The 72,089-nt window shown below is 32.3% G+C and overlaps 1 protein-coding gene across 1 annotated transcript; it reads right to left on the reverse strand.

Moving 5' to 3' along the window:
- Positions 1–40,782: 40,782 nt before the first annotated feature.
- LOC140440578 (UNC93-like protein MFSD11) lies at positions 40,783–42,306 on the reverse strand. Its single transcript, XM_072530956.1, has one exon. It carries the CDS (start codon positions 42,142–42,144, stop codon positions 40,873–40,875), a length of 1,272 nt encoding a protein of 423 aa, XP_072387057.1. The 5' UTR covers positions 42,145–42,306; the 3' UTR covers positions 40,783–40,872.
- Between the last annotated feature and the right edge of the window lie 29,783 nt (positions 42,307–72,089).

Raw genomic sequence — 72,089 nt, forward strand, 5'->3', positions numbered from 1 at the left:
CTACTCGTTAATTAGGGATCCCCACTTACTCTAAATTTGTACGGTCGACACTCTCAAGTACATTTCAGTTTGGTCGTCGAAAGTACATAGCAGAAATTTGTTGGGTTTTCAAACGATATATTTTGAATTACCACGTGTAGAAAATCAGAATACGTCAAATTGATGGCACATCACAGTTCACGTAACTATTTCAATAAATTGTGCAATATAAAAATGGCCAGTTCACGTATGAAAATAAAAGTGAGTGGTGCAGATTTTAGTAATATTGCATTACAATGGTATAACGAATTTGTCCTTTTATTCAATCGCATTTATGATACAGGTAAAATACCCCAAGATTGGCTTGAGTCAATATTCATCCCACTACCAAAAAAGGCAAACCCACAACACTGCAATGAGTTCCGTCTGATAAGCCTTATGAGTCATGCAGTAAAAGTCCTACTAAAAATCGTACATAATCGTATCTATAGAAAGTGCGAAACAATCATCGGAGACGATCAGTTTGGATTCAGAGCCGGCATGGGAACGAGAGAAGCCCTGTTCAGTTTACTAGTTCTCGCCCAAAAATGCTACGACCAACAGAAAGATATTGTTCTGAAGCTATTTTCTTGTGGCATTTTAAATTAATTTATATTTAAATGGGAATAAGCCACAATTAAAGGTTAAAATACGTTTATTGACGTTTCAATTTCCACTTCGGAAATCGTTCTCAAAATACAAACATTAGTTAGTAAGTACGCCTTGCTTACACTCGTATTATTACATCCTGAACACACAATCTTTTGTGAAGTTCTTATATAGTTCGATTTTATGCCTTTGTAAAAGCATGGGTTAGATCTTGGTTTAATATGTCGACCATATTCCTGTTTCGAGCAGCTGTAGATAAAGTCAAAATTTATTTTTATTAGAAAGAAAAAAATAGATAAGTATTGCAAGTATTAACCAGTTGACCAATCTTGGTTTTGTGGATTTTAAAATTTAAAGGTTTTTTCATACTTTGATCATGTTTTCCATACCGATTTTTACTATATTACATTTATACTTTCTTTTCCCCTATAGTATCCGTATTGTTACACTTTTTTAAATTACTTTTACCGAAGACACAAACAATGTTACAGTACTTGTTATAAACTTTAACTAAGTAACAACTATGCAAAAATTCAATTACTACTGTACTTGAGCTCTTAACTTCTCAATCAATCTCGAAATTCGTGTGTGAATACCCCGTATGTGTTTTGTTTAATTTGTTTGTGTATTGGTTATAAAACAGAAACAAAATATTAGCAAATTTGTAGAAAATGTGTACTTTTCATATTTTGGTGTTAACTTTGGCAATCAAGTAAACGTATGACCCTCAAAATATTTGTTGAAATTGTATTGAGGCACTGCAACTATGATAAACAAGTAAAAAGAAAGCTACGTCCTTTGGAACACCGATGGTTTGAAGAAAACCATCAAATTATATGGCTGATTGTTACTTTTGTCTAACTAATATATAAGGCTACTCAGTTAAAAACAAGAAATCTATTCTTCTTAAAGTTCTTAAAGATGTTAGTGATGACTGTGACTATAAAAGTAGTGACCATGAAAACAATGTATGTAATGAGGCATATGAACCTGATGAAAATCACTCACCTAAACTTTTCACTCAAGAAGACTCAAAGATTTAGTTAGAGATTTAAATTTCCCTAACGATGCTGCAGAAGTTCTTGGATCCAGATTGAAATCAAAAAAATCACCTTCCGACGAGTGTCACTTTTTCTTGGTATCTTCATCGTGAAAGAGAACTTGCTCCTTAGTTTCATGAAAGTCATGTATCGGTTTTCTGTAATATTATTTAATCAGTAATGGAATATTTTGTTACTTACTATAAACCTAATTAATTGTGACTCTAATGGATTCATCCATTACTTCTACTTCTTCTTTAAAAATTCAACAGAGTATTTTAGAAAAATTTTACTATTTCTAGCAACTAAAAGCTAGTAACTTACTTCACCTCCAACAAGCCTCGCTCTCCCCTACTTCTAGTATAGTCAGCCGTATTAACTATCTGAAGGAAAATCAGGCATGATGTTCGTTCCATAGTTACTGATCGTAAATTTTAAGTGTATTCGAACTACTTGTGTGTACTACACCAAGAACGTTTGGGGTAATGTTTCTCAAATTAACAAAGCAAATATTGGATTTGACATATCTTAGAGTTTCAATTATTTCCATGAAAACACTTCCAGGGTATTGGTATTTTGGATACAATGCAGACGGAAATATACACATATTTTAAACTTTTTCACATTTTGATTGTAAATGTTATCACGTAATTTGGTTTTAAATTCTACATAACCAATGGATTACGAGCATAACAATTCTTCTTTTTCGTCCCATCAAAATTATAGGTCGACTGCAAAATAAACCTCTTCTTTTTTAGAAGTAAGAGGCTAATGAATCATGTGCAATACTTTTGCATCAATAAACGATCACAGTAATGGGAGATGCATTTTATAAGATACCTATATCAGTTTTTCATTTTTTCCTGTATCTTTTCTGTCTAATAAAAATCTAAAAAACAAATAATATTCTCCTTCTGGACATCTTCCATAAACATCCAAGTGTTTAATTCATATCGTAAACCAGGATAGATAAATCACCTTAATTGTTTCACTTGGGTCTGTTCATTTATTTTAAACGTGGGCCAATTTTTATTTTATTTATTTCTTTCTGCCGTATTATCACCAATAAACGATAAAGAAACTGACGCACATCATAATATTATTATAAATAAGAATATTTAATATCATTTATTGTTTTTGCAAATAGCAGTAACAAATAACAAGGTTTTAAATATTAGAAGTTTATTTTTGTTGCTTGTTGCTAGAAAATGCTTTTACTAATTTTTGAAGCGAAGCTTTATGCGCGTTGTATTTAACTTTTTTCTATATAGTGAAATGCTGATGCATGCGTCACGGAATTATCGTCACAAGATGGCCTGACAAGATGAACTTTTCTGACAAATAAAATGTAAAATATTTATTTTCCAAATAAAGTACTGTATAGAAAATTACCTGGACGACAAATTGTGTTCATTGTCTCTTGCCATAAATCCTCTTATTTAGGTTATCGCGAAATCAAAAATATAACCTAAATATTTTTGTTTATTGTGGGTGAGAGATATGGATCCGGTAGTAGAAGATTTAATGAACTCGGAGAGTATGATCAATATGATGTTTAATGTTTATAAACTTAGTGCGAAAATATAATATTTGTAAGTTGTTTAAAAAGATTATAAAAGTAGGTATTCTACCTCTTGCTCTTCACTTAGTTTAGCCATACAATGTTTTTTTTATGTTGATAATTAAAAAAAGTTTAAATGCAGATGATTTAAATCTATCTATTTATCTTATTAGCCTTCTTCGGTCCATCTTTGGACATAGGCCTCCCCAATCCTTTTTCATTCTTCTCTGTCTGTCGCTATAGTCATCCTAGCCCACGTGCTTCTTGATATCATCTGATTATTTCATTTGGGGCATTCATCTGCTTTGTTTATATTCCCACGGTCTCCAACTTATAAGAATTTTGTTCAATCGGTCTTTTTTTTGTCTTATATTGTGACCTGCAAAACTTCATTTCAATTTTGCAACTTCTTGTCTAACATCCCTCACTTTTGTTTTCTCTCATTTCTTTCAAGAACATGCAGATTGTTTAATAGTAAGCACCGTTTTTGAAAATGCTACGCGCAAGTCTGAAGTAGATGATTATCTTATTGGTCAAGATATTGACTTACTCTGTCCACTAATCGTACCATCATAATCGCCTTAAAGTTATTACAACTTAGGCAAATATATTAAGAATAACATAAGCCAAAAGAAAAAGCAATTACACAGCCGTATATACAAACTTAAATGTGGCGACTGCCTAAGAACTTACATCAGTCAAACTGATAGAACTTTTATCAAACGTATAGTAGAACATAAAAGGGCTTTTAATAATAGAAAAACAGACCCTCCGTATGCACTTCATCCTCTAGACCATAATCATTCTTTTAATGACGAATTTCAAATTCTTCACATTCAAAATAAAGGCCTTGAGCTATCATTATTAGAATCTGAGGAAATCAACAAATTAAAAAATATCGACCAAATTCTAAATGACCAACTTGAGACAAACAGTTCTCCCCTCCTCAATTTATTTAATTAAAGACTATAAAGTGTAAACACATACCAAAAATAGATAACTTGAGAAAGGCACTCTGGCCCAAATAGCTGTTGTGATAAAAATTTAAGATAAATTTCGTGGAAGTGTTGAAAACAAAAGTTTTTAGTGTTTTATTGTTAGATAACTGTATGTTACATATTCTTTTGATTTAGTAGTTTTTTTGCAGTTTTTTTTAAACGTAAGTTTATCGTTTTTTGTTAATAGTCAATAAACTTAACCAATGCACTCATGACTATTGAGTACTAATTACCAATTTATTTGACCTATCCCTTACACTCCCGAAACAATGTAAGTTGACATATAAAGTTGTTTAGTCTATTTTTCAATTTATATGGAAACAAAGAGATATACTATTTTTTTCAGAATTTTGCTATGTCACTTTGACAGATTTTATTGATACTTACGATTGTGTTTCCCAGGAGTGACATGCACAATTGTGTGACTGACATATTTGTGAGTATTGGGAGTGTATAACTACTCCCCCTAGAAAACATAACAAATAAATTACAACATTTTACAACCTTCATCAGTAATATTAAGTACACACATTGTCATTTATTACAAATGTTAATAACTAGTATATTTTTAACACATTATTTGTTGTGAAAGTTAAAAAAACAATTTTGATTTTTGCTCGTACAGAGATAAACTTTACATTTGCTGCATGAAACTCTTGACCTACTCTTACAGGATTCCAATCTGTAACATAAAGGCTTTTTTAGATCTTCTAAGACAGGCCAGTGATTAAAACCATCATATCTTTTGTCAGTGCAAGGTAAAGATGACGGTCTCATTTTCTTTGGACAAGGGTCTTCATGTTCATCTTCTGTGTCCCCGTTTTCTGTATTTGGACTTTTCGTTCCACATAACAAATATTCTGCTAGTTCTAAGCGAAAGGATAATAAATCTTTAATATCTTTTGATTTGTATTTGTTACTTCGGCAGTCGCGACGGTATTCCATCCAACTGTTAACAATAGCTAAATCAAATAGATGTAGGATTACCTTTAATGTCCATTTGCGAGTTTTAAAGAAAGTTCTATAATACTTTATCATCTGATCGCAGATATCAACTCCACCCATCTTTTCGTTGTAAATTTTAATTACGTTTGGACATGGAACCTCTACACGACTAGCACTAGCTTTATCCCATCGTTTTACTAAATGTGTGGGTTCTTGGCCAAAAGCCGTAGATGCCATTAAAACGAATTTATTATCTTTCCATTTAGTAATACATATCTTCTGATCACTGCTAACAATCTGCTCAGAATCGCCTCTTTTTTATCTGATTATCTGTTTTAAATGGAAATCCTTTAAAACGATTGTTCATAATAGTTCCTGTGCCATGTATTTGTAGATTAGATAATTTGAGCAACAAAGGTATCGTCGAAAAATATCTGTCGAAGAACACAAAGCTATTAACCGGTAACGTTTCCACTAGCCTAAGGATGACTGACGGTCCGAGTCCCAGTTCTTAATTTCTTAAATTGGTACTTATTCCTTGATATATTTCAAAATCTAGGACAGTACCATTACTTTTTGATAAAACGAAATTTTTTAAACCCACAGGTCTTGGTATTGCCGAAAAGCACATCGACCAAGAAACGGAATCATCTGTTCGTCTATTGAGAATGCAGCTTCAGATTCTTTCTTTAATTTCCGACATCGGCTTCTTACTAAATCAATCATTGGCTGAACTCTCCACAGACGATTATTTTTTTTTAATTTCTTCTGTTACCGTGCATACATCCACAATATGAAGATTGACTCTCAAGAGGTACAACCTATCTCTTGGAATTGCATCCGCAATTACAGGAAGTTTAAAGCGACTGCTCCAATATAAATGAATTCGAGGGAATTTTAAACAACCCATCACTGCATGGATCCCAAAATTTTTTTTTATTTCTTCAGTAGTTACTTTGGGTTTAAGTTCCCTTCCGTGTTTTTGTAAATAAAATTGTCCAGTTCATTCTGCACACACAGTTAAAAAAATGAGTTTTCTAAATACTTAGGTAACACCATGGTGTTAAAACTTCAGTGGAATCTGGAAGTATTGTTTCGGGTATATTTTCATTTTTAAATGGATTAGTTCTACCCCAATTTAGCATTGATGATTTTTAAAGATTTTGTACAGTACTGGGAACTGCGTAATCATTTTCGTCTTCACTTTCATCAGATTTTTCACTTTCTTCAATCTCATCATCTTATTCACTGAACAATATCATATGGATCTGACCAAATTTTCGGTAATCTCCAGCGACAATATGATAGACACGTGCCCCCACTATCGTGTCGTAGAGGAGCAACTGGTGCAAAATGATATTTTAAGCCTAATGTCACTTATAAATAAGACGCTCATTATGAGTGTATGGAGCGTAAGGGCTATACCTTGACCATAAAATTGGACACGTCAATATAACACACAAAATTATGGATGGTTTGATAGAGGGTAAGAGGAAATCATGAATCAAATAATGTTTGTGTCATAATATTAGCTGTTAAATTTACAAGACTGTTGTGGAATTGCTAAGTCAGCCGGTATATTTCTGTTTCTAGACAAAAACTAGTACCATCATATGTTCATAATTTAGCTATAAAGAAGATGAAAGGTTGACCCTAACATAAAATATAGCACCGCGTTTTATGTATTTCTATATTTTAGAAATACGTGGAAATGCTCCCAATGTAAACAATAAGAAGCTTTTCATCTTACCTTTAATTTGGTATCTATATTTTGATATACAGTGATGAGTGTCTTACCACCCGGCAAAATAGCGGAAAGGATAGAAGACAGATTAAGTTGTGAGATAGTATAAGATAAAGCTAGTTCTTGACGTGGCTATTTCACTTTAGTCATAATTATACGGATGCCCTCGAAAATATTTTATTTTAATAATTTCTGATGTTAGAATAAATGATTGAATAAATTAAGATATATTATAGTAAAAAACATTAATTATTAGCGATTTTAAACTATAAATCTTTAAGTTTATTTAATAATAAAAATAACTTAACCGAAATATTTGATTAAACTAAAGGTAGGTATGTTCTATCCGAAAACAATGATTGTATGTAGAATTGGCGTAATAGTTAGAGACGTGGTCTAGTGACAAGAAGATTGAGGTTCAATTCATACCAAGGATAAAATTTTTGTTTAACTCAATCTAAAAATAATAGAAAATATGATAAATATTAGGTAAAAAGTTTTCGAAAAACTCATTATTTACAATTTATTCTTACTCCAATGATAAAAAATAGAAATACAAAATAATTCAAATTCAATTTCAGTTTTACAGTCTTCAGTTGTGATTGCAAAATAATCCGGTTAATGCCAAATTCATCACTAAATTCTCAGTGTTAATATCAATTCCTTCGTACAGGTAATTTTCAAAACAATTAACAACATTGTAATGGATGCGCGCGAACAGCTGCCTGCTTTACAGCTAACCAAAAAATCAAGCCATCAAAAATAATAACATACTGAGAAGTGTTTTTGCACGGTAAACAGAAACTTTTTATTGAAAAAACAATTCGTGAAAATGGTTTTAACGGTCGAGGAAAAAGTGCAAATTGTTGTCTGGCATGTGAATGGATTATCAGACAACATGATTAGACAACAATTTGTAAATATGTTTCCAAATAGGTCGGCTCCAGCACGATCAACAATTCAGTCTATTATACGTAATTTTTTTACTTATGGATCCGTGTTTACTCCAAGAGGAGTTCGTAGACGAAGGGAGGTAAATCCAGATTTGGAACTAAGGGACACTTTGATTTCTGCCAGTATTGAGCAAAATCCTACCCAATCAACATCTCCTCTTGGAGAACAATATGGAATTTCAAGATTTAGAGTAGGTAAAATTTTGAAAAGACATGGATACCGTCCCTATAAACTTCATAAATTCAACAAACAATTCCCTGGGGATCAATATAGACGTTTAGAATTTTGTCAAACTGCAATGGAAATGTCACATCAAGATGAACATTTTTTAGAGAACGTTTTGTTCACCGATGAATGTACGTTTTCATTGCAGGGCCGTCACAATTCAATGAATGCTCGGTTGGTCTCATTGGTCTCATTAGTCTCAAGGAAATCCTCGTCAGATTTATGTCGCTTGTACCCAGCGTCCTCGAAAAGTAAATGTTTGGGGAGGCATAATAGGGAATCACGTCGTTGGTCCATTTTTTATAGACGGTATGTTGACTGGGCGGAAATACTTGGAACTTCTGCAAAATCAAATTGTCCCAGCCCTTCGTAATTTACCAATACCTTTCGATTCCATATGGTTTCAACACGATGGTTGTCCCGCACATAATTCTCGCATCGTCAGTGAATATCTCAGTGCGACTTTTCCTAATCGATTGATTAGTGGCCACGGAGATATTTTTTGGCCTGCAAGATCACCTGATCTTGCATCTTGTGATTTTTTTATGTGGGGATATATCAATTCCCAGCTATATGGAATTGAAGACGATAGGCCTAATTCTCTCCAAGAATTAAGAAAAAAGATCTCTGATTCAATGAGAGGTATTAGTCCAGAAACATTAACTAATGTTAGACGAAACTTTTATAATAGATTGGGTTATTGTTCTGCTGCTAATGGAGTCTTATTCGAACATTTATTGTAAATACATTTCATTAGAATTTTTGGAAGTATATTTATTTACAACGTTCTTTTATGTTTGAAGAATTATTACTTTATTTTCGAATGTACGACATTGTTTTTTCAATAAGATTTTCATGTTTTACTATAAACACTTCTAATAAAAACTGAAATAAATATCTAGTGATTTAAAGAAAAACGATATAATATCTGCATAATTTCAAATGTTTTAAAAAGTAAAACCTTCATGTGGGATTTGAACCCTGAGCGCCTGCATGAGAACATCGTGACTTGAACTCTGATCCATCAAACTTTTATATTTCTTTAGTGACAGTTTGGGTTATTGTTCTGCTACTAATGAAGGCTTATTTGAACATATTGTAAATACGTTTATTTACAATATTTTTTTTTATTTTTGTAGAATTTTTACTTATTTAAACATTCTTTAAACGTTCTTTTAATTTTGAAGAATTTTTAATTTATTTTCGAAAGTACGACGATACTTTTTTTTTCAATAAGATATTTATGTTTAACTTTAAACACTTGTAATACTAGTAACGACTGACATAAATGTTTATCGATTCAAAGCAAAACGATCTCTGCATAATTTCAAATTATTAGTAGGTTTTGAACTCTAATCGTCTGCGACGTCTGTGTAGAATTCTTACCACTAATCCACGAAGGATTGTGATTATTCCGTGACAAGAGTGTATGAAACTCCTCACATCATAGAAATTATTCTTGGTTAATAATTTAAAACTTTAGATTAAATCATCACTATTATACTATTACTATTAATTAAATTATTTTATTCACACATTTGCTTTATTGTGGTCAATCAGTTTTTACTTTATGTGAAATTAAAAAATGGAAATACGTCACACATACGTTACACATAATCATTATGACCGAGGTGATTTAGCTCGAAGCTAACGTCTAAAGGTGTGAGACTGTCGATAATGGTAATGTAAATTATAGGTTTCTACCGATTATTTCCCACCTCTACGAGTTTCATCTCTTTTTATTTCACAACGTATTATGTTTTCTATCTTTTGCGTTATTTTACCGGTTCTTAAGGCACTCATCACTATATATAAGAGCCACATATCAAGTTCGTTGATAATTGAACAATGTTTAAAAAAGCCTCAATTTATGTTTCTTAAATTTGCAATTCTATATTTCGTAACCAGTTATAACTGTATTTTTACCCCGCCACTGCAAATACCCGTTCTTTGTGTACATGTTTTCTGGTTGAGGCTCAATCGTGACGAGATACCTACTCCGTGTATGATATGCGGTAAATTGCTTCTCATAAATTTCTATTATTATTTCATACTCCCGATTTACCAGTAAAAAATTTGAAATTAACAGGGTTCTTTGTCTACGTTAAGGATTTTGTCACTGCTGGTGCGTACTGGAGGTAATTTAGAGCAGAAGCGGAGGTGGAAATAGAGTTTGCTCTAACGTAATTAACTTTTGGCTAAATCAGTTTAAAAGCGGTTTTTATAAAAATAAATGAATCACAGGGGACTTCACTAGCGAAGCAGTCTTGAATGTAAAATGTATATACAACTGTTTGGTGTTATACAATTTTAATAAAAATTGGTGTGGTGATAGGGTTAACTTTATTTAATTTAAAATGTTTTTCTTTAGATTGAAAATATTGTTTCTGTAAATGTTTCTTGATACTTAGAAATCTCCAGCCGATACAGCTCAGAACATAATAAGAAATCAAATAGACTTCATTCTTATCAACGATAGATTCAGCACAACTGTCAAAAGAGCTTGCACATACCCTGGAGCAGATGTCCCTTCTGACCACGTACTATTAGTGACAGGGAGACCCAGAAACACGTGTCAGGGAGTGGTAAGAAACTCAAATTAAATCGAAACGCAACCATTTTCGTATATTTATCGTTCTTACTCGACGCAATGAGTACAAGAAAGATGGTAATTTATATGAGTAAATTGTTGATGCAGAGTGGAATATAAATATTCCCAGCATCGCTCTTAATGGCTTGATTAAGCGTGAGTATACAGTTTACTTTAATTGCTATCGACACATTTAACTTCAATGAAAGATTATATTATTACCAAGGGCCGAAATTCCCTTAGAATAATCAAAAAGTTTTTTTGAATGATATATTTGAAATTACAAATCACACTAAATTTTCTCTTATTTTTCACTCCTGTAACTTATTAAAATAAATATTATAGAAGTTTTCAGGGACTTTCGGCCCTCAGTAATAATGTATTGTTTCATTCTGCGTTTAAATTTTTCAAAAATACTCAGTTTCAAAAAATCGATTTTCTCAAGATTCGAAAAAAATAAATGCATTTAAAAAGCATTGGCCCGAAATTTTGCGCCTACGCTCTTAAGGACGGGTCACGTCAAAAGGCGTTTTAGCGCAACTTTTGCGACAGCCGGGTGGCATCAGTAAGCTTTCTGCAAAATTACTTGTTTTTTATAGCTTTTTGTTTGTGGCATTCTGTATTTTTAGGAGACTGTAGGGAATAAGCCACAAAATGTTTATTCATAGGTATAATATACTAATGTTTCGATCTCTATATAAAGAGATCGTTTTCAAATATACAAATGATAGATATATTTATTTTTCTATAGCTTTTTGCTTGTGGCATTCGTTATTTTTAGGAGGAATGTTGGAAATAAGCAGATCTAGTTACATGTTTATTTGACTGACGTTTCGATCTCTATTCCAAAGACCGTTTTTAAAGTTAAGAAAAAAATAAGAAAATAAATAATATAAGATTATATAAATCTTCTTCTTCTTCTTCTTCTAATGGCGCTACAACCCTTTGTGAGTCTTGGCCTGCTTAACAATGTTCTTCCATTCTGCCCTGTCGGATACTTTCCTTCGCCACTGCCTGATGTTCATGGTTTTAAGATCCCTCTCTACGTCGTCTATCCATCTTTTACGGGGCCTTCCTCTTGTTCTGTTTCCTTGGGGCTTCCATCTCTGGACTACTTTTACAGCTCGATTATCTGGCATTCTTTCTAGGTGACCAAGCCAGTTTAGTCTTTGTGACTTTACAAATCTGACAATATCTGCGCTCTGCATTAGTTCATCCAGCTCGTGATTCATTTTAATTCTCCACGAACCATCGCTGCATTGGGTTGGTCCAAATATCTTCCTTAGTATTTTGCGCTCAAATATTCTCAGTTGATTTTCATCAGTGGTTGAGAGGGTCCACGTTTCACATCCATATGTGACCACTGGTCTAATTACTGTTTTGTAAATTCTCAGCTTAGACTCACGATTCAGTAACTTACTTTTCATTAAGTCTTTGAATGCATAGAAGCACTTATTACCGCTAAGAATCCGTGCTTGTATTTCTTGACTGATGTTGTTGTTGTCATTTATTATTGAGCCTATGTAGGGAAAAGTGGAGGCATATTTGTAGGTATGGTTGTCTACCTTCAGATTCTCATGTTCATTCGATTTTGTGCACTCCATATATTTTGTTTTGCTTTCATTTATATATAGACCAAACGTAGCAGCTTCTCGTTTCAGTTCTATAACTTTTTCGCTTAATACACTTTTGTTGCGGCTTATTATGGCAACATCATCCGCATATGCGCATATTTGCATAGATCTTGTATTAATACAGCCGTTTATATCCAGTTTTCTAACAACAGCTTCTAAAGTTAGATTAAAAAGTGTTGTTGATAAGGCATCCCCTTGTCTAACTCCATTTTCAATATCAAAGGCCTGCGTCATATCTCCATCTATTCTCACCATAGCTTTGGAACCCTCCAGAGTCATTCGTATAAGTTTAACCAACTTATTGGGTATCCCTAACATAGACAGTTGCTTTAACATCTTTTGTCGATCTACTCCATCAAACGCCTGTTTGAAATCGATATACAAGTTGTAAATAGGTATGTTATATTCAACACATTTTTCATGTATACCTCTTAACATATGTATTTGGTCAATAATTCAAGATTATATAAATATACAATAATAAACAAACAAAATTAATATAGATATAATTCATATCTTTAAAAACGGTCTTTGGATATAGAGATGGAAACTTCGGTAAAAACGTGCAGATAAATATGTTGTGGCCTATTTCGAACAATAATGTTTAAACAATATAATATAATTAACGTTGAAATAAAAGTGAGTGTACGCCACTGGATTTTCATACGTCTTTCTCCACTTCTCTGCCTTTAAACGATGAATCACTCTCCCAAGTAGTGGAATTATAGTTTAGTTTGTTTATCTCTTTTCTTTGTCCTCTGATTATTCTTCATATTTCTTTTTATGTTCCGTAGAAGTCGTGTTCCATATGTTTGGAGAAGCTCTGCCAGTTTTCCCTTTTTATTTGTCCAACTAAAGTATTCGTTTTATTTTTGATTTGTTTATAGTGGTTATATACCTGTTGTATTTGTTGTGTTCTATAAAAAGGCTTTCTTCCCATTTTGTCTTCACTTTCTCTCTAAACCATGGTGTTTTTTTTAATGTTAGTGTTCGTTACTTTCCTCTCTCCAAGTGATTCGCTCGCTACGTCAATTATGTTATTTTTGAGTTTTTCCCAGCTTTCCTCGATAGTAGTATTGTATATATACGATAAAGGTTTGGGGCTCTCTATAAATTCTCACAGCCCCTAAACATATTTACAAACAAGCTTTGTAAATATCGATATTTATAACATTTTGAATGATATTTCTGACTTTCCTTAAAAATTTGACATAAATAAATGAGTAATCAATGTTTAATATATTACTTTTATTTAGTAAAAAAAATTAAATTTCCAACAAATACATACAATCAGTATAAGCAAAATTAAATAAAAATAATCTTCGGGTATTTAGGCGTCTTTGGAGGATGATGATCTATCCACTAAAATGAATAACACTGTACCAATAATAGCCATTATAAGAAGTATTAATAGTTGGATATGTAGGCCTAAAAATTTGGCTGTGGCAAACGTAACGCAAACGCCCACCGACTGGCTAAATTTAAAAATTGCGAAAGCAGGTGCACTGTCATTGGCATATACTGACCCAAGGATAGAAAATATTTGGGTATTAAAAATTGCATCTCCGAGACCCAAAAGAAATGAGCAGAATACTGCCAAACCGCTACTACTTGTTATTATTGCACTTTTATCCGTATCCTCAAATGGAGAATCGTTGGTTAAATTCAAACAAATTAAAATAAAAGCTAGTGCATGTAAAACTAATCCAGTTCCTATAACAGGTCCCCTGCGCCAAAATACAGTTTTTTGTCCGAAGATTCCAAATACTGCTCCCCCAATAACTTCTCCTATTCCCATTAAAATAACAGATACACCTACAAGGGCTTTCCTATTTTTAAACTGTGTGGTAAATTCAATACAGGAACTATAAATAACACTAAAAAATCCCAGTTCTAGTCCAGTGTAGAAAAAAATAAAGTTTAAAAAGAACATCTTCATGGTTATAAATAATTTTACCTCCCCAACAAAAACATCAATATTGTTAGCGTAATCCATTTCTTCACTCACATCATCTTGGGAAGTTTTGGGAAGTAACAACAACATCACTAGTCCACCGACAATAATAGCTGATAAGGTAATAATTACAAAAATTCGCGTGGTTTTATCTATTTGATCCTTACCTTGAAAGGCAAAGAATACAAAAGTGTTACCTCCCAACATACCTAGTTGAAGTAAAGCCCAAAATATTCCAGAGTTTCGAGTGATAAGTTCTCTTGTGGAATTTAAAGTTAGGTAATTTCCTTGTCCAGTCCATAGCATCGCGGCACCCTGTCCCAAGATCAAACTGCACATAAACAATCCCCAATCGGTAGGAAGCAAAAACTGCAGCATAAAAGGAACGAATGATATACCACCCACTAACATGGAAAACTTGAGGCCCATCCAATAAATAGCTGTGGGAGCCATCCAGCAAAACAAGGACAAAGTTACATAAATAACAGTTTGACTGTGGTAAGCATCGCCTTTGTAAGATGGTTTATCTTTAATTATGCTATTAGTTATTGTCTTCTGGATATTGGTCATGGTCTGAAAGGCTGCAAAAATAAGCATAAATGCGAGTCCAAGTAACACAATACCTAATAAACTTTTATCCATTTTGTAGATCTGCGGAACAGCGACAATATCTCGTCTATTTCATATTAGAATTACGTTATCTAATATTTTCTTTTAAATCACTGCTGATAATTTATTTGCTTAGTTAATAATTTTTTATGTAGTTGCTTAGTTTTTAACACAAACAGGTAAAAGTATAATTAAAAAAATTCTTTATGTCAAAAATATAAATAAAAAATGACAAATTCATTATTATATTATGTATATTCTGTCACTACATTTCCTACTTAAATAATTATTGGTTAAGAGATGAATCAACAAATTAGATAACCTAAAATAAAAAAAGAATTATTAAACATGAAAACATAAGTTAATTAAATATATTTGAGTTCAGTCACTGTGTAGTCCAGAATATGACGGTTTCCCCTTATAATTATTTTTATAATGCATGTGTTACGAGCAAAGTCCGAAATTGGAGAATCCTAACATTGTACACAAATTATTGTCCACTTCTAGCATTGTACCCCCAAACTGTACAATGTCCGAAATAGTCAAAATAATTGTCGACACGCTCATCGGTTCGAATCGATTATTATTGACAAGCGACACACCAAATCAAAAATTGAAAAATCGAATCGAAGAAGAAATTGTTCTCCAATAGAGATATTGTTAGTGAAACATTTCAAAGCTTCAAGAGATAGATACATCACTATAATATAGGGAAGATGTTTGTAAAACATCTTAGATTTTCAAGAGATATGTATGATAATTTAAAATAATTTAATTCTACGAATCCAAGAGTCAAAAACGCTGGTTAATTATGGATTTATAACCTCAATTGATGTTTGTTTGTCGTTAATAACAAATGGGGAATAATCGTAAAAATCGATATGAATCGATATCTGATATATTATCTCAAACTTTGACGCATGGCTACTTATTGAAATTCGAACATTGTTCAGCAATTCTTTTATACAAAGTCCGACGATTACCTATATATATTTCGGAGATTGTACAGTAAAGGGGTACAATGCTAGAAGTGGACAAGATTTTCTGTACAATGCTAGGATTGTCCAATTTCGGACATTGCTCGTAACACATGCATTTGCTTGAAATAGCCCAAAGATTAAAATCTACCCTATTCGCTCCGTACGTGACTGACGCGATACCTACCGCCCTCATCTGACAGTTTTGGACCTACCGACTTTCAGGTTAAACATATGACATATGTTTGACATTGTTAAATACATGCGAAATTGACAATTATTAATAATAAACTTTTTAATTATATTTTTTCAATTTATGTACAAAATAAATGTAGTCTTAAAAACTGGGTTTCTCCAAATTCATCATAATATATCTTCTCGACCCCAAACAGAAAAGAAAGGAAAAATCTAGTACTAGCAAATCAAATTTTTTTTACTTGAAAAATTTGCTTCACTAGCTTGAAGCCTTATAAAATATCATTTAAGGTAAATTATTTAAATTTTTCCTATTTCAATTGCACAAAAATGAAGTTATGTGATATTTACTTTTTCATATTAATAGCACGGATCCATCTTTTTCTTTTCTCTAATTTATATGTAATCTTTGGGAACCTATAAAAACTATACCTACTATCGTTGCTATTATTAGCACAATTAAATACGCAATATATATTTGCACACATTTTTGATAAAATTTATGCGTAAAAATGTAGGTCCAATTTTGTCATATTTCGCCGCTACGCACGCTGGCATCGTTTCAAAGTACCCCTACCATGGTCACGCGCGGATCAAATACCAATATGGGTTTTGCCTCTAGGGGTGGTAACAAACCAACACGGGTTTGAGAAAGTCTATAAAAAAACCATGGTAAGTATTTTAAAAAAAGTTTTAAACATTTTTTTGAGAAATTCCGAAAAATGGTGTCTTCAATTTAAACTCGGATTTTAAATCAGTTAACCAGAAATAGGTCCCGTTAAGTTACGTTACGCCATAGGTCCCGTCTAGAAATATTTTCTCACTTAAAAAGTGAGAAAAACTGTCAGTCAGCATAAAAATGCTATTTTCAGGTCTAATTAAATATATTATTTTTCTTTATATTACAAATTGTCCGATTACAAAATGTAAACCATACAGCTAATTCGAACCACGTTTGGCACAAAAATAAGTATACAGTCTGTCCCAAACCCTTCTTTCAGTGCGTTACTAATTTTGACGTCATATAGGATTTTAGGAATGTCGAGAACTATTGCATGACATTTTAGTTAAATCTGACAGTTGCAGGATCGTAATCGGCTAAATGTGAAAAGGTTATTTTTTTTAAATGTGGAGTAAAAACTTTAACAATTTAAATTTTTTTAATAATAATAATAATACATATTCCGTCCTGTATAAAAATTTTTATTTCGCATTATATTGGAACGGCAGTTTGTCATAACGCCTATTCTATACATTCCAAGGAAAGTGCTTAATTAGCTAAGATTTATTTATGGTTTATTTAAAATAACGCTTCCTCATAGAATCTTTTAAGAGTTGACTGCGAGATAAAAAAAATTTACTGGCAATTGCAAGACATCAACGTAAACATTCCTGTGATAAAATAGCATCGATTGAAATCAGTCATATTCGGATAAGTAATTTTCCGATAAGTTTCTGTGGCAGCCAATAGTTTAATTGTGTGAATATTCATCATTAAATAGTGGAAATAGTTCAAATAGTGAACCAGTTGATTTTTGAGTTATTCTACCAGATTTGATGTGCAAATAAAAGAGTGTTATGAAGTTTAGTTAAAAAACAAACAATGTAAATAGTTTAAATAGTGAAGCAGTTGATTTTTGAGTTAATCTACCAGTTCCAGTATGCAGATGAAATAGTGTTAATAAAGTTTAGTTAAAAAACAAGATACCGAATGTAAGTTTACCTTCTTTTTTTATGAAGAACAAAAATAAATATTAGATTTCAAACAATCCACAATTCGATTCAGAATCTGATTCATAAAAATCAATGATTACAAGGAATATGTGGCTGGCATCAATAATATCTTACATTTCGAAAAAATGTCGTGGTTCTAAAAAGAACCGTTTTAATACATATAAATATTTAATCCGTAAAATAGTTTCGAAACACAATTCAGATAACTGCCTTAATCTGGAGCCTTCTAAAAATTGCAAGACATAGCCAGACGTTGATAAAGATGTTAAAAGAGACATGGGGAATCTAAAATTTGCATTCCACGACATGTCTCCTCAACTAAGCAGAAATCGTTAGCGAATTGGTTTCTTGTACTCATACAGAGTAGATCCGAATAAAAATAAAATTAAAAACACAGTCAAGATTTCATTTCACGTACAAATCGTCATGTTCAAACTGTCAAACAGTCAAACTGTTCTGATGAGCTTTATTAAAGCGAAATACGTATCAACAGATACATAGATACATAGATACAATCTTGACTGTCTTTTTAATTTTATTTTTATTCGGATCTACTCTGTATGAGTACAAGAAACCAATTCGCTAACGATTTCTGCTTAGTTGAGGAGACATGTCGTGGAATGCAAATTTTAGATTCCCCATGTCTCTTTTAACATCTTTATCAACGTCTGGCTATGTCTTGCAATTTTTAGAAGGCTCCAGATTAAGGCAGTTATCTGAATTGTGTTTCGAAACTATTTTACGGATTTAATATCAGATGTCGCTATTGCGTCCGTTTCGAAGCCATTTTATCGTTGCTTCCCAAAGACAGAAAAGATTAATTTTCACGTTGAGAACGCCTATGAATAACTGTTCTGATGAGCTTTATTAAAGCGAAATACGTATCAACAGATACATAGACAATTTGTACGTGAAATGAAATCTTGACTGTCTTTTTAATTTTATAAATATTTAAGTTTAAGATATTTCCTTAATATCATTCCTGAATTCACAATCTGATTCAGTATCTGATTCGTTAAAATAAATAATAATTATAGTAGATATGTAGCTGCCATTAATTTTTTTGGCTGTCTCCCAATATTCATTTATTATACCTTCTGCATGTCTTACATATTCCTTCCATTTTTTTAGTGTAACCTTAAATTTAACCACAATTATTATCCAAATATTATCTACAAATTTTAGTACGCTTGAATTACCTGTTCTAATGCTTCTTTCTAAATACTCAATACAGTACTTTCATTCACAGTGCCTGCAGAACTTAGTTTTGCATCATAATATCTTTTATAATCTGACCAAACATTCTCAATTGGGGAAACCGGCTATGATATATAGGCAAGTTCAATACTCTATGACTATGTTGAAGTTCCAGTACATCTAATCTGTAGAATAAAACAAATATAATCTCATTTTTTAATTATCTCTTAGTACATACTTGAAAACTTTATCGGGAAAATGTTTTTTTACCATTTCCAATAATTTAAGTTTTATCATGGTTATTAAAACACGTATATGTCTCCCTTTTAACCATTCTACTAAAGAGTGTTTTGTCTAACTTGAATTTGGTATTTTTTCCACTAAACTGGAGTGGTAAGGTGAATTGTCTATAATCATTAACAACGGTTCTTCTAACTTTGGCAAAAGTTGATATTCAAACCATTTTTTTTAATTTTCTCCATTCATCGAATCATGATAATCTCCAGTTTTTTCCACTTTTAAAAATTAGACTGCAATTATCAATGAATCTATTTTTACAACCCGCATGGAGTACCATATATCGTACACCTTCTCCGGTCCTCTTTTTAACAACATTAATGCTGCCATCTTGCCAACTCTTTGCGGACTCATCCCTTGCTATATATCCAGGTCTCATTCAAGAAAACTGGTTGTAACGGGTGTAATCTTCTTATTCTTCTTCTTCGTGCGACTAGGATTACTCCTGTTTGTCTGCCTCTTATTCTGTTTCAGTCGTTGTTGACTGTACATTATATTTCCACCTTTTTGGCGGCCTTCCAACGGGTCTTCTGCTATAGGGCTTGTTGCTTTTACAGATGTTCGCTAATCTATCTGGTCCCATTCGGTTTACATGTTCGTTCCAGTTTTTTTTTCTTGTTTTTATCCACCTATTAATATTTTGAATTTTGCATTGTTCGCGTATACTTCTGTTGGTTTGTCTGTCTCTTAATGATATGCCCGCTATTGATCTTAATACTTTCATTTCGATATTGTTGATTTGTTGTTTCGTCTTTCTTGTATCGGTCCTTGTCTCTACTGCATATGTTCGGATTGGTCTTGCTGTTGTCGTGTATACTTTCATTTTGCTTTCCATAGTCAGATATTTGTTTCTCCATATGGTTTCTCGGGGGCAACAACTTACTCTTGCCGCTTTTGATGCTTGCCTTGTGGTCTCTGTTCTTATATCCCTGTCACTAGTGACCTCTACTCCTAGGTAATTGAATTTCATTACTTGTTCTACAATTTTGCCGTCTATTTCTAGTTTTGGGTGTAAATCATGTTTAATTTTTTTGTATTCTTTTAAAAATTGTAATCTTTTATATGCCACATGTGATTGCTGCATTAGATATTTATTAGATATTGCTTGCAGTTTATCAGAGAATTTGGATAATGTTTGATTTTACGTTGTAATTTATGAGTAAGTTATCCATTATTTGAACGCCACATTAATAATATAAGTTTTGGGTGAGTACGGTCCTGTTCACCAGAAGAACTTGTTTTGATATTTCAACTTATCAAGGCTTCGAAAATGGACAATAAACGAAAATATATATATATATATATATATATATATATATATATATATATATATATATATATATATATATATATATATAAACAAACTTTGTTTGCTACTGATTTTTGCAGATTCAACCGTTGATGTTAAATGAACTTGATTATCACACTGCTTTTATTCAATGAAAACTAATTAACTAAATACTTAATGTGTTTTACTTTTTTAAAATCGATAGCTTAGGAACTCGTATTGTATAATATATGTCTGCTCACGCGAAGTCAATAATAAAATTTGTTTTAAATTCAAGCCACTATTGAACCTAAACTTTAATATTATTATTATAAAAATAAGTACATAGATCTACATTATAAATACATATTCGCATAATATTTGTGCATGTTTTCCAGTCTCTAATGATAATACATACATAATACAATATATACCTAAAACATGAAAAATCTCAACGATGAAAACTCTAATTGACCAAATTGAAAGTAAGTACAGTAATACCCCAAACTTACGCTATAGGTGGGAACGAGCGATAATCGCGTAAGTGTACGAGATAAATCGTTCACGAAAATGTAGCGAGCGACAAGCGAGAAGCTGTCCACAGAAATGCGATTCAAATATCAGTTTTCGTCATGCCTCTCACATGAAAACGTCGAATTGCTCTTCTTTTAGAAGATGATGCATTTATAAAGTGTTTGTTATAAAGCAAAAGGAAGGATGGTGTACATCCCATTAATATATATATATATATATATATATATATATATATATATATATATATATATATATATATATATATATATATATATATATATATATATATAGAAAAGCATACGGGGAATCACTTATACAAACAAATGCGAAAATACCCAGAGAGATTTTTCCAGTACCTCAGAATGAGCATAAACACATTTGACCTACTCCTAAATAAAATTAAAACAAGTATTGGAAAGAAAACTACCAATTTTGGAAAACCAATTTCTACTGAAGAAAGATTAGTGGTTACAATAAGGCAAGTAAAAAACTATTTTATTGCCATATTTGTAGCGTTTTCAAAGTTGTTTCTATCTATATAATAATATAATATTTAATATCTATATTATAATATAAATTCTGTAAGTACGCCCCTGTCGGTGGAATATTTTCATTTTTTTGTTTGCAAGAGAATTTTAAAACGATCGATAGTTTATGGCGTTTTAAGTTTCTACGTTCCTAGAAAAAATATTGCAAGTATTGTGTTTTTTCTCTCTGAGACGCAATAACTCCGAAAGAGATTCAAGGTTAATTTTCACGATTGCAAGTCTTGAGGAATTTGTGTGAGTTCCCTGGCGTGTACGGGGTAAGAAGCGTGGAGGGGGGGGGGATTTGCAGCTAGTTTTGGAACACCGGCGAGGCGACAGTGGAGTTTGGGAAGGAGATTCGAGCTTCAAAGGACGTGTGATATTTTTAATCACCAAGCCGGTAATTTTGTGTAATGGTTTAAGTTCCAAGACCGGTAAAAAGTGGTAATTACTCGTAATATGGCGGATTAGAATAGAGTAACCACTAGATCATCATAAGATTTGTGCAGTACACCGGAACTGAAGAAATTTTCGAAAATGATTATATAGGATGTCCCACCAGCTTTCTTGTCGTTTGCCTGCTTGATCCAGCCCCATTTACGTTTTAGATCGTCGTTCCTGAAGTATGGAAATGGTTTCATTTGTTCTTGTGGAGAATTTGTCCGGTTAGTTTCAATCCCAGAGATGTAGCAAGTTTTTTTAGTGAAATAAGTGAAAATAAGGTAACATTCCATATATTAATTTTTTCCAAATTAGACAGACATTTTTTAGCTAAAAGTAATAATTGCTTTTATTTAAATTTAAGAATCTGTAATAATTAAAATTATATTGTAAAACTAGGCGTGGTTGCTGTAAATTTTTTGTTTCTTTGTCATCCGAATTGAATGTTGACATATGACAGCTAACTCTAATTTGTTTTGTTGTGACATAATATTTCTTAAAGGTTAAACTTTAAAATATTTTCAATGATAAAAATATGTTTAATTACACTAATCTAAATTGACCAAAACTGCTTAATTAACTGTTTTAATTACAAACTGCTGTTTCTGTTGCACCAGTGGCTGCTGATGAATTAAAAACTGCTATTTCTGTTGCTCAGACTGCTTTTGGTTCACGGTTTCTTAAAATGTGTCAAATATTAACTGTTGTATTTTACTCCTAAGTTCTAATTTATCAAAAACTGAAAAAATGTAAATCTGCACTATCTGGTTCTTTAACTCGGTTAATTTCTTTTTCCAACAAGGTAACAAGGTAAGTATTGTTAGTTAATATTTTGGGTTTTTCGTTTTTCAGAGATGCGACGTGGTTCAAATTTGGATCTAACAGAAGCATTGCTGCACGGGCGTGATGTTGACATTTGAGATTGTGAACGTGATCTGGTATAATCTCTTAAAAATTGCATACTTTCAAAGTACTGCCATTTGCTTTTAGTTGGTATTGCTTGTGATCCGGATTTTAAAACAGGAATTTTTTGAACTTCACGTCTGAACTGATCTTTAAGATTCTTCCACTTTGATTTTTCCATATTACCTAAAACAAGAAACCGTTCTCGTTATACCGATACTACCAATACAATATCTTTTTTTATTACCACTTGATGGACTCTCAATATTTTTAATCTAATAAACTTTTAATTTTGGATACTGTTTTTTAACATTAGATACATTAAAAATATTAAAGGGACAGTTTAACAATCTATATATGTAAATATGTATATCATTATATTTTATTCTAAAAACTAATTCGATTGCTTTTGTTTTAGGTATTTAGCAACTTGGTGTTCATTTAGAAGTCTTGCATTATCATTCCGAATGGGCAGGTCTACAATAAGCATGGTAGTTTTGGAAACAGTCGAAATAATTTGGTGTAAATTGGTACAAGAATATATGCCCGTGCCTTCTGCGAAACATTTACAAAAAGTAATACTTTAACTATTTAAAATACTTTTCGATAGTATTACAGGGTGTGGCTGATTTTGATAAAAAGTTTCTGACTATAGAAGTAGGAGGCAGGAGAAAGCAAGGCGATGGTGGGACATTTATCGTGTCCACCTTATTTAACTTATTGAAAGCCAAACAATTTTGCGTCCCCCCATATCAAGAACTACCAGGATCAAACAGAAAAATTACCTAATGTTTTGATTGGTGATGAAGCTTACCCTTTGAAAAAATAGCTAATGCGACCGTATCCACGCAGAGTGCTAACACCAAGAAGAGAATATTTCAATATGCGTTTATCTACAGCCCGAAAATGTATTGAGTGTGCGTTTGGAATTTTATATTCAAAATGGCGCTTTTTATCAAAAGATATAGTGTAATGTAAACATAGCAAGGAAATAAAGAAGGAAAAATTAAGGGATAATTAGCCTAGTAAAGAGTAAGTATTATTAAAGTAATTATTACATATTCCAAATTGATTAAAGAACAAATAAACTCATAGCTAGTAGGTAACATATTAATGTAAACAATTTACATTAAACAAAGATTGAAAACTCGACCCAGTTAAATGTATTACACGAGTCTCAAATATCAGGCCACCACGGTTGTTTAAATCACGTTTCAAAAACATAGACCTCCGCTGAAAAATAACACGGGGACCCAGTCAGCGAAAAAAACAATAACGCGACCTTGGTACTACGACTGAAAATTGAGAATACGGGCTGATAAAAAAGCGAACAAGCGGGGCCAGCGGGGGCTAGTGGGAAGTTGGCACTCTAGAGCGCTCCACGCAAGAAGTGCGGAGATCGGACGATACGCAGCCAGTGAGCGCGCTGTTTAACTCGACGGGATAGTGTGACGTATAAGTGCCGGTGACTGGAGATTCGAAGGTTCGCGACGGAGCGCCGTTTTGACTTCTCGAAAACTGACGGATATCGAATCCCTGTAGGACTGGAGGCGTATTCATTAGCTAGAGCCTAAATACGCTAAGGTAACTAAGATCTATATACTAACCCAAGGTATATCTAATGATACGGAATTGTCCGACCTTTTATTCCTTGCTTTGTCCCTTCTCATCTCCCTTCGCGCCTGATCGAAATATTATTGGTCATAACTGATATTTTGTAGTGTACAGTCTGTTTAATACATTGTAAACTCGAAATTTGTTTTTGTTATTCCTGGCCGTTACAGGTAGAGACTAGAAGAGATACACATTTCCGCTTATGCAGTGCTCCGGCTTCTAACGTAAGCCCATAGCCTCTCACTCTTTGCAGGACCTGAGACCAAGAAGTCCTTAATCCCCTTCCTTCCAAAAATCTCCCTACCCTCTTGTAAATCCGCGAGGGCGGAACCAGTCAGTCCAGACTAGTGGAACCAGTAAGCCTATTACCATAGAGACATATCCCGATAAAGCATGCGTATTAATAAAATGTAGGTGCATACTTCATAATTGTACACGAATTCACGACGGTGAAACTGATCTTGATTATTGTACTGTTATGGAGAACATGAATATGCAAAGAAATGAAAATAATAACTTACCTTTTACACCACAAGCAAGTCCGACTTCTCTCCATAATTTGTCTGTCACACTTTTGTTTTTAAAATGTTGTGTGTATCCTGCCATAAAATGGGTCTGCTTTGCACTTCGGAAATTAAAATTTCTTTGGAACAAGACATCGTGCTGTTAAGTCTGAAGACAAAATGGAACTATAAAGTCGCTTAGCCGCAAAGCGATTTTTTAGGTATGGCCACTCCAATAATATTCATTGGGTTTGAAATATTTTTTTGTAGTTCAGTTGTCCACGATTTATCTCTCGAGAAAAATCGCTCGCAAGCCTAGCCGTACCCTTAGTCGAATTCACGTAAGTCAGGGTATAATTTTCTATATGTATTTACATAAAAATATAAATTATTTTTAATTGGGACCAAAAGCCAAAAAATAGCAATTTACACAAAACCCCTTTATTAAAACAGGATGTAACTGTGGATAGCGTAAGTCGGGTTAGCGTAAGTCGAGGTATTACTGTATTTGAGAAACAAACAAAATTAAAATTCGTTACACAATTACAAAAATATAAACATTAAATTAAACTTACGCATGTTGTATAGTTCAAACAAACGTTGGCGTGTGGATTAAACAATTAACTAAATAAGCTCCGAAAACGGATAAAGAAAGCTGTAGGCCATCAAAAATAGAGCAAAAATATATAAAAAGCAAATTAGCTTTAATAAAAAAACTCAAACAAATAACCGGTTGCGGTCGCTTCAAAGCGATGACGGAACAATCGCTTGAGATGAAAAAAAAAATACAGACTGTATGAAAGATATGTATAAATATTTTCCATGCTTATAGCACCATTTGATCAATCTAGTGAACCGACTTTGTTGAAATTGGTAGTTCAATATGCTTTGAAAATATTAAAATGCGATAAAAATACGGAACACATGATAACGTCGGTGTAGAAGTGTTGAACCGTATAAATAGAGAATATTTAACAAATCTGGCAAATAAAATATATAAAACAGATCAAATACAAGATCATCACCTAAAACCAACATGTTCAATGATCATCAAACCAACAGGAATAGTTAAATATCGATTTTCCCAAGATACTCTTTAATAAAGGTACATAGTAATTGGTTTTGATAAATTTGGTTATAACAATAATGTAATAAACAAAATATGCAAAAGATCAAACGTCATTTTTTACTTATAAATAATATATAGACAATGCAGGATCGCTATTTAATTTTAAATACTAAACGCAAAGACTAAATTATATAGAAAAGTAATACAATTTTATTGAAAAAATATAGAAAATCTTTTAAAATGAAAGTTTCTAAAGCTGTATTTAGCCATTATTTTCGAAATACTGCTTCTTTTGGGTTCTACAAACAGGAATACTCCTACAAAGACTCGTGTAATACTATGTTAAATAGTGGTGGGAGTGTCCTCCGGAGGCGTGTCAGCCGGGAGCTGACAGCCGTGCCGGACGCATCAAGGAATTTGGATATTGGTCAAAATACTTGGGAATTCCAAGTTTGGCCAAATCCAAATTTCTAATTGACTGGATGCAGGGCAATTCCACTTTTGCTACGTAAAACAAAGGAGTTGTTTTACATAAAAGCAGGTAGATTTTCTCTCATCGGTCAGTCGAGCTTGCCTCTTCTACTGTAGACCTAGTCGGTGCTATTATTGTTCCTACTAAGTTATTGTTTTATTTCTGATTTCCTATAGACCATTTTATTTTAGCATTATTGTATATTCAGACCTTTTCAGGTTAGAATATTACATTGATCTATATTTGTTCATGTACTGATTGTTTGATATTTTATTTGATTATTTTGATTGTTTATTTTTCTTGTATTTTGTGTCTAAGTTGTTCTTCCGTAAGTTAAGAACACTTAGAAATATTTATCTTGCTTTTTTCTATTTTATATTTTGATTTGTACTTTGTCTAACTAGTTCTTTCCGGTAAGTCAAAGAACTCTTAAAAATATTTCTCTGACTATTTGACTTGTTATTTTAATTGTGCGTCTAAGCCGTTCTTTTCCGGTAAGTCAAAAGAATATTTAGAAATACTCGTATTTTCATAATCATTGTTACATTATTATTTCCGATATTTTATCTAAGATATTTTCTTCCTTAAGTTAAGAAAATACTTAATACATTTGTCTCTTTCATTTTCTATTTTATGCTAAGTTGTTTCTTCCGTAAGTCAAGAAACACTTAGCAATATTTCCACATCTTTTCTGTATTTGATTTTTCGTATTTGTAAGTCGTTTCTTCCGTAAGTCAAGAAACACTTAGAAATATTTCCATACCTTGTTTCATATTTACATATTTCATTTATCTGTATTTCTGTCCTAAGTTGTTTCTTCCGTAAGTCAAGAAACACTTGGGAATATTTCTGCTCTTTTCTATTCTTGTATCTTGTGTATTTTACTTTTCATTCTAAGTTGTTTCTTCCGTAAGTCAAGAAACACTTCGAAACATTTTCTTTGCATTGTACTTTTATACCATTTTATTTTTCTTGTTTACTAAGTTATTTCTTCAGTAAGTCAAGGAATACTTAGACTATTTTACCTGTTCTGTTTTCTATTTTTGATCTGTTATTTTGTAACTGCTCCTTGGAACTGTTACCTATAACAGATACTTGTCACGGTAACCGTTATTTTATACCAGTAGCAGTATTAAACCATTTCATCAGTGACAAGCAAAGATGGTCAACAGCCGGTCTAAATCCGAGGACAGGAAGAAGTCCGCAGAGCCGGCGATGGGTCCTACAGGCCCAAATGCCCCCTCTCGGCAACAGGAGTACCTATTATCTTATTTAAAGCCGATAGTGGTTGGCCTTCGTGGTTGTTGGTTCAAATCTAACACGCGGGCGATCGCGTCCGTCGGAGCGTTAGAAGAAATCTAACTACGCGAGTAATATCGTGTATTGATTTGAGAAAAGATAATATTAGTTTAAAAGATTTTGGTAAAATATAGATTGTTGAACACGTTATTATAAGCACTGGGTGTTTTTATACCTTTTCTGGTTTATTGCAGGTAAATATGGACAAAAAAATAGAGAACCAGTTACTAAAATGCTATGAAGAGATAGAGAGAGATGTGGCACCACTAGATTCTGATCTGGAATTAAGTGATGTTTGTGTCGAAAATACAGTATCCAAATACAGATTCTGAGCCACACAAGGTCTTCCCAGTACTCCTGAAGATGTTATGGAAGATAGAGGCCAAGATGATGATTTTCCAATATTTTATGGCAAAGATAAAACACCATGGTTAAAATACAAGCCACACACTCACAAATATAAGACTTAAGCCTGTAATATTATTACTATACTGGAGTATAAGCAAAAGCAAAAGGCTCCAAAATCAAATAAGAATGTTGGAAATTGTCTTTTTTGGATGCCATGATTAATAATATTGTAAAGTACACAAATCAAAAGTGACAAATAAATGTTGATGTCAGCATTTCACGTGGAATAGATTGTGTTCAGTAGTTGGACTAAAAGATCTATGTTTTTTTCATTGACCAGTTTTAGCAATTCACTTGGTATTTCATCTGGACCAGCAGCTTTATTATTTTACATGGACTTTACTGCATGCATAACTCCTGACTTTGTTATTTCGGGTTCCTCGTCTTTACTCGTATGATTATTGGCAAGATTAAAAACTCACCAATCGGCAAACAATGTTTAATTAAAGAAACAATGTGAAGCCTCGGAACCAGGATGATAATGTGAAGTCGACCATAAGAACTACGAAAAAGACAATAATAATAAAAATCTAGATGGGAATAACCCCATGAAGCATTAAATCGTTCAACATAAGAGACCAAGAAATAACTGGAGTACTGTAAAAGAAAATAATAAAGGTGCTCTGCAGAAAATAAACAAATGCAAAAGAACAATAAAAATTAGGTTAAGCCCACTAATACATCCGAAATACCAAAATCAGATCAAAGAGTGTGAATATATATCACAAAGGAATATAACAACCAAAATAAGAATAGATAACGAAGATCTGAACATCATCGGAGAATATGGCCCAGACAATAAGCCTCAAGCAATAACGGAAAACATTTTGTGAAGAATTACAAGTATTAGGCCTAGTAGGCAACCAAGTAACACAAGAAATCAGGCAAAATTATAACGAGAATGTTTAGAATGAAAACGAAACACTGATCTTTACCTATTTCAATAACGAACTTAAAATAAACAAGACATTGTTTGACAACAACGACCACCACAAATATACATTCAATAATACTTATGGCCAAAGATCTATGATAGAATATGTTATAACCAATAGCGACATACACGAATCAAAATTAGTCGACGTAAGACGTAAGAATCATCATGAAATAGAGTATACTCAAAAGATCGACATCAACACAAAAAAACATATTCGAAGCACTAAATAGGAAATCCACAAAATACTTACACAGAAAAAGAATATCAGAAAATATTCCTAAGAATAAAATATTAAAAACACACGATAACATCATGGAAAGCTAGGAAAACTCAGATAATAAAAAAAACTGTCTCAGCAGCAGAAGCACTTGGAGAGAGAATAGTAACGAAAACTAACATATTAAAAAAGAAAACCTCAACTTTTAGAGAGGAAGTGTGGAAAAAATAGAAGAAAAGAAGAAAGCCTTTTTACAATACAGAACACAACAAACACAATAGTTTCTTCTTCAAGAGATAAATATTCTAAATGATTAGAAGAAATATGCTGTTCCACATCTTCGATAAACGAATAAATTTTATCTTTTCTATATATTTTAGTCCAATAAAAAAAATGAAATGTAAAATATTTCGCTTTAGAACGAATCCTTGAAAGAGTTGAAGTTTTGAAAAATATGGAGTTAGGTCAAAAGTATGTAAATATGTACAGCATTAACAGGCCTTTTAGGCCCATTGCTGGATGGATAATTTCCATCGCTTTCTGTTCTTAGCTATCAGCTTTTAATCTCTGATTCCCATCTCTCTGATATCTTTCACTACTACATCTCTCCATTTCTTTCGTGGTCTTAGTCTCTTTTTTTGCCCTCAGGTACTCTCCAAGCAATATTCTTCACTAGTCTATTACCTTGCATTCTTTCTAGATGACCAAGCCATTCTAGTCTATGTTTTTTACCACTTTTGTTATTGTAGGGTTGGCATACAAATGGTACACTTCTGCATTAGTTCGTCTTCTCCATTCTCCCTCTACTACTTTTTCACCAAACATTCTGCGAAGTATCTGTTTTTCCCATGCTTCCAATGCGTTCTGTATGGTTTTGTTCATAGTCCATGTCTCGGCAGCGTATAGCATTGTGGGTCTAATTATAGTTTTGTATACTCTTATTTTTGTATAACGAGATATATCTTTGGCCTTAATTATTTTGCTCATGGCTTCATCACACCTGTTGCTCTTGGTCAGTCTTAGGTTTATTTCAGTTTCTTCATTACATGTCCGATCAATAAGAGTACCTAAGTACATATTCATCCACTTTCTCGAATTCTCCAGCTGATCCATCCTCCAACTCCAATTTAAAGGATCCCCTTTTCTATTAGGTTAATTAATGCTCTCTCCTCGTATACTCCTCGTACATTTCATGTCGCTATATTTGGGTACATATTCTTATTTTTTATTTTGCTATTTATGTTCAAACTCATTTTCCTGTTCATCGCTAGGGTCCGTTGGCATTATCGTCTCCGGTGGAATTAATAAACGTAGGAAAATGTGTTAGCAACTTGGTGCAAGTTTCCATGTTTATTAATTTGTCTAACTATTGCGCAATATGGTGTAATATTGCGTAGTTAGCCGGTACGCTTTTATTGTGGCATTGTCTTGAAGAGAGAATGCTTTTATGGTTTTATTGATGGTGGAAATAAAACACAGTCTTTCTAAGAAGAAATAAACTCAGCTTCAGAGTCTTAGACGGTTTGCAGAGCCCTTCGAGCAAAGTGCTCTAGGGAGCTACTCTACACGGGTAAAACCATGTACTAGACACTACTCACTTGAGATCCGAAAATGTCCCATATTTAAAGATAAATTAACTTTTATATGAAACTTTTTCATTTCTCAACCAATTAAATTTAATTATATGTTCCAGAAGGAAGGGCGATACACATCGAGGTGCGTGATTGGTGGCACCTGATGACAGCATAATGGGCCATCTTTGGGCCGTTTTTTGGGTCCATATTTCTAGAATTTTCTCGTTTGAAAGTATCATTTTTGGTCCAAAAGTAAATTTATTTTTCTTCTACTAAAATCCCAAACATCGCGATTAGTAGCGAAAAATAATTTACTGTTTGTTTACATATGTGAATTTAAAAAGGCTTCGTAATACGGCAGTGAGAAATTTATGGAAAAAAAACTCGTTTTCGGTAAAAACTAGTTTTTGAAGTGATAGAAGTAAGTAAGGTTATTTACAATTCGAAACAGTCACACTCGTGGAACTCTGGCCGTTAGTTTTGCGACATTGCCAAAGTTAAAAATAGTTCTGCAAACTGAGGACTGATAGGGACTGGATTTTTGAGCGGTTGAAGCGAATCTAGTTCCTTTCGCGGTCCTTAAAAACAGATATGATGTACACGGACAGTGATGATATCGCGTCAGAAGGCAAGAAGAAAAAAGACAGAGGGTCAACTTCACCTTTCCTGCAGAGTAAAAAAACTACCAGATCCCCAAGCAGAAGAAAACCAAAGGAAGAAGATTCAGAGGATATGGACGACGTTATGAGCATATTCAAGAAGATAAGGGGCGAACTGAAAGAAATCAGGAATGAAAATAAGGAATATAGAGAAGAGATGATGGCACTTAAAAAAGAAAATATAAAGATAAATCAAAAATTGGAAGAAACAAAATGCAAAAAACAAATTAACCCAGGTTGAAAAAAAAAGTAGAAAGAATTGAAAAACAGATGAAAAGAAATAACATAGTAATTACGGGTCTATCAATAAACGCAACAGATGAAACACTCCTAAAAAATAACGTAAAATATTTTATACAAAAGCACCCAAAAGGGGATGTCGAAATAGGATCTGCAATGAAGCTAAAAAACAATATATGTCTGGTACAAATGAAGGATTATGACAAAAAAATTAAGGTAATGAAAGAAAAAAGCAAACTAAATAAAGGCAAGGAATTAAGAGCTGAAGGAAAAAATGTGAAGATAGGGTACAAAAAACTAACTGTGGATGGTATGTCAAAAGTATCTGTTTAAAATAACGGCGTCATTGTTTAAACATTGATTTTATAGCAAAAGTCATCGAAAATCACTATTTTTAATTTTTTTAACACTTTTTTCCTAATTAGAAGTTTTCGGTTTTGTTTTAGGGGTCGATAAGACGATGGGAGAATGTTGTCTTTGTTGAGGTTAATAAAAAGACATAAATAATTATTGTTTCTTTCATTTTTTTTTTGATCATTCTGCACAAAATAGATATTTTGTAGCTTTTCTGTAAACTTTATTGTTTTCGAGTTATAAATAATTTAAAACTGAGAAAAACGCAAAATTAGGATTTTCAAGGCTCAAAAACACAAGTAAGAAACATTTTTTTAAATTCACCAAGGACCTAAATTCAACTTCAAATATTTTCCTATCATTTCTTGGTAGGTATTTTGAGCCTATTTTATTTTAAAATATTGTTGTTTAATCGTTAATGAGGCGCCTAGGAGAGGTATAATATACAGGGTGTCCAGAAACTCTCCTGACAAACGAAGACAAGGGATTCCTTGGATACTTTTAAGATAATTTAACCCAACTCACCTAGTCCGAAAATGCTTCCTAATGGAGCTAGAGGTCTTTGAAGATGGCACTTTGTAATTAGTTTTTGTTAAATACCTCCAGAACACTTCTATTTAGAAAAACTAAAATTGGTAGGATTATTTATCCTCCAGAGGTTAATCGATTTCATTAATGGCGAATTTCTAGTACTGATCATAGGCGTTTGTTTTGGATAGGTCAACGGCTATTTTAACGCATTTTATTTTTCCTTACCTTTTAAGCATTCGTTATACTGGATTATTTAATTTTCTGGTATTTTAGTACTAAAAGGTACTTTTACTTTAAGTCGATAAAATATACGGTTTTCTAGAAAAATCCATTTGAAAATTTTTCGTTTATTAGTCATAAAAGAATTTTTTCCACTAGTTGGCTGTGGATCTGCCATCAAGTAAAACCTACGTTTTTTATTGTCGAATGAATTGTGTTCATTTCGCGAAGTATATTTTAGTTTTTTTACTTTATGGCATTCAAATATAACAATTTCAATTCAACAAAAATTGTTTCTACTAATGAGGATTATGCTGATATATTTTAGTTTATGGCTAAATGAGGTGTAACGCTAAAGCAGCACAACGTAGATACCCTGAGAAATTTCCCAATCTTGATTTCACTCACTCAATATTTACAGCTCTTCATTACCGATTAAGCGAAACAGGTTTAGTGGTCCCAAAAAAATAATGAAACAGGGTGACATGATGATATAACAGCAGCACATAAAAAACTTATTTTAATGGAAGTTCAGATCAGAAGTTCAATTCAAAAATCTAGAAATTAACGTTCGAAGACTATCTGCAAAGTATCCCACATTTTCAAAATCATTCCTGGGAAATATGTTACACAACCAAAATTTATATCTTTTTTAATTTACAAAGCACTGCCATGTACAAGCACTGCTGCAAGGAGATTTTCCTGCTCGTGAAGAATTCGCTAGAGGGTTACAAAATTAAAAAAATCAAAATTAAGATTTTTCAGATACATTTTGTTTTAATGTTAACGTTCTTAACTTTTTTGCTGTTTAAGTTAGCTCTATTTGTGTTAAAAAATATTAAAGAAAGATTATTTTTACAAAGAAAAGGTATACGTGTTTATAACCTCAAAATTCAACCGTTTTCGAGATAATCGCATTTTATAAGTCAGCTGCATAATAATATTTGTGCGGTAAAGCACTGAATATCTGTAGATAAGCATAATTTCATAGTTTATTCTTATTAAAATAACTTAAAGATGATAATGTTACATCACAAAATGCTTTGTTATGGCTGCTAAATGTCTTATTGGAGAAAAGATTCTTCATCTTCTTCTTTAGGTGTTGTGTCCGTATTCAGACGCTGGCTGTCATTATGTTTACACTTTCGCTTTTCTATCGCTTCTTAAGTTTCTATACTGGCGTGGTATTACTTTTTCTCTATTGTAAAATGCTGAAAACCCAAAATATGTGGTTTATGTAAGATGGTATACCTCCACATTCTAAAGAGAAGGCAGTGAGAACATACTTAAATACAACTTTTCTGAACGTGAATTGGTCGTGATATACGATATATGAATATGTCATATTCCTTGGCAATGTGGTGACATATTGATATAGTTATTTAATTAATAAAAAATACCAAAAGAATACTGGTTATTCATTACACAGTAAACACACAGGCAAGTTAGTTCAGCATAATATTAGTTCGTTAGTAAATCATAACAGTCCATTTGTTCGCGATGTAATTATAATTACTCGTAAGCTGTAACGTAATAATATAAATAAGTAATGTCATCGATAGGTTATTCCGTGTGTATATAAGTAACCAATGAACGAGATACATCACAGTTTAATACATTATTTAAACTCTGCAAGATGTAGTTCCACAATATACCATAAAATTTGGATATGTAGCCAAAAGAATATCTTTCTCCATTATACATTATAGCCACCACGTAGCCCAGAATTTAATCCGCTTGATTTTCGTGTTCATAAGAATCCCATAAATATTCGCAACCAACTATGGGAAGAAATAAATACTGCAGCAGTTTGTTTAGAACCAATGATGCTATGAGACGATCTTTTATGGAATATATTGACACATGAATTAAAGAAAAGGGTGGACATATCGAACACTTATTTTGACAAAAAGTTATGTTATTTAGTTTAACTATTTCTTAATTTGGTTTGTAAACAAAATGTTTTGATTATGACTTTAATTTAACATAAAACGTAAAATGTTTGATGTAAAATCTTATTATTTTGTTATTTTGTCAAATCCTTTTATTAATTATCCTGCTGATATATTTATTTTAATTAATATTTCGTTAACTAGTAACTTTAATTAAAGGTATTTTATACCAAAATTCAGAAGTATTAATGTTTTTGTCTATTTTTCCTTCGTTGCCTGGAGTAATTTCCTTAATCAGAATTATGCAGCTGATTTGTAAAATGCGATTGTCTCGAAAACTGTTGAGTTTTGAAGTTATTAACAAGTATACCTTTTTTTTGTTAAAATAATGTATCTTTAATATTTTTTACCACAAATACAGATAACTTAAAGAACAAAAAAGTTAAGTGCAAATGTATGCCACATATGTGGCATATGTGGCGCCCTGTATTAGCTACATCAAAGTGTGCATCAAATTATAATTTCTTATATTTAAAAGTATCCAGTTGTAAATTTTTATACATAAATGTTTACAAACATGAAAGTTATAGCGAAAAATAAAATTTTAAATGTGTACTTTAACACACTGTATCTTTCTTAATATCAACATTTTATTAAAGAATTTGGCTTAAATCGTAATATTTTAAAGTGTAGAATCTACTGTTTCTTTTTGTACAATTACTTAAGGAACACCCTGTATATTATATTTTTAGTATAAATATATTATAATATTTGTGATAAAATAAAATAATTTATCCACCAAGGACGCATTAAAATGATTACGCACAGAGAACTACATAATCCAGCCAGAGGACCTCAGGCCAAGGGGATGGGTATTACTCGATAGGCATATTCATCCGACAATACCAGTGGTTCACACAAAATATGCATATATATTTTATAGGTCAGTAAAATAAAAAGAAAAACGTCTCAATTTTAGTATTTATACACTTCTCCAAGAAATTAACGCACCACTTCAATAAATGAATTTCATTTGTAAACAGGCAAAGAATAAAAAATAAAACTTTACCAGATTTATTCTACATTTTATTAGTTATTATAACAATTTGTCTAATCACCAGAAAATGTTAAAGTACTGGAGAAAAAAAAATAAAACGGAAAATTCTAAAAAAATAATGATAAGAAAAGTAAATTAAAATATGAAAAAAGTCTTAATAACGAGTGTTTCCACCTCTACTACGTATAATAGCCTCACGTCGTTGGTCCATACTTAAAATTAATTGCCGTATTTCATTTTACTCTAGTTCTCTCAAAATCTGAAACAGCCTCTCTCCCACTTCCTGTAAGTTGTTTGGTTGGATCGGTGTTGCTCTTAATCGCCTACCAAGGATATCCCAGAGATTTTCAATCGGATTTAAATCAGGACTATGTGCTGGCTATTCCATAGTGTTAATTTTTACCTCTTCTAGATAATTTTTGACGATCTGTGCAGCGTTAGGTCTGGCATTATTTTGCATTAGTAAAAAATTTTTACCGATATAAGGAGCGAATGGTACTACATGTTGCTTCATGATATCCAATATGTACCTTTCAGCTGTAACAGTTCCATTTAGTATGACCACTAGGTCCGTACGTGGTGTGTGAGAAGTGTGTACAAAAAAGTGGTGTGTGAGAAGTTACACTGAGCATATCGTTCGTTGGGTCGTCGCAACACACGAACACGTTTGTCGTTATTGTACAAACAAAATCAGGATTCATCAGTAAATAGCACTTGTTCCCAGTCAGCCTCTAACCAATTAACAATATGTCTGGCAAAATGTAGTCTCCCCCTTCGATGCTCTGCAGTTAATAGACTACCTCGGGCGGCAATCCTAGGTGTTAAGTTGTATTCCCTAAGTCGCTGGCGAACAGTTTCAGTACTAATTTGTATAGCATGCACGTCTCGAAGCTGAATTTGTAGACTTCGATGTGTTACAAAACGTTGTCGAAGAGCAGAAACTCTTGAAAATCGATCTTGAATAGGCGTAGTTACCCGGTTTCATCCTTGTCCTGGACTGTGAGTATGATCCCCTGTTTCGAGGAATCTTCCTAACACCCGTGAGACGGATGTCTGGGACACATTAAACCGACGACCAATTCTTCGGTAACTCCAACCTTCTTTAGACACTATCACTGCTTGGGCACATTCATCTCGGGTTAAATTACGTGATTGACGCTCTATAATAAACACAATTAACAATACTCAACAACTAAACAGTAGCAGAATAAAATGCGTGGACACTTGGAAATTAGTATATTTATAGAATTAGTACATTTTTTGATTGTTTTTGTTTTGTTGCAAAAAAAAACTATAGGGATAAAACACAGTCAATAAATATAGGGTTTGCGAATAGCATATACAAGGGGCTTGCAAAATATAACATTACAATGGAACTTTTTATTAACGCTAATAAAATATTCTAATATTTTAAAGTGGTGCGTTAATTTATTGGAGAAGTGTATTATGTGAAGTGAAAAATAAAACGTTGTATGTACCACTGGTATTACTGGTTGATTCTGGCTAGTAAAGTTGCTGTCTGGGCGTAATCATCTGAATAACACAGTTGTTGCATTAATATCTATTAAACCATTGTTTTTTAATTAATAATGAAACTCGCATGGCAGGGCGGGCTCATTTGTACAATCAGAATACAAAACAAGCACATAAGTGTGCTCTAAATCTTATTTTGCTCTCTCTTATACAAGTAGCAGCCCGAGCTCCCGTCCTGTCTTAAGCGCTTCAATAACACTTCAAAAACAATATTTTAAAATGAAATAGTTTTAAAATACTTATCGGAAAATGATAGAAAATTGTTTGAACTTGAATTTAGGTTCTTGATAAATTCAAAAATAATTTTTTTACTTGTGCTTTTAAGGATTAAAAATCGTAATTTTGCGTTTTTCTTAGTTTTAAATTACATATAACTCGAAAACGATTAAGTTTACAGAAAAATTACAAAAAAATATTGGGTTCAGAAATATTCAAAAAATTTAAAAAAATTGTACGGGCCGAAAAAAATTATTGATATAATTAAAAAAATATATTTAACCCGGCGTCACCCAGGTAAAAAATGTGTGTATAATAACCCAAGTGGGGTATTATTGACCCCATTTAAAATTGATTGGAAAAACTCAACAAACATTTCGAACACGAATTTATTTTTTTAAATATCTTATTTGACTATCCTAAGTGAAGTTTTCATAAATAACAGCAGTTTTTAACACTGGATTAAACCGCGAATTAGGTAAAATTTACAAAATAATAAAATTCCTACAAACAAGAAACACTACATATATAAAAAATTCACAAACAAAAGATAATGGATTAAGTTCAAAATAAGAGATTTTCCAAAAAAGTTGTTTCAAAAGTTTCAAATAAACATATAAAAAAGCAAGACATTGGATATCCTAGCTTGAAAAAAGTTAGGAGTTTCGAAACTGGATACATTCGTCACAAATGCGATGAAGGTGATCTAAACAATAAAAATTTTGGCATTGATCGCACGTTTGTTTAGTTTTTCGGTCGTATTTTCTGGACACTTTTGACACCGTCCACGTATCGTACGTTGCTTTTACGGTGGAGCTTGGTCACTTTCCCCCAAAACTTGAACTATTTTGGATCGTAAATGTTGTGTAAGTCGCGGATTACTTTTTCGTTCTTCCATAATTGGCGTAACTAATGCTAATCCCAGATCTTCCAGGAATATACGACGTTTCTTTGATTAGTCACTAGTGTTTATTCTGTAAATTACCTGGCTGTTGATTCCAGCTGTGTCCATTAGTGAAAAAAATATTCTTAGTGGCCACCTTCTACAATTAGGAGCTACACTGTAACTTCCCGTCAACTCATCCACCGTATCAGCCCCTCCTTTTGTAAAGTTATAGAAACTTATTATTTCTGGTAAAAGTTTCTCGCCGGTAGATTTATCTATTTCATCATCGTGATGAAGTGATGGTAATAAAATCACGTTTTTTCCTTTTTTGGTACAAAGGATACCATAGTTATATCTTCCTGAAATTCAAATACCGAGGATTGTGGTTGTCTGTTCTTAATCTGTGCAAGTTCTTGGGGAATCTCTCACTTGTTTTTCCTCAGACTTCCTACTGAAGTCAAACTATGTTCACGCAAAATTTTCGTAAGAGGTATACCAATTATCGAAAGTCATATTTCGATTTTTACCAGAAATTTGTGCTATCAGTCTTTGGACAATATCAGTAGGTTTATTGCTTATTTGAGTCCCTGCATAAATTTCCATATTAAAAACCTAAAAAGTACGAGAGTCTACTAGGGCCTGAATTTTTATTCCGTATTTCGCGGGCTTGTTCGGAATATACTGCCGGAATGAGCAACGCCCACGAAAAGACTTCTTGTCAATAGTCAAGTACTGTTCTGGTAAGTAAGCTTGTAGACAATTTGCAAAAATTTTTTCAAAAACTGCCCCAATAGGAACCAACTTATCGACTGTTGCCTTTCTTGTCGATTGTCTACATTATCGAAACGTAAGCACTGCAATAAAAATGTAAATCTATTGAGTGCCATCACTGAACGAAACATATCGATTCCTGTACCATTCGTTCGCCAAAAGTTTTTTAGATTACGATAATCATTTTCATATACACCCGCTAGATAGAGGAGGCCAAATAATGTCTTTATTTCAACAATATTGGTCCTGCTACAATATGGTTTACCTTTGTAGGCTAACGCTTTTTTATCTAGCAATACATTGGTGCATACCGTGATACCTTCAAGCATTTCCTAATAAAAAAAAAGCCAGCAATCTAAAAGAGTCTTAGCATTTTTAGCATATGGTCTGGATCCTGGTAAGTTCGAAATTATGTTCTCTGCCCTCCTTCTAACTGCTTTATTACTATGGTGTTTGCTCCATTTTGTTTTGGAGTTTCTACCTAAATAATAAGGATATTTTTTATCTTCTTTTCGCTTATTTTTAGATTCCAATACTTCTAGTTTTTCAATTTCTTTATTTTGTTCACCATCAAACTGATTACTTATGTGATCAATTTCATTTTCATCGTCGGAGTCCATAATTTCGTACTCATCATCTTCGAGTTCTTGCCAAAGTGCCAATAGTTTGGCTTGTTCTTTTTCGTTATTCATTCTAAAGAAAAAAGTTTATATGTATAACAAATAACGCCACGAATTAAAATTGTCTTAGTTACCTTGCGAATTAAAATTGTGTCTTCGTCACCTAGGTGGGGTCTAATCGGATTGCAGAACACTGTACTCACTTTGACGATCAACTGACAACTGAAATTGGTTCAGAATACCCAACGGCAACATGTTTTAGGAAGCTATAGGCAACCAATAAAACATCCGTGTATTAACCATAGAATTATGCTAGTTCTAAGTGTGTTTGTGGTACCATTAGACCCCACCTGGATGACGCCGGGTTAAAAAAATTTGAACAACTTTTCTCCAGGGCGACCTCTTAAACTTTATTTTGGGGTATCTCATGAAAGTGATTCTGTAAAAAAATCTTATGGGAATATTTTTCCGAACGAACCAGAGTTTTTCGCCCTGTCTATGTTAAATGAGGGGATACTAATGTCTATCAATGAAGGACACTGGTTCCGTCTGGATATTTTGGTTGCTCTTTCGTCATTGTGTAAAATTAGATTAGTATTGTCTCCTAGTAGTATACTATTGTATACGCGATAAAAATTTGTGGCTCTATATGAACATAGCCCCTAAACATATTTACAAACAACTGTTCGATATTTATAACAGTTTGGATGATATTTCTGACTTTTTTTTTGACACAATTAAATAAGTAATCTGGGTTAAATATACTATTTTTATTTAGTAAAAAAATAAATTGCCAACAAATACATACAACCAATATAAAAAAATTATTTAAAAAAATCTTAGGGTATTTAGGCGTCTTTGGAGGATGATGATCGATCCACTAAAATGAATAAAACTGTACCAACAATAGCCATTATAAGAAGTATTAATAGTTGGATATGTAGGCCTAATAATTTGGCTGTGGCAAACGTAACGGCCGCTCCCACCGACTGGCTAAATTTAAAAATTGCAAACGCAGGTGCACTATTATCGGCATATACTGACCCAAGGATAGAAAATATTTGGGTATTAAAAATTGCATCTCCGAGACCCAAAAGAAATGAACAGAATACTGCCAAACCGCTACTACTTGTTATTATTGCACTTTTATGGGTATCCTCAAATGGAGAATCGTTGGTTAAATTCAGAAAAATTAAAATAAAAGCTAGTGCATGTAAAACTAAACCAGTTCCTACAACAGGTCCCCTGCCCCAAAAAACAGTTTTGTGTCCAAAGATCCCAAACACTGCTCCCCCAATAACTTCTCCTATTCCCATTAAAATACCAGATACACCTACAAGGGCTTTCCTATTTTTAAACTGTGTGGTAAATCCAATACAGGAACTATAAATACCACTAAAAAATCCCAGTTCTAGTCCAGTGTAGAAAAAAGTAAAGTTTAGAAAAAACATCTTCATGGTTATAAATAATTTTACGGCTCCAATAAATGCTTCAATAGGTCCAGCGTGATGGATTTCTTCAACATCATCCTCATCATCTTTGTAAGCTTTGGGAAGTAAAAACAACATCACTAGTCCACCGACGGCAATAGCTGATAAGGTAATAATTACAAAAATTCGCGTGGTTTTATCTATTTGATCCTTACCTTGAAAGGCAAAGAATACAAAAGTGTTACCTCCCAACATACTTAGTTGAAGCAATGCCCAAAATATTCCAGAGTTTCGAGTGATCAGTTTTCTTGTGGAATTTAAAGTTAGGTAATTTCCTTGTCCAGTCCATATCATCGCGGCACCAATTCCCAAGACAGCACTGCACAAATACAATCCCCAATCGGTAGGAAGCAAAAACTGCAGCATAAAGAGAACGTATACTGTACCACCTATGAACATGGAAAGCTTGGGGCCAATCATATTAATAACTGAGGGAGCTGTCCAGTTAAACAAGGAGAAAAATACATAAATAATAGCTTGACTATAGTAAGCATCGCCTTTGTAAGATGGTTTATCTTTAATTATGCTATCAGTTATTGTCTTCTGGATATTGGTCATGGTCTGAAAGGCTGCAAAAACAAGCATAAATGCGAGTCCAAGTAACACAATATTTAATAAACTTTTATCCATTTTGTAGATCTGCGGGACAGCGACAATATCTCGTCTATTTCATATTAGGATTACGTTGTCTAATAATTTCTTTTAAATCAGTGCTTCTAATTTATTTACTCAAATAATTCTTAAATATTTGTATAGTTTTTAACACAAACATGTAAATATATAATTCAAAAAAAGTCTATGTCAAAAATGTAAATAAAAAAAGACAAATTCATTAATATATGAATGTTCTGTCACTACACTTCATATTTAAATAATCATTGGACAAGAGGGGCATTAAAGGATTGGGAGAACTGAAATAAAAGATAATTACTATTTATAAGAACATAAGTTAATTAAAAATATTAGTTCAGTTAGTTTGTGATCCAGGATATGACGGTTTTCTACTGAGAATTTTTTTATATGCATGGAATTTTTGAAATTTTTGACAGTAGGTAGAAAATAGCCCAAAGATCAAAATCTAACTTGTGACACTATGTGCTTTTTCTCTGGGGGTGTTTACAAGACCAACTCGCGGTTGAAAGAAGACCATGGTAAACATTAAAAAAATAGTGTGATTTTTGAGAAATTCTCAAAAAGTGTCTTTAATTTACACTCGGATTTTATTAAAACTAATCTTTCTTAACCGGTTAAATTTTCAGAATGTAATTTATGTATACAGTGATGAGTGCCTTAAGAACCGGCAAAATAACGCAAAAGATAGAAAACATAATACCTACGTTGTGAAATAAAAAGAGATGAAAGTAGTAGAGGTAGGAAATTATCGATAGAAACCTCTAATTTACATTACACTATATTAGGACTATCGATAGTTTTCCACCTTTAGACGTTAGCTAATGAGCTAGTTGACTTCAGTCATAATATTACAAGAATGACGTCGAACATTAACATTTTTTAACTTTCGCATAAAGTAAAAACTGATTGAAGACAATAAAGCAAATGTAAATAAACAGTTTAATTAGTAGTAATTTGATAATTAATTATGTGTTGACGAATACAGAATAACAAGCTATGATAATTCTGTATTGAGAAGAGTGTATGCGACGTCTCAAATCATATTGTAACACTTACCGTGCTACAATAATATTACAAGGCCTGAATCGCTCACTGTCGGAAGAGAATTGGGCGGGGTTTTCATAAACATATAGAAACTATATCGTATTTTAAATCCAAGCACAATTAGATAATATGAAGTTATAATTTATTATTGGACGCCACCCCTGGTTTATCCTCGAAGGGGAAGAGAAAAAAAAAATTAAGATTTATTGAAAGTTTACAAGAAAACTATTCTTTATTATTTCTTAGTAATGAACAAAAAGAAAACATTAAAAGTTACGTCATCCCAAAGGGATTCCAAAATATTATTTTATGTTAACATTATCATAAACAAAAAATCTTTGTATCGTATTAAATTAAGAATTGGTTATAAAGAAAATGAATGTATATATATATATATATATATATATATATATATATATATATATATATATATATATATATATATATATATATATATATATATATATATATATATATATATATATATTAACCCCAAATTTCGAAATTTGTTTACATTGAAAATAATATAGTTATTTATCAACTAGCAACAATGAAGAAAATAAACCTTTAAATTAAATTAGAACACTTCACTATATTTTCATTTTTTTTGAGTTCATAATCATTTCTGTTGTCTTGAAAGTAGGTATAATAAAAATTGGTACAACCTTAATCTGCTCTGTTTCTCTTCTTATTTAATCAGTCACCAAATTGATTCAGCTACGTACTATATCAAATCACCACCATCCTAGATAAGAGGGGTTAGGGATTCCATAAAAAGATACTGCTACTGGGCCATGATCTGGAATAACTCCATAGCAATACTATCTTGCGACGAGTATTAGAAATATAATATCAGCATTATAGCCTCTCCAATAAGGGTCTAAAAAAAATAAATATCTATCTGAAATATGGACAAGAAAAGGATTTATTTGCTCACCTCTGAATTGAGACCCACTTTGGAAACACGTCTTAACGGTTGGACGGTCTTAACAGAAAAGAGCGAAGCGCTATCATGGCGCCTGAATCTGGAAATTGGGCGTGAGTGACAAGTTGAAAAATATGCTCATCTACCGGATATATTTGGGAATTACAGAAGAATCCTTGAGTCGGCTACAGGTAGGTACTTGACAGATAGATGGGGCTATTAGTTTTATTAAAAAAAATATAATCGAAATATATAATGAGTTTCTTTTAAATCTTTTGAAACGGTTACACAGCCCTCCCCACGATTTCAACTGGGTACCAGCGTGGAATCGGACTAGGTATGGTGGCACACCATACTAACCTTTTCAAAAGTGGAAATAGATATACGGAGAGGTAAGACAAACAGAATGGACAAATGTAGCTACAATCTGGACTCACAGAATCCTTCTTTCACAACTCACGTGGGAAGAACTCAAAGATTTCAGAACAAAGCGAAACAGAACGCATAGAAATGACTCAACTATAAAAATGTAAACAAAAAAAATTGCATTCTCACTCTCAAAATGCATAGGGTATTTCACCTATAACCAATATCATGAACAAAGCGGAATAAAACAAAACATATCTACAAATCATTATTTGAGACCAAATGCTCGCATTTAATCGAAATAATATAATTAAGATATTATTATTTGAAATTTCATAAGTAATATAAAGCAAAACATACTAGTGTTGTCACCAAGATACAAAACAGATAATTTACTGCGTAGTCGTTATGAGACCTAACACAATAAAACACAAAAAAAAAATGTTATCGTTTGTTCGGGAAGCGTAGAGTCTTTCATCTATGACTTAATCCACGAATAACATAAGAATAATAATACAATCGTATCATTAACGCCATAAGATACAAAATACAAATGTGTCATCGTTTGTTCGGAAGCATAGAGTCTTTCATCTATGACTTAATCCACGAATAACATAAGGTAATAACGCAGCGCGTCATTATAGACACATTTAGAAATACACAAATAAAAGGAAAGAGTTACTAATAGTTCAAAATTGGGTACATTAAAGTTCTACAAAGACAAGCCTTAATAAGTTTACTGGGAAAGGTAGACATCAGAATTTCTGTAAGACACATCTATATTTAGAAACAAAAAAAGGCTGATGTTTAGTTATTAGTATGACAACTAGAATTTGTGATAACTAACGTGTATCATCCGCCTATAATAGGGACAACATCGGTAGGTCAACTTCGGGTAGGGTTAACTTCGGGTAGGGTCTAAATAATCCTAGATTACATAACTAAACAAGTATTGGAGAACTAAAAAAAGTTTCCTGACGCGGGAGGCTGTTATTCTAGATTTATTACTGAAATACAATTATGAATGGCTTATCATTCCGACGAGTCAACTAGCGGGAATCCGCTTACTTCATCCCTAGCCTTCCTCAGTGTCTGGCCATTCAGAATATAGGATGTTAGACAGCAATAATCTTTTCAAACATTATTTTGGGGGGTTTCGAATAGAGAGTCGAAATTCGAAGGTCTTCACACTAAGAGTAAAACTTAGGCAAATGAACAGATACTATAATGACCTATCATTGGTAACTAGACAGAGGAATCTTGATATCTTTGGTATAGATACCAAAAAAATTACTTGGATTTATAAATCCGTAAAATAAGATAAATTGAATTTTGTATCCACTTGAAGACAACTAAAGGTATGTACAATTTATTGTAATATAAACTAACATAAGCATAAAAATATCACATTCTACCAAGGCATTCTAAAAATAAAATGAGATTAAATTTTGCAAACACCCTTAAAATCAATATAGGTTTTTGGTCGGGGTAGCACAAACTCAAGATCTCGATCAATACAAACTAGAGAGAGAATAATACCGAAGTAGAATAAGATAAGATAAAAATAAAATTTATGTCGAAAAGAAATACGACATATATACATATATATATATATAGACATATTGAACAAAATAAATGATCAATATTATAATAATAAAAAGTAAAACAGTTCAACGAACTGGGGTGCGAGCCAAACTGAGTTGCTCTGGAGATCGACGTGCGGAGTCTCCTACACTACTTCCAGAGGCTCGTCTCTTTGCGACAACATCTGAGATACACAAAATTATTAATTGGAATAGGGATAGGTCCACTAATCCACTTGACTATAGCAGGATGCTCCCTGACTAATAGTCAACACCACCGACATAAAACAAGGGTTGTCGAGACAGCTCAAAAAAAAATTGAAACGTGTCAACTTCCTGAAGGGAAAGAAGCACTAAGGGACAGATTTGCCGAAGCAAAGTGGTATTCAATGTACTAAGTACTAGGGTATCAGTGCTGTACTGACCCCACGCCAAAAAAATTTGGAAAGGAAACGAATCCTCTCCAGGATAAAGTTCGCGTTAGCGCAACTCTTCCTGTACACGGGCCACGGAGGGATTGAATAGTCGCTGGAGAAGGTAGCAAAGATTAAGTACGCAAAGGCGTAAAGGGAATCAACTAAAAAATTAAAATTTAAGAATGGACTGAACATTTTAGAAGAAAGGTATTAAAATTTTAAGAAAACCGATTTATTCGGTTTCAGACAAATCTGAATTATCCGACGAAACACTGACTTAGATAAGTTTTAAGTCTGAATAAAACAAAAAAAATTAACAAAAATCACGACATATTTACATGCAAAATTAAACTGGATGCTCGATTTGATAAATCGACATCAGGTACAGTTCGTTGGCTATTAGGCACAACGACCAATGGCAGATTTCTATAAATATGGCTCTAACCTAACCAAAAGTGTGGAACAGACCAGTGTTTAAAGTTTCTGGGAGCGAAAAGAGGGATGCCTCCAGCTCAACAAAGGCGGGTGGCCAACAAAGTAGCTTTAGCAAACTTCGCTATGGTTATCCACTAGGTAGATAACCTAAATAGCATCAAACAATAATAAAGTTGACTATGACAGTCAAGCAATGAATGAATTTCCAACCACTGGTTGAAAATTGAACTAACGCAAAAGAAGAAAGACAGGATGGCCAATAGTTCCATAAGAATATCCTCTGTGATTGATCACAGCGAAAAATTTCCAAGCAAGAAGACTCCCAAAAGGAAAAAAGAAGAAAATAAATCCAAACCGTTAATACATAATCTTGGAGAAGAAGAAAGAAAATGGGTATATGGCATACAAGCCACAATCGCTACACAAACAGTTCAGTCTCAAACTGTTGTTTCCAAAAGAAACAAAAAAAAATCATAAGAGTCTTCCACGAAACAAAAACTTACGATAAGACTTAAAAGGAACGGAAGAATCATTATCGTTTTCCAAAGAAATAGAAAAATATTACAGTCCGTCGTCAATAATAAAAAATCATGATGTTGGATGTAACACACCACAACAATAAAAAAAAAGTTGAATAGTAAAACATTTTTGACACCTAATTGAATCCAATATGGTCGTCATACAAATCACAAAGAAATGTTTACCATTCTTTAGCAGAACTCCAACAGAGTCAAAATAATATAGACTTTTAATTCTCAGTGGGTCATTTAACGGTAGTACCAGAACTATTTTAATTGTTAAACAAACGTGGTCTTAACGTCGACATAGAGATAAAAGATAAATTCACAATAGGCGGCAGCGGGTTGTTTCACCTCTGTATATACAAAGAGTCACAATAGACAACAGCAAACTACTTCAACCTTAACTTGTACCATATCATGAACACAAGATAATAAATGAAAGCTTTTGAGCCTTAGCCAAAAGTCTCAAAGCAAAAAGATATATGTGGTCTAATAAACTATTAGAAGACCGCAAAAATGTCAACGACAAAAAAAAGAAAGCTGCTGGATATACCAGTAGTCTGACATCAACACAAATAACTCAAGATACAATAATACAGGTCACGTGCCTGTACGTCCTACAGAACATCTCGAGAAAAAAAAGGTAAAACCACAAAACAAAAATAAGTTCCAGTACCAAAAACATAGTTCTACTATATCTGACCACACAAAGACATAAAATTAACATAACAGAAGGAAAATAACAATATTTCCGCTCTATATTCTCAACAAAGACGCCTTAGGCAGAGAGAAACGAAGTCATATCATTACTTCCTTATACATGCAAAACAAAAGAACCATGGACTGTAAAATATAGAAAGCATTTTCCTTTTCAGGAAATAAAATTTTCTTTTCAAAGTACGAAAAAGTTAAACTATGAAAAAATAAATTTTTAAAATAAACGAAATTAAAAAGAAAATTTAACAGATAACAGACTTAAACATATTAAAAACATCCAAGATCAAAGAACTCAACTTCAAATCCTCGCAAAAAAATATTTCGCGTAATTATTCTGCACGAAACCAAATAACACATTTTAGAATTAGGTAGGTCGGGACAGCCTGTATATAGGTATAATTCCCAACTGTGAATAAAAACCATGAATCAAGGTTAAGAAATAAAATTCACTTAATTGATTTTTCAAATAACAAACGCTAAAAGCCATTTCGTTCATTTAAAATAAACACATTGAGGAATATAATTATTATGGTTCTTATAAACAAAATAAAAGACTGAACGGCAAAGATAATGAATTGAGGACTAGAACATAAAATGCTTGAACATAGCCCGAATAAATTCAAGGTTTCAATCCATACCAAACACTTATAAAGAAATAAACAAAATTCATTTTTCACTTATGGAATGTTTACATAGACGGACTGGGAATAAACAGACGATTATCTTACCATTCAAAATACGACCATTAAAATGCACACTTAATAAACATTCCAAATACGTATTATGTATTTCACAAAATTAAAAATACGACGAGAATATTTCTACGCAATTTTACGAAGATTAAAAACGAATACATATAAATACTTTGCAAAAAATTCTAAAATAGTAGCAGTGTTGATTTAATGAAAAATTGGATAAAACAAATACACAATTTAACCAAAAAAATGGTTCAAAACATACAGACTTAATTAACCACATATACAGGGGGGTATAAAACAACTAATAATATTGAAAAAAAACTGAAGATACAGGAATATTCAAAAGCCCCACACGCTGGGCGACATTTTGTAACGAAGGTACAAATGGAGCAAATCTAATACATGCCACACGTTGGCGGCGCCATTTTGTAACACTTACCGTGCTACAATAATATTACAAGGCCTGAATCGCTCACTGTCGGAAGAGAATTGGGCGGGGTTTTCATAAACATATAGAAACTATATCGTATTTTAAATCCAAGCACAATTAGATAATATGAAGTTATAATTTATTATTGGACGCCACCCCTGGTTTATCCTCGAAGGGGAAGAGAAAAAAAAAATTAAGATTTATTGAAAGTTTACAAGAAAACTATTCTTTATTATTTCTTAGTAATGAACAAAAAGAAAACATTAAAAGTTACGTCATCCCAAAGGGATTCCAAAATATTATTTTATGTTAACATTATCATAAACAAAAAATCTTTGTATCGTATTAAATTAAGAATTGGTTATAAAGAAAATGAATGTATATATATATATATATATATATATATATATATATATATATATATATATATATATATATATTAACCCCAAATTTCGAAATTTGTTTACATTGAAAATAATATAGTTATTTATCAACTAGCAACAATGAAGAAAATAAACCTTTAAATTAAATTAGAACACTTCACTATATTTTCATTTTTTTTGAGTTCATAATCATTTCTGTTGTCTTGAAAGTAGGTATAATAAAAATTGGTACAACCTTAATCTGCTCTGTTTCTCTTCTTATTTAATCAGTCACCAAATTGATTCAGCTACGTACTATATCAAATCACCACCATCCTAGATAAGAGGGGTTAGGGATTCCATAAAAAGATACTGCTACTGGGCCATGATCTGGAATAACTCCATAGCAATACTATCTTGCGACGAGTATTAGAAATATAATATCAGCATTATAGCCTCTCCAATAAGGGTCTAAAAAAAATAAATATCTATCTGAAATATGGACAAGAAAAGGATTTATTTGCTCACCTCTGAATTGAGACCCACTTTGGAAACACGTCTTAACGGTTGGACGGTCTTAACAGAAAAGAGCGAAGCGCTATCATGGCGCCTGAATCTGGAAATTGGGCGTGAGTGACAAGTTGAAAAATATGCTCATCTACCGGATATATTTGGGAATTACAGAAGAATCCTTGAGTCGGCTACAGGTAGGTACTTGACAGATAGATGGGGCTATTAGTTTTATTAAAAAAAAATATAATCGAAATATATAATGAGTTTCTTTTAAATCTTTTGAAACGGTTACAATATAGCCCAGTCTGGTTATACAAAAATCATCGATTTCACGGCAAAATGTTTCGCAGATATCTGAAGCTTTTAAGACATAGGTGGAGGTTACTAGATGACGAATAGATAAAAAGATACTCCTTTTTTTACCTTGCGTTTTTTTTTTAAACAATAATTTATGGTCAGAATTTGATTTTTTATCTATAAGTTTTTTCCCTTATAATTTAAATAAACAATATTTATACCATTTGTTTATATCAAAAATATCTTTATTTTCCGGTTTTTTCAATTAAAATTGATAAATAATTTACGGAGATATTTGCAAAAAAGCAGTTTTTTTGCACTAATTTATAAATTTAATTAATTTTTTTATTAACAAAATAAAATGGTATTAATACATTTCAACATTGAGGAATTACCGTCCTTTAAATTTGTGCGAAATTTTTCCCCGATCTGTCAACTAGTTTAAAAGTTATTCAATTTGTTTATCCCTGGGACTAATTATTTAAACCATTGAACTTGCCCTATGAATGAAGCTAGACACATTTAACAAATTTCATAGGATTCTTTAAGACTTATACTATCTCAGAAGTTAAATGAATATTGAGTTTTCATCGAATTTATTTACAAAATAAACGTTTGAAAAAGGGGTATGTTTTTTACTTATAAACAATTGTAATAACTTCTATATTTTTCAAGATACAGACTTGTACGTACAACCGTTAGATAGCTGGTAAAAAAACTCACATTCAACAAAAAAAATAAACCTTCTATGAACAATAGGAACGAAGTTAGCGACAATTTTTTTGTTAATTATATCTCCATTCTTTATAAACATTAAGAAGTAAAATTTGCACAAATTTTGAATGAAAATCTAAACTTTATATTGAATTTTATAGCTATAAAATTCATCCAATTTTTCGAAACTTAAAACCTTTCGAAACGAAGTTACTTTCGAAAGATCGACATAGGAAAGTGGAGGGGAAACTGTTTTAGCTCCTCGCTGCAAAATTTAATATTATGGTTACGGATTTATCATTCAAAAGCTTCAACAGTTCTGTAGGAATTTCATCAGGTCCATTTGCTTTTTCATTTTTAGCGTTTCTTATTGCGTATTCTACTTCTTCTTTCAATATGTCTGACCCAGTTGCATTGATTATCTGAGCTAAGTTGTTTCTATCGTCTTCAAATAATTCATTCAGGTATTCTGTCCATCTTTTTATTTTATTCTCTAGATCTACAATAAGATTTCCATCTATGTCTTTAAGTTTACCTATTTGGCATTTCTTTATGCTTTCTGTTATCTCTTTTACTTTTTTGTGCATATTGAACGCATCGTACCTTTCTCATAGGTTTCCATTTCTTCACATTGTTCTTTAATCCACTCCTCTTTGGCTTCTTTTATTCTATTTTTTAATGTGTTTATTTATTTCTTTGTATTTGTCTGGGTAATTCTTCATCTTTCTTCTTTGTTCCATCAAGTCTAGTATATCTTGTGTCATCCATCCCTTATTCTTTGTTGTACACCTTATTCTTTGTTGTTGTTTTTGTAAGATGTTTCTTTCCTGCTGTTTGTATAGCTGTATTTATGTACTTTAATTTTTGGTTAACGTTGTTTGTATCGTTAATTTGTTGTTGCACTGAACGGAGGTTTTCATTTATTTCTTCTCCTGTTTCTTGTCGTATATTTTTGTTTCTAAGTTTATTTAAATCTAGTGCCTTTCTGTGTGGTCTTCTTATCTTTTTTGGTCTCGCCTCTATCAGAGTAACTACCGAGTTATGATCTGAGCCTATATCAGCTCCTGGGTACGTCTTAGTACATCTAACAGCATTATGATACCTCCTTGCTATCATTTTGTAGTCTATGTAGTCTATTTGATTTCTCACTATTTTTTCTTTGGTATGTTGTGGAGATGTCCATGTATATAACTGTCAAGAAGGTATTTGTTATTACGAAGTCTTCACTTTGGCAAAATTGAATAAATCGATCTCCTCTGTCATTTCTGTTTCCAAGCCCATATTTTCCTACTTGTTGTCCTACCTTACCTTGACCCACCTTGGCATTAAGATCGCCCATTAATATGTTAATGTATGGAAAGACTGACTTAATAAGTGAAGACAAACAACCTGCAACAAAAAGGTTCAGACCTGACAGTGAAGTCGAATAAATGAACCAAATTTTAACTTTTAAACCAATGTATGTAAAGAAAATAAAAAAAGCAATAAACATTGCAAAATTTAATAAGGCAAGTGATGAAAAAATCGACTTATTTTATCAAAGCAGTAAGGCAGATTAGATTAATATTGTATATCATATTTGTATGAAAAATAGAATAAAAATCAATATTGTTAATTATAAAAATACAAACCATTATAATTAATATAAGGAATATAATGTGTACCTATGTGTAATATAATGAATTACCTAAAATTTAATTTATAAAATATATAAGTATTATTACATCATTGATATAAAATGAAAAAACATATGTTGATTTTCCGGGATTTTCCGAGATTTATGGGGGGTGAAAATTATGTCATCATTATTAATACTGCGACAGACTATTCGAGCAAATTTAAAAAAAAAAAAAAGTATTTAGGGTAAATTTCAAATGGACTCAATTTTTCCGAGTTTTCCTATATTTTCCGGCCAGTGAAAATTATGTAGTTATTCATATTTCGACGAGCTACCCCAGAATAAAAAAAGAGGCTTGCAGCTGCAAAGGAAGCCAAGATAATGTAAATTGTTCCTACGTGTTGCAATTTGAAGTTCCGATGCAGAAAAAAAAACGGAGCTGAAACAGATATCCTCTCCACTTTCCCATGTCGATCTTTCAAAAGTACCGTCGTTTTAAAAAATTAGATAAATTTTATAGCTATAAGTTTCAATATAAAGTTTAGATTTTCATTCAAAATTTGTGCAAATTTGACTTCTTAATGTTTATAAACAATGGAGATATGATTTTTTAAAAATAGTCACTAACTTCGTTCCTATTGGTCATAGAAGGTTTTTTATTTTTTAATGTGAGCTTTGTTACCAGCTATCCAATGGTTGTACGTACAAGTCTGTAGCTTGAAAAATATAGAATTTATTACAATTGTTTATAAGTAAAAAACATACCCCTTTTTCAAACGTTTATTTTGTAAATAATTTCGATGAAAACTCAATATGCATTTAACTTCTGAGATAGTCTAAGTCTGAAACAATCCTATGAAATTTGCTGAATGTGTCTAGCATCATGCATAGAGCAAGCTCAATAGTTTAAATAATTAGCCTCAGGGATAAAAAAATTAAATAACTTATAAAATATTTGACTGATCGGGGGGAAATTTCGTACAAATCTAAAAGATGGTAATTCCTTGATGTTTAAATGTATTAATACCATTTTATTTTGTTAATAAAAAAATTAATAAAATTTATAAATTAGTGCAAAAAAACTGCTTTTTTGCAAATATCTCTGTAAATTATTTATCAATGTTAATTAAAAAAACACGAAAATAAAGATATTCTTGACATAAAAAAATGACATAAATATTGTTTATTTAAAATATAAGGGAAAAAATTTATAGACAAAAAATCAAATTGTGACCATAAATTATTGCTTAAAAAAACGCAAGGTAAAACTAGGAGTATCTTTTCATCTATTCATCATCTAGTATCCCCTACCTATGTCATAAAAGCTTCAGATATCTGCGAAACATTTTTCCACCTTTTTTTTAACCAGACTGGGCTATTAGTTTATTATTGATCAATACTTTAATTTTGGATAAAAAAATACTCCTACTTAAACTGTTTTTACTTACATTACGTGATACGTATTACTATGACTGAAGTCAACCAGCTCATAAGCTAACGTCTAATGGTGGGAAATTTTCGATAATTCTAATGTTATGTAAAGTAAATTATAGGTTTATATCGATAATTTCTCACCTCTACTACTTTCATCTCTTTTTATTTCACAACGTATTATGTTTTCTATCTTTTGCGTTATTTTGCCAGTTCTTAAGGCACTCATCCCTGTATAAATGAAGTAAATATAAATAAACAAGAAATTGTTTCAACCAGGGATAAGTTTGTTACTTTAATATTCATGCAAGTCACTTTTACAAGTGGTCATTATAAAGTTTTTTTAAGATCTTTAAAAAAGTTTATTTAAAAAAAAGTTTTCCATGAAAAATTTGCCGTTGTCCAGTTATTAAAGATTATGTGTTTAATTTATATGTTATTAAACATTATTTATTAAACATATATTTTTGTATTCGATAAATAACAGTCACAACAACTTTGTTAATGTTAAGTGTACTGTAATAATTAAAAACGAATCTCTTTGTTTTATAAGCTTTATTTTATCTCCAGTTATATCCTAACAGTTTTTCCGATAAAATCTAAATTTTTGGAGTAATTCGCGAAAAACCATTTCAAAACAAGCTTTTTTGACGTGCAACTTTTAATTGCGAACAACTACAAAAGTACGAACTTTTCAGAAAAACTTTTTTTTTAATTTGCAAATTTACAATCTGCTATTGGAAGCTATTAGTAAATGTGAATATTGTAGATACATTAGAGGAGGAGCAATTGTACACTGGTGACACCCCCAATACTAACAATACCAAATTTAATTATTGTTGAATCAAACAAAGTAACATGGAAATTAAAATTATAATTATTGCTAAAATTAAAGAAGGAAGTCTGTTTGTCAGTGTCTCTTCAATCTTCGTCTGACTTGTAGTTGAAGGTGTAGTTGCTTTCTCGTTAAGGTAGGCTGACAGGTGTTCTGGATAGTTTCTTGTTAGTCTGCCGATTTCCTCTGCAACGAACGATATCCTAAATTCGTCACGGAATATTTCGGCAGGCGAACTTTCGACACCAAATTGGCTTTGTACCTGGGGTAATCGAAGGGTCAAATTTTATTATAGGAAATTTCGACACCGCGGCGTAAAGCAGGTAGGTAGGTAATTAGCGGCGATGGACATTTGCACCCAAGCAGGACAAGCGGGTTTTCCCAATATTTATTGTCACGGCGGGGGGCGTGGCCAGGGACGTATTTATGGGGGGGGTTTAGGGGGTTCAAACCCCCTCCTTGCAGTCCATGCAAAACTATTACTTTTAATCCAATATTACATGTATAAAAAATAAAAATAAATTAATGAGTCAGCGCACGGATGCTGTCGGTCCGCAGTAGCAGCGTAGATACAGATAAACTAATACCTATTAGAATTAGAACGCTATTAGTAGTTATATCACCGTACACCTATTCCAAATAGTAGGTTAACTCTTTTGATCTCGGCTCTTGCCGAAAGAATAGAGAGCATATAGCAATAGAGCAAATACTGAGAGAGCAAAGAAATGTATAGCAGGAATCGGAGAAATATTTCTCAGGGAAGTTGAAATAAAACATTTAGTAAGTGAGTATGAGCTTTGGCACAACCACTGGTGCAATCAAGAACAGCCGTCTACTGCACTAGAAGCTATGGACCGATGTGATGAAATTTTTTTTCCAACGGTTAGGAAACTTCTTCAAATTTTAGCAACACTTCCAGTATCTACTGCCACACCTGAACGTACTTTTTCATCACTTAAACGGTTAAAAACTTATCTTAGAAATAGAATGGGAGACGAGAGGCTTACAGGATTAGCTCTCATGAGTATTCATCGGAATATGACAATAGGTCTAAATTCCTCAGAAATTGTAAATAAGTTAGCTGAAAGAAGGAAGAGAATGAATTTAATTTTGTAAAACGGTATTTTAAGTTTTAATAAAATTTTTAGAAATTTGTTTTTATTACTTTTTTCAAAGGTATTTCAAAACCAAGCCCCGGTTTTACTTAATTTGGAAATTAGGATCCCCCCCCATTAAAAAACTATAAATACGTCCCTGGGCGTGGCACTTGTGTACTTGTGACTAAATTATTTCAGTTGTAATTTATTTCTTGTTTGACGTTGACTTGTGCACGTATACGGATATTTAAAAAATTAGTTTGATAAAAAGTTCCCGTGGTCGAGATTTATTAGTGGTGGAGCATCATTCGTTTTCGAAACAGAAAGTGTTAAAAAGCGGCGAGATATTTTGGCGCTGCATCCAAAGAAACACTAAGTGTTCCGCAAAAGTGTTTACAATAGGCTGTGAGGACCTCACCATCACAAGAAGTGATTTGGTACATAATCATGAAGCCGATCCAAAAAAGCTTGAAGTAAAGATGGTAACCAATGCATGTAAAAGAAAACCCCAAGAGGACATATCGGAAAAGCCTGCCAAAATTACAAGAACTGCTGTTGCTGAGTGTTATGCCAATTTGCTGACGGTTCCTGACATAGCTAGCATAAGAAAGAACATTTACAACTGTCGTCGTAAACTGTTACCAGGTCCGTTACCAAGAAGCATATCAGAAGTCCATAACGCGGTTAGTAATTATTCTCCTAAAACCTGTCGCAATGAAAGTTTTTTGTTTTTAAATCATCCTGAATTAAATGTAATTGTATTTTCATGCGAGACAAATATTCGTTTGTTGTGTAAATTAAAAACTTTGTATATGGATGGTACATTTTCATACAGTACCAAATATTTTCTATAATTATTTACTATACATGGCTTGGAAAATGAACATTATGTTTCTTTAGCATACTGTTTGTTAAAGGACAAATTGTCAATGACATACAAAAATTTATTTTCTTTATTAAGGTCTAAGATTTTTGAAACATTTCAATTATCATTAGAGCCAACTGAAATATTTGTGGACTTTGAAAAAGCAATTCACTGTGTTTTATTGTATATGTGGCCCAATGCAAAAATTAGTGGATGCCGTTTTAACTTACACCAAAACTGGTTTAAAAAAATTCAATCTTTGGGTTTTGTACAAGAATATAAGGATACAAATTCAGAAATTGGAAAATGGTTAAGGCATACGTTTGGTTTAACTTATTTAAATCCAGCAGAAGTTGAAGAATGCTTTCTTTATGATTTAATGTCATATAAACCTATAAACGCAACACTTGATTTTATAAAAGCTGTATCTTATCATTCCTATAATAGCAAATAAATCATTGTATACAAGTATATTAACGGTAAAACGTACAAAAATTAGGTACTAGTTGTATTATATTTAGATATTATTACAGTTATAAAGAAATAAAATGCACATTACTTTTATTAAAATAAATAAATAAATTAATTATGGTATTTTATTTATGTCGCAGCTATATTTATTTGGTGTCGAATATACCTGTAAGATAAAAATGGGAATTGGGGCTGGTGTCGAAAATTGCCATTAAATTTTAGTCGCTACCTGCTTAGTGTCGAAATTTCCTACGCCCGAATATTTTGTTACTAACTTACCATGGCGAGGTGAAAATCATTATATCTTGGATTGAATTCTCTGAATGATTTTGGTATTAGAAAACTTGGTACAGCCACATATTTGCACTACATATGTCCATAAGGGCTTTATTATACACTTATATACAAGAAGTTTATTATCTGTAGTTAGCGGCGACTCGTACTAATAAATCATTTGACGTATTCTCATGTTGATATGGGTTCTTTGCCAAGATGTGTGCTTTCCAAGTTAGCTTTTGGTCAAGTGTCATTCCTAAGTATTTGCCTTCTGTTTTTACTCGTAGGAATATATCGTTTAGTGTGATTCTCGAGCATATGGTGTTTCTCTTCATAAATGTAATTTGATTGGATAATTTTTGAAAAGGGGGTAAAATAAACCTAGGAGTGGACTATATATCCATTTAAAAAATGCGAAATTTCCATTAATTTCTCCAAAAAACTCATATTAATAATTTGAATTTTGGTTATTTGTACTTCGCTATACCAGTTATCGAAGGCGATGTTGCCAAGACAGTTAAAATTTCTAATTATACACAGATTGGCACACAGATTTTTAAATTTGTTTAAATATGTTGAAAATATTTCCGGTGAAGCTGAATGTGAGGTAGTTAACATAAAATAGTGCATCAGATGCGGTCTGTGTCATTGTACATAGATGCAAGTTTCACGGATAACGTCTCTTTTGTTTCAAAAATATTTACTTTATCTCCTCTCTCATGTTTTAACCTTGTTTAGGCTTTTGCTTCCTTAAGGAGTGCAACTTCTTTTTTTTGAGCTAGGGAGGTATGATAAACGTCAGAATTGATTTTGCGTAATAATTTTAGTTGATGGAGCGCTAAAGAGCTGGGGGCTCAGATGGTGGCGTTTGTGTTTAGGAGCGTGCTGGAGCATTTTTTTTATTTAGCCAGATATGCCAAGAGGAGGTACTTCAAAGGTTTTAATAGCGATACAAGGAACGGCTCTTGATTAGCGTTTTTGGCTTTTCTTTGGGGAATCCTGGTGAGTATTTGCTTCGTCGATGGCAAGGAGTTTTAAGTAATTGCTTGGCTCGATTGTTTGAGCCAGCTATAGTCAGAGGACATCTCTCTTGCTGAGAGTTCTAATTGTGTCCTTAATCGATGTCGTGTTTGCTATTATGCGGATTTCATAAAATAATTCATAAAATAATGGTAATTTGACGAGCATTTAGCGACGCATAGAAGCATAAATTGTATTCGATTATTGGTATTATGTAAGTCTTGTAGTTGTGCAATAGGCTTTTTGCCCTTTTTCTTACCCTGTCTGGGTAAGACAGGTATCTTTTTTGTATGTCGCTCTTCCAGTTGAGAGTCCTACTAAAATAAACTCCCAAATAGGACACCGAGTTTCTAATTAAAGGTTTTCTCCTAAGAGGGTTATTTGGCCTCAAAACATTACGGCTGTGGGGAGATTTGAATAAGATTAGTTGAGTTTTGGAGGCGTTTAATAACTCTTTATCTATTGCAACATCCAACAATTATATTTAAATAATTTTGAGCTCTTTTTAATCCAAACAGTTGTCCCAGCAGACCTCTGCGTGGTCCCGCCGTAAGGAGCGCAGTGTCATCAGCAAATACTAGTAGGAATTCCGATCTATATTGTGGGCGGGAAACGTCACTGGTGTAGACTGTTTACAATATTGTAGCTAGAATTGAGCCCTGCGGCACTCGAGCTTGTAGGGTGAATGGTGTGGATAGTGTGTTGTCAACTTTGATCCGGATAATCCGATTAGAGAGATAGGAATTTATTTAACGAAACTTGTGGGCAGTCCAGCAAGGTTTGGTTTTTCATTCAGACCTGTGTGCCAGACCTGAATAAAGGCTTTCTGGACGTCTAGGTCTCTTTTGTTAATTGCTTTAATCAATGCGGTTTGAGCGGAACGGAACGTTGATATATATATATATATATATATATATATATATATATATATATATATATATATATATATATATATATATATTGTGACAATTGGGGTTTATAGAAAATAATTTATAAGTTATATATTACATAATATTAGATATAAAAAAGTATTTGATTATTTTAAATAAGTTATATACTAGAGAAATTTACAAAAATATATTTATGTGAGGGCATTTTAAGAAATTAGCATATAATAATTGTAAAAAGTTGTATTTTAGTAATTTTAATGTTGTAAATAGATTTAAGTGAGCCATGTGCCTAGGCAACCAACTATACAGTGAGTGATAGACAGATATTTATACTCTGAAGTGACGTTTAAGAACATTTACGAATATAAAGTGGGGTTATAATAATATATTGTTTGAAATGTGTATTTTATTAAATTAGAGTGTTAGTTACTAATTTGAATGTTTATTCTGATCTGAAAAGCCTAAATGTCAACAAAATTATCAATGGAACATTAACGAATTCTCCAGAGTGCAGAGTGTGACCATTGTTTACAGTCGAACATTCTGGAATAATGATTATGGCGGTGGATCGAACAGATATTTTTTTCGAGAACATCTATATAGAAGTTAATAGAACGAATGGAACATGATCTCTTACCAGATGGTTCTGGAATATCAAAAAGGATATAAATACCCGTGATTTGGATTCAAGATGGCAGTTTTTAGTCAGAAGTCAAGCAGTTTATTATGAAAGTTAGTAGATTAGTTAGTGAAGTCAATTGTTCACAGTTTTAGTAAGTCAGTCGAGCAGTTTAATAAGAAATATGAAAGTTAGTTGGAGATAGTCCAATTGTTTAATATAGTGAGTTAAATGAAGATTAAAAATTATGCATATATTTAATGCACATTTATAATTATACACAAATAATTATTGAAGATTATAAAAGTATATTAGAAGAATATTGGATGGACATTGGAAGAAATTAAATTATATTATGGTTGGAGATTAGTATAAATCAACTTATAATAATTGGATATTGGTATATTGAAAAGAAGAATAAATATAAATGCTGTTTGCTGGTTTGGTTGGTGGTGTATAAATGCTGGTGAAGAAAACTATATCTTAAATTGGTAGAAGCTGATAATTGGAAAAAGTAATTTCACAAAAAAACAAGGATAACTGAAGTACGAAGACATTCAGTGGTGATTAGAATCTATATAGTAGAAAACAGTTCATTTAGGCATTCAGTGAAAGAAAGGTACAAAATTTTGTTAATATAATTTAGTTAGTGTCATAACAATTTCAATTTTGAAGATAGTTTGTTTAAATTTAACATTGTCTATAGAATTTAATTAGTTTTATAAGAACATCAATTTAAAGATAGTTTATTTTAAATTTACATTGGCTAGGTTAGATATATATGTGTGTTTCATAATAGTTATAATAAAGATAATTTAAAAAAGTACTTACAAACTAATTCTTTGAGAACCGCGATAAAAACCCTATATTATTAAAAATACTCATTGCTCATCATTCAAACAAAAAACACATCATAACAATATATATAAAGAATCAGCAGAATCAAAAGCTTACGGCGGGCTAGTACGTTGTCGACATTACTCCTGCTGTAAGCGGTTATTGAAATTTTAAAATAGTCACTATTTATCTGTTTTTATTTTTATTTAATGAAATTGTTGAGCCACTTGTTGAGTGCTAACACCTAGGTCAACAAAAAAGACATGTTGATACATATTTTCGATGTGTCTCTTTAAGATATTTAAGATCGTGTACCTTGTATTATGGTCACGTATTATGTTCCTGTTATTTCGAGCCTTGTATTGCGCAGATATACTTTTACCCATTATTTTTCTTTTTTTTTTGTTGACACAATATATCGTGCTTTTATGGGCGTTTGACATTTTGGCATTATTTGTTATTTCTGTTATATTCTCTCGAGTTTGTATAACTTAGATACGCTAATGCTACTTGTAAATTTAGTCTACGTATATACTATTAATAAGAACAAATCTCGCAATATCATTCGGTATTCTAAGAGCAATTAGATTTTACTACATAAACTAAGAAGCGAGTTTTAGGGTGAATGCTGTTTTACCTAATTGACTGCTTAAATAGAGTCAGATAGGGTTGTTAAATGCCAACATAACATGTTTGTTTAATTTGTACTTGAATAAATCGAAAGATACTTGTTAGAACAAGCAGAACGTATAATATATGGAAGTTAGTTTTGGATTGTTATTAAAAGCAGTACAAATAAATTAAAATAGACAGGCAACAGGCATATATATATATATATATATATATATATATATATATATATATATATATATATATATATTTATATTGTTATACTTTTGAATGTCCATAAGCAATAAAAAAACCGATATACAAATTTTATTACTTAAATAAAAATTAAAATTATTGATATTTCATAAAGACACGGGCATATAAATTTTCAAACATTCTGTATAAGACAAAATATGTATTTTAAGTTGTTCGAAGAATTGTTCATTAGGCCTCAGAGACAAGACTTTCAAATATTATCGATAAGAAATTTAAATAAGTCGGTTATTGTGGAATGGATTTACCCGGAATAAAAGTGTATATAGAAGGTGTTTAAACAATAGACCGGGATTTGCGGTGGTTTTTCTCCCCGAAAGATTATATCGGTAAAAGTTTATTAACAAAAGACATTGAATTAAGAAACAGGTATCGTTTGTAGCTATTAGTAAGAAATATTTGTAAAGCAGATAGATTTAGTTAGAATAATTAAAGAATGTTGTTTTCTGGAATTACCCGAATGACGTTTTATAGGGAGAGTTGGTTGGTAACGATATACGTCACAGAGGTGGATGATTTTTATTGGTCAATTTTTGAATGCAAGGAGATGGTGGTTTTGGCTATGAGATAGGAGAGAGGAAAAAAGTGGGGTTAGTCAGTTTTTGTCGTCCAAGAAGGAAGGAGCTTTGTGATTTGTGTTTGTTTGAAGTCCCGAAGACGTAATTTACCGGGTGTGTTTATTTGCTGTGTAAAAGCTGACAGTGTGAGGAACGGGGTACAGAGAGATAGAAAAACCAAAGGGTATAAGAATATTAATATCAGACGAAGCCGGAAACATTTGGAGTTATAAACAGGCGCGGAGATTGGCTCAAAAGGAGGCTGCATAGACTAACACGAGTTGTTGGGTTGCAGACACAAGGACAGATAGGAGAAAGGTGTACGTCATCTGGACCACAATAGGAGCAAAAGCAGAGAAAGGATTTTTTTTGTGGCGTGGCCATAGAATTGCAACGGCAGAGAAAGAAAGGTCAGTCAATTTTCATTAGAGCAGGAGTGTGGTTTTCATTTATTAATTAAATAAATTGAATAAATAATAGAGACAGTTAATTTTGCGATCATTAAAAAAAAAGAATTATAAAAAGAGCTTAGTTATAACACATATTAAAAATCAATGTAAAATAACATTTGGGTCCATGATAGAAAACAACTTCTCATATATTTAAAGTTAGTATATTGCAAATATTACAGGATTGATTGTTATATAAAATTTCATTAAAATAAAGGACATCTCACATATAGTTCAGTTGAAATTCTATGTATTTTATTCAGGTCATATTACCTATCCCAATTAGGAAGCCAATTGGAAAATATTTTGAATCCACGATCAAAGGTAAATAGTACAAGTTAAGTAGCCTGAGATTGTAATTAATTAATACTGATTTATTGTGATTAATTGGAGATTAGATCATTTAATAAATATAGACAGGAATTTTTCTAAATAAGCAATATAATAAAATTTAAATAGCATAACAATATGGCCCCCAACGTGTAAAGCTTTGACAAATATTTCTAGTTGGCAAATTTAAAAGGATAGGAGTAGACGAGCAGATATTTGAAAGTTTATATGCCGTGGATAAAGTGAAATATTATGTAAAATTTGAGGACATAAAGATTTATATATATTTTTTTAAGATACAATTTACCATAATTGATTTATTCGTGATATTGACAATTTATAGGTTACCATAATTGATTTATTTGTGTGATATTTACATTTGATAATTTTACCATACTTGATTTATTTGATTGATTTTGACATTTGATATTTTACCATTTGATTTATTTGTGGGATATTGAAATTTGATACTCGTACTCAAGAGTTATTACATTTGAACAAGAAAAGTCCCGTTTGTTGCAACAGACCAGTAGAATTTTATATTTGGCGGGGATAAAAACATAATAAATGCCAAACACAAGAAACAAGAACAAAGAGAACAAAAAACAAGACGATAAATCAGAACAGGAAGAATATTCAGACCAGGAAGACGTATTAGACACAACGGTAACGGAGACAGAAAAACAAGAATCGGGAATAGAAAAATTAATACAGATGATGCAACTCCAATCACAGAAGATGGATGAATCACAACAAAGAACGGAACAAAAATTGGACAATTTGGAAGAAAACCAAAGAAAAATGGAACAAAAAATGGAAACGCGTATGGACAAATATGAAAACGAAATAAAAGTCTGTTTAGAAAGAAGTAGGGAAGAAACAGAGAGGAAACTAGAATTGCAGAGAGAAAAAATCGAAACTAAAATGAAGGATATTCAGAGTATGCAAGAAAGGGAATTAGAACAGATAGAAATAAAATTTGAAAATGCGCTACAAGAAGACCGGAAAGAAACGGAAAGGAGATTTAAACAAATTGCAGAGATAACGATAAGAGGAGTAGAAAGAAAGGAAGTCATCGTACATAGCACAGAAGACGTAAAAGTACGATTTGGCGGGGATATAAGGAAACTACACCCAGTGCGCCTTTTATAAATAACCTAAAGGAAAAAGTCAAATACATAGGACCGTTTGCAACAGCAAAGGAAACCATCAGAAACCATCTCAAAGAAGAGGCAAATCTTTGGTTTGTCAGCAAGGAAGAAGAATTTGACAATTGGCAAGATTTTGAGAGAAGATTCTTAAATTATTTCTGGGGAAAAATCCAGCAACTACAAGTAAATAAAGAGTTACAAAATGGAAAATACCATGAGAGGATGGGCGTATCAGAAAAGATGTACGCATTGCAACTCTATAATAATGCAAAACATTTGCAATATAATTATTCATCAGAACAATTGGTAGAGTTGATATCGCGACACTTTGAAGATACCTTGGAAGACCACATAAATCTCCAAAATTACAAGGACAATGACAGCTTATGTCAATTTTTGCAAATGAGAGGATGACGTAGGCATGAAAGAAGAGAAAGAAGACCGCAAGAAAATTATAGACAAAGAGAAAACCAAGAATATAGAGATAGAGGTCAAAATTTTAGAAGAGATTATACAAGACGAGAATTCATACCTAGACGGGGATACGAAAATAGACCGAACGGAAGAGAGAATTATGAACCCAGAACCCAGAGATGGAATGAAAACAGGGATTGGGAAAATCAGAGTAGAAATAACCGCCCATACCAAGGAAATAGATACAATAACCCACGGAATGAACAGGAATCTCGCGGTAACCGATACGGGAATGATAGACCAAAAGAGAACAGAAGAGAAATAAATAATATACAAAGAGAAGAAAATGAATATGAGAGAGAAGATGACGGGCGAGAAAACACAGAAGAACAACAGGCGTGTTTTCAAGAAGGTGCTCACTAAAAACGAAGAAACAAACAGGAATTTTTTGTCACCCCAAGGAATTTATTAAACTGGCAGGAAACAATAAAAAGAGAAATGGAGTTAATTTAAAATTTGTGGATGGATTTATAAATGAGAAACCAATTAAAATTATAATAGACACAGGTTCTGAAATAACACTGGTCAACAGAAAATTAATCGAAGAAGTAAATTTAACAAGTCTAATTTATAAAATACCTAGGGTGAATTTAGTGGGCGCAAATAAACGGACATTGGCAACAATAAATGAAGGTATACGAGTAATGGTACGATTGAAAAAAAAATATGTATGCACATCAATGTGTAATAATGCCGAATATGTCACATGACATGATTGTAGGCGTTGACGAATTAACGGAAAAACATGTAGTGATCGACTTCAAAACCAATACGATGAAAATAACAAAGGAAAAAGAAGAAGAACAGGATAAGGAACAAGAGAAACAAATTACGGACGAATCAGAGAAAGAACAAACGGTGGAAATGAACCTGGTGACGAAGAAAGGAAAAGGAAGAAAGAGGGGAAAAGGTCAAAAAAAGATCAAAGAAAAAGAAACCTGGGATTCCTCAAAAGATGAGACGAGCTCAGGAGAAGAAGATGGAAAGATTTTGACAAGAAATGAAAGCAAAACTTGGGATTCCTCAAAAGAAGAGACGAGCCCAACAAAAAAAAAACAAAGGAAAATGAAGAGGACACAATGGAGACAGTGGTGTTTGAAGAAGACACGGAGTACACGGTGAATATGTGCGAAAAATTTGATGGGAGAGACAAAAAATTGCTATATGGAGAAGGCAAAGAAAATGATTTGCGTATAATTTTAAGAGACTATGAAACGCTGATAAATGGGGAAAACCGAGTGGCCACAAAATACGAGCACTCATTTGAGGTGAAAAACTTGGGAAATTTTCGATCGAAGACTTATCCAATTCCTTATAAGTATCGGCAAGAAGTAAAGCAAGAAATCAAAAAAATGTTGGAAGATCAAATCATTGAGAGATGTGACTCACCCTATATTAACCCAATTGTTATAGTAAAGAAGAGCAGTGGAGAGTTAAGACTCTGTTTAGATGCCCAAAATATCAACCAACACACAGTATCACAATATGAATCACCGTTAAATATCGAGGCCATTTTTGGAAGAATCACGGGATCACATATTTTCTCAAAAATTGATCTAAAGCATAGTTTTTGGTTAATACATTTGGCTGAAAAGTGTAGAAACTACACTGCCTTTTCAATTGATGGTATAGTATACCGATTTAAGGTAGTTCCGTTTGGATTACAAAGCGCCTGTGCAGCACTTGTACGAGCTTTGCATACCATTTTGAATCACCATGAAGAGTTCATCGTCCATTACATCGACGATTTATTAATGTTTTCACAAGATATGCAGAGTCATGTGGAACATATCAAAATAATTTTGAAAGAATTGGACACAGCGGGATTAAAACTAAACATTGAAAAATGTCAATTTTTTCAAAAGGAAGTGATTTATTTGGGTTTTAAACTTGACACCGAAACTGTAAGTCTAGCCGAGGACAGAGTAAAGCTCATCGACGAATACCCAAGACCAACAAATCTAAAAACATTGCGAGGGGTTTCTCGGTACGATAAATTATTTCAAGAAATTAATTCCCGATTTAAGCCAAAAAGAAATTCCTTTAATAAAATTGTTAAAGAAAGGGACAAAATGGAATTGGAAAGAAGAACAGGAGGAAGCTTTCAAAATATTGAAACAAGAATTTGCTAAAGGAACGAAAATATATCACCCTATTTACAATTTGCCGTTTATACTCCGTACGGATGCGTCGATACAGAAATTTGCAGGAGTGTTGTCGCAAATACAAAACGGCCAAGAGGTTCCGATATGTTTTATATCTCGAGTGACTAAAACACATGAGAGAAAATACAGTGTCACCGAGTTGGAATTCGCCAGTGTACTATTTTGCGTAAACAAATTAAGGTTTTACTTATTGGGAGCTAAATTCACCATCGAAACGGATCATGCAGCATTGATACACATCATGAAGAATCGATTGGTAAATAACAGAATACACAGAGGCATTCTGCTCTTACAAGAGTATGATTTCTTGAAAGATTCACAGATTTTTAAAATTAAAATCACCTAAGATGGGCCTCTAGTATTTCTTAAAAAGAAACATGATATTAAATACACCTAATTACTTTTTAATCATAGGATTTTTTCTTTTTGTTCTCTATGTGCCAGAGTTAAAACACACTAGGAAAAGATGACAACAAAATTTGTACTACTTGTACCTAAATTTTAAAGAATTTTAAATGTATTTTGTCCACTATTTTATATTTTATGTGTGTTGTTATTAATGTTGAGTGTCTATGCTTTTGTAAATAATCTCAACGACTAGTAAGTTGCACTGAAGATTTGTGATATTTTATAAATATTTACACTTTTTTCTTATTATAGTGTCTTGAAAAAGGAACAAAACGATTCCGAAAGCTAGACGAAAAGTCATAAGAGTGTTTCATTAACATCCCGGCCAATTTTCTGACTGCAACCCTAATAAACTGTGTTATTTGTTTATATTGACAGTCACTAATATCCAGTAATTCTTATATATATATATATATATATATATATATATATATATATATATATATATATATATATATATATATATATATACTTAAATTTTCATGCTCAATACAGACTATTGGTCGTTCTCCTTGAATTTAATATGTTTCTGGGGCCATCTTAAAAATTCTTTACATTAGACGAATAGTTTTTAGTTATATTCAATAAAAAAGTCGTATTTATTTTTAAAATCTATACTGTTTTTTAACGTTTAAGACGTTTTGGCAAACCGAAGAGTGACATGCATATTTCGACTTTCACTAAAAAACATAAATGAAAAGAGCTTGATATAATTTTAACGAGAACAAAAAAAAATTATCACGAATAAGGTGGTGACGACATAATTTAATTGAATAATAATATAAAAGTTAAGTCAAACCGTGGAATCTTTGGATTTTTTTTTTATTTTACAAATATAGTGGCACTAAACCTCTAAGGTTGTTAGCGACATATATACATAAACATGAAATAATTTACTTATAAATATTAAATTTTGTTTAGTATATTCATATTTTTAGGAGTTTTACCAAATGGTCTATTTTACAATCTTCTTATAAGATTTCACTTGTTGATCAGATGATGTGGTTAGTCTGTGTCTACAACTGATATCTTGGACTCTACAATCACATTCACGCTTAACACTGAGTGGAACAATACAGTTGTCACATAAAGTGGGATTAGTGTGACCAATTTTATGCCAGCGGGTAAGTCAAGTATGTCCTAAACGAAGTTAAGTAACAACGACTTTGATGAGCTCTGTCGAGAATTTAAAATTTCCACGGTTTTACACGTGTTTTCACTTCGCGAAGTTTTGAAGTTGAACTGCCCCACTGCTTTTGACACAAATCTTTGGACTTTACTTTAACAAATGATTTGAAAACATTAAGACTACATTTCTCGCTTCACTCGCGGTTTCACTGTTTTTTGGTTGTTGAGGTAGCTAGTATTTTTTAATTAAGAGAACAATTGGATATGTTGTGTAAAGTTTGTTAATAGTATTGATGAAGTTAAGGGAATCGGTTACTCTTATTTAAGGATGCTACTTTATACGTAAGTGTAATATGTCAAGTAATGACGGCTGCCACAACTTCAGTATTAGTTTTAAGTACGTCTGTGTATCTTCTTCTTCAAGTGCCATCTCCGCGGCGGAGGTCGGCAATTATCATAGCTATTCGGACTTTTGAGACGGCTGCTCTGAAAAGTTCATTTGATGTACATCCGTACCACTCTCGCAGGTTGCACAGCCATGACATTCTACGCTTCCCTATGCTTCTCTTTCCTTGGATCTTTCCCTGCATAATCAGTTGGAGCCAGGTGTATTTCTCTCCACGTGTAATATGTCCAAGATATTCTAATTTTTTTGTTTTTATTGAATTTAAAATTTCCATTTCTTTGTTCATCCTTCCCAGAACCTCTTTGTTTGTGACGTGTTCTGTCCACGATATTTTCAGAATTCTTCTGTACACCCACAGCTCAAATGATTCCAGTTTTTTCATTGATGTCGCATTCAAGGTCCAAGATTCCATTCCATAAAATAAAGTCGAAAAAACATAGCACCTCGCCAACCTAACTCTTAGTTCCAGTTTTAAAACCCTGGTACACAGAACTCTTCTCATTTTGTTGAAATTTGCTCTAGCCTTTTCTATTCTTATTTTTATGTCCTGATTGTAATCATTTGTGGAGTTAATCATTGTTTCCAGGTATGCATATTTGTCCACTTGTTCGACGTTGGTGTCGTTTATTAGAAGATTCTCGTTATTTCTTTGAGTTTTCGATATTCTCATAAATTTCTTTTTCTTGACATTCATTGTTAGACCATACTCTTTTCCATACTCTGCTATTCTGGTCACCAGTCTCTGAAGATCTTCAATGTTTTCGACTAAGATCACAGTGTCGTCCGCATATCTAATGTTGTTAATGGGAACTCCATTTACCTTTATTCCAGCTGTTTCACCCTTAAGAACTTTTTTCAGGACCTCTTCGGAGTAGGCATTGAAAAGAATTGGCTACAATACGCATCCCTGTCTTACTCCACATCTAATCTCAATTTCTTCTGACAGCTGTTCGTTAACACGTACTTTTGCTCGCTGTTTATAGTATAAATTTGATATGATCCTGAGGTCGTTGTAGTCAATCTTCTTTGATTTCAGGACATTCATTAAATGTTTATGTCGTACTTTATCGAATGCTTTATTATAGTCAATAAAACATGCGTATATATCTTGATTGACGTCCAGGCATCTTTGTATTAGTATATTAAGTGAAAAAAGAGCTTCACGTGTTCCTAGGCCTTTGCGAAAACCAAATTGTGTATAATTAACGTCTATGTCCAGTTTGTGATATATTCGGTTATGGATGACTTTAAGTAGTAACTTTAGCGTATGAGACATTAAGCTAATGGTGCGGTAATCGCTGCATTCTCTTGCGTATTTCTTTTTAGGGAGACAAATAAAAATAGATGTTAACCACTCTTTGGGTAATACCCCTGAACTATAAATTTGGTTCAAGAGTGTCACTAAAATATCAATGTGCTTCTCATTTAAAATTTTTAGGATTTCTATAGGAAGCATATCAGGTCCAGGGCTTTTCCCGCTCTTCATTGTTTTTAATGCGTGCAATATTTCTTCTTTTGTAATATATGGACCTATTTCTTCTGACGTAAGTTCTATGTGCTCCAGATCTCCTCTTTCATCATCGAACAATTCATCGATAAATTCTGCCCATCTTTGTATTTTCTCGTCCGTATGTGTTATAGGAGTAGGATAGTCCTGCCAGTTCTTTGACTTTCTTGTGTAGGTTAAACAGATCATATTTATTTTGAAGGTCTTCGATCTCTTTGCATTGCTCTTCAAAGTATTTTTCTTTTGCCTGCTTTATCGTCTTTCTAATCTCGTGGGTTATTTTTGTTTTTAAATTATCTCCGTTGTTCCATCATCTTACTGCAGTAAGATAATAGCAACAGAGATGGAATGCCTGCGAAGATGCTGCAGAGTAACAAGAATGGATAGGAGAAGTAATGACGAAATAAAGCAAAGAACATCAATAGAAACAGACATACTAACATATATAGAACAAAAAAGACTAAAGTGGTATGGACATGTAAGAAGAGCTAGCGACAGCAGATGGATAAAAAGAATAACCAAATGGAGCCCCATAGGAAGGAGGAAAAGAGGACGACCCCGAAAATCCTGGAGGAACGAAGTATACGACGCCATGAGTAAGAGAGGACTAAACGATGGAGAATGGAACAACAGAGAGAGATGGAAACGGTTGAGCGAGGGAAGGCAGTGAATACTGTAGAATCCCTAAATATATATATATGTTCCATCATATTGAGTATCTCGTCATTTATCCATTCTTCGTTTCTCCTTGAGGTAGTCTTTAGTATTTCTTTACAGGGTTCCAGTAGACAATCTTTTAGTCGATTCCAGTACTCGTCAATATCATTGGTGTTTGTGTTCAATTTGTTGCAGTTCACATGCAGTTCATGTTAAAGGCATTCTTTTACTTTAGGTTCTTTAAGGTACGTCTGTGTATACGTGATAGAAATTAGAAAATTGTTGTTAATTTGTTGATAAAGGTATTTTTTATTAAGGTGAAGGGAGTTTCGTTCTTTCTAAAGATATTTAAGAATATGTTGGATTTAGGAATACGTGTTGTCCAAGGAGGAGAAATTCTTATGTAGTTGGAATAGGTATTTGGTATCGAATCTGTAAAGCCATGAAAGTTTGCTTAATTTTTTTGTATAATGGTTGTTTTGCGTTCTTATTTTCAATTTATAAGTTTGTAAAACGATTAGTTATGTTATTTCTACTTAAATTATTTGGATTAGAATTAGCAGCAAATGCATATATCCGAGTTAAGTGGATCCTTCTATATTTAAGTAGTCGCTTCCCAGTTTCTGCTGTCAAACTTTTTATTGGTCTGGTCTGGAATGATCCTGTGGCTATTCTTGCCGTAGTTTAAATAACTTCATGGTGATGAAGCGTAATTTAAATCTGATTAGAGTTTTTTTAAATGTAAGTTGAGCAGTTATTTCATAAGATTCCATTTTTGCGTGATTTTTAATTTGTAATATAATTTCCCATGTAAGTTTCGTATCGAAAATAATTCCTAAAAATCATAT

This window comes from Diabrotica undecimpunctata, chromosome 5, assembly GCF_040954645.1.
Source record: "Diabrotica undecimpunctata isolate CICGRU chromosome 5, icDiaUnde3, whole genome shotgun sequence".
Classification (NCBI taxonomy): Eukaryota; Metazoa; Arthropoda; class Insecta; order Coleoptera; family Chrysomelidae; genus Diabrotica; species Diabrotica undecimpunctata.

Bases quoted from the DNA above. Each gene is read 5' to 3' on its own strand.
- LOC140440578 (XM_072530956.1), bottom strand. From the start codon at position 42,144: ATGGATAAAAGTTTATTAAATATTGTGTTACTTGGACTCGCATTTATG.